The following is a 60,948-nucleotide window of genomic DNA, read 5'->3' as shown; positions in this document are numbered from 1 at the left end:
AATCAAATCAAATCAAACTTTATTTGCCACATGCGCCGAATACAACAAGTGTAGACTTTACCGTGAAATGCTTACCTACAAGCCCTTAACCAACAGTGCAGTTTGTGACCCTTTAACAGAGGGTAACAGACTTCTTGTCTGTTGGTTGGTTTATCCAGGATATTTGTTTGTGCTGGTTCCTTCTTCACACTCAGAATCAAGATGCCTCCATTTACCTCTTCGGAATCCCTCAGCAGTTGCCGTGGAAACCAGAAGAAACAACAGACTTCATGGAATATTGGGTTTCTGACGTTTAATGTGCACAAAAACAAGTTATCATGCCTCTGTAAAGGGTCACAGGTTAATAATAATGACAGACACTGTATGAAAACCATGTTTTTTTTAATCAATTCAGTTATTTTGGCACCATGTAGAGTCCATGCCCCAAAGAATTGAGGCTGTTCTGAGGGCAAAAGTGGGTGTAACTCAATATTAGGAAGGTGTTCCTAATGTTTTGTACACTCAGTGTATAGTTCAGTGACATTTGTCATAGATCAGTATCTATATTTGCTGCCGTGTCAATTCAGCAGGTATCTGTCTTTTTTCTTGCGGGGGACTGTGGGAGGGGTCTCGAATGGTTGAGGGACAGCTATTGGGGAACTGTGGGGGGATGTTGGAGGGTTCAGGTTCATGTTTTTTGGCCTGGTGGGAGATCTGTCAACATGCCTTTGAGCAGGGCATTGACCCTGGATGCTTCTGTGTGTCGCTCTGAATGGGAGTCTGTTGGATGACTGGTATGATGTAGTTGTTGAGCGGCTTCACTGCAAATATATTGCATGTTTCGGATATTCAATTAAACTTTTTTTTTAAACAAACAAAAAACATTTCAGCAGGTATCTACTGTCATAGTGAAACTGTGGTGTCGTGTCATTGTACATATCCTGTCATATAGGTCTATGGACTGTTGATGTGGTTCAGTGGTTCTGGTGGCTTTACATATCTGCGATGGTGGGCAGAATCCAAGCTCGTACACGGGCCTCCATCCAGGAATCTGACATCCACTGAGAGATCAGGGAATGTTTGACCGTGGACCTCTCCCTTTTTCTCTCCTCCTTCCTCTCTTTCCCTCTCTCTTCACCCCCCTCGTTTTCTTTGTTAAACGGGCTACTTATCCTAGCCTGTAGCTGTTCTGCAGAGTCCTGTGTAGGTGTGCATGTCTGTGAAGGCTGTGTGGTGAGGTAAGAGAGAGAGAGGGGGCACAGTCATGGGGTGGCTGTATCACTGAACTTAGGACAGCTGCTCTTACGTTGCTGCTGGAGGTCAGAGGGGCAAGAGCGGGGTTAACTGTGTGCCCGTGGGCAGGACTGGCCCTCAGACACCGCCCAGTGTCTCCTCAAACCCAATCACTGCCTCCCATTCCCTGATTGACAGGTGGAGTGAGTGGGGCTGCTGTACAGGAATTCTAAAGGGTCTGACGCACCATGGCGACCAAACGCAGGCCTGCTGCAGTTGGAATCTTTCTCCTGTCCTCCGCACACAGTAATGAGGTCAGAGTACATCCCAGGCTCCACCCTGTCCTTACCATGAGCCTTTTCCCTGTGACAAAGTGCAGTGGTCTTTGGAGAGTTTTCATCTTGCACAGCGTTCCGCAGCAGCCTCGGCCTGTGGTGCAGTGAGTCCTGCTGGCGAGGGTTGATGATGTCATTGGTGGGAAGGGAGGTGGGGTGAGCCAGGTGGCATATGGACAGCAGGTAGTCCTCTGTGGAGAGAGTGTGTGGGCAGGGCCCTGGGTGAGTGGTAGGCTGGGCAGAGTGGAGGGTGTTGGACTGGTTAATCTGATTCAACTGGTTCATGTCTCTGACTAGGTCCTCGTAGCCCTCTCTGATGGTGGGAAGCTGTAGTCTCCTCTTCTGGGACAGGAGTTTGGATCTAGGACGCATGGCTGCTGGGACAGAAAGAGACAGACGTCTGTCAGCAAGAGGTAATGTTTGAATCATATCTGAGTGACTTTGTCCTCATGAACGCAGGGTCTGACATTTGGGAAATGGTATCTTATTAAATACTCTGATGAATCATATTTCATAACTGCTCCTTTCAACGGTCCCCACAGAACCACATCAACACCATTCTATACCTGGTAACCTAAGCCACAAAGAGCCCCGTCTCCCCTACTCCAATTTCTTTACACAAATCCCTGCTCTTGTGTAAATATGACAAATCCCTGCTCTTGTGTAAATATGACCGTAAGACAAACACACCGTGTCCATGAGAAACATAGCTATGTAAACACACTGGTATATACACAGAACAAAAATATAAATGCAACATGTAAAGTGTTGGTCCCATGTTTCATGAGCTGAAATAAAAGATCCCAGAAATGTTCCATATGCACAAAAATGTATTTCTCTCAAATGTTGTTAGTGGGCATTTCTCCTTTGCCAAGATAATCCATTCACCTGACAGGTGTGGCATATCAGGAAGCTGATTAAACAGCATGATAATTACAGAGGTGCAACTTGTGCTGGGGACAATAAAAGGCCACTCTAAAATGTTGTGTCACACAATTGGCATGTGACTGAAGGAATGTCCACCAGAGCTTTTTCCAGATAATGTCATGTTCATTTCTTTACCATAAGCTCTCTCCAACGTTGTTTTAGAGAATGTGGCTGTACGTCCAACCGGCCTCACAACTGCAGATCACGTGTAACCATGCCAGCCCAGGACCTCCACATCCGGGTTCTTCACCTGCGGGATCGTCTGAGACCAACCAGCTGGACAACTGATGAAACTGTGGGTTTGCACCTCCGAAGAATTTCTGCACACACTGTCAGAAACCATCTCAGGAAAGCTCATCTGCATGCTCGTCAACCTCACCAGGGTTTTGACCTGACTGCAGTTTGGCGTCGTAACCGACTTCAGTGGGCAAATGCTCACCTTCAATGGCCACTGGCACACTGGAGAATGGATGAATCTCGGTTTCAACTGTACCGGGAAGATGGCATTGTGTGGGCGAGCCGTTTACTGATGTCACGTTATGAACAGAGTGCCCTATGGTTGCGGTGGGGTTATGGTATGGGCAGGCATAAGCTACGGACAATGAACACAACTGCATTTTTTAATGGCAATTTGAATGCAACGAGATGCCGTGACAAGATCCTGAGGCCCATTGTCGTGCCATTCATCCATCGCCATCACCTCATGTTTCAGCATGATAATGCATGAGCCCATGTCGCGAGAATCTGTACACAACTGCTGAAAATGTCACATTTCTTCCTTCATACTCACCAGACATGTCACCCATGCTCTGGATCGACGTGTACAACAGCGTGTTCCAGTTTCTGCCAATGTCCAGCAACTTTGCACAGCCATTGAAAGAAGTGGGATCACATTTCACAGGCCACAATCAACAGCCTGATTGTGAAGAAGATGTGTCGCGTTGCATGAGGCAAATGGTGATCACACCAGACTCTGACTGGTTTTATGATCCACGCCCCTACCTTTTTTTAAGGTTCTGTGACCAACAGACGCATATCTGTATTCCCAGTTATGTGAAATCCATAAATCAGGGCCAAATTTAATGATTTCTTCATATGAACTGCAACTCAGTAAAATCTTTGAAATTTTTGCATGTTGTGTAAATGTTTTTATTCAGTGTAAATACCATAAATACCAAACCAGTCACCCAGAACTATACAGAACTACACACTCAAATCTATATTTTCTTATGGAACCCATATTGTTTCATCCCTGACTGCAGCCTGCAGAGTATTTCAGTCCGGACCTCAATGACAAAAATAGCTCCAGCCAAACCCTAAAAGCCAGCCTCTCCCTCTATCCCTCAAGGTGGAACGGCTGCTAAATATAGAACCACACCTATTTGGTATACAGTGATTCAGACCCGTACTAGCATTGTTACTATACACAGAAAACATATATAGCAACAGGGTTGGGGGGTAACTGATTACATGTAATCAGTTACATGTAATCTGATTACAAAAAAAATGACCTGTAACTGTAATCGGTTACGTTACCAGCGAAAATATTGTAATCAGATTACATATACTTTTGAAAAACTAGATGATTACTTCTTGGATTGCTATTTTCTCAGTGACATTCAGTTCAGTATTGAAAAAAAGGAGGAAGTTTAAGTTTGTTACACCTGAGGGAGTCAGAGACAACTATGATTACCCACCAAATGCATTTGACAGCTGGATCCTTTTTTCTCTTCTTCGAATGCCTTTTAAGGAGAAAGTAATCCAAAAGTAATCATATTATGTTTCTGAGTTTGGGTAATCCAAAAGTTTTGTTACTGATTACAATTTTGGACAGGTAACTAGTAACTGTAACGTATTACATTTCAAATATAACCAACCCAACCCTGATTAGCATCATGTCTATATTCTAATACACCAGTTATAACTGTAGGTTATTGTAATGGTCTTTGGCACCACTGTCTTGCAGACTCACCTGTAGTAGGAGTTGTACAGTGTATATCCAAGTCTCTTCCTCTTTCTCCGTTCTTTGCTACTGTAGTGTATATCCAGGTTTCTCCCGTCAACTCTTTAGTCAACTCTTTAGTAGAATGTGTGAATGTCTGTGCAGATAAGATCTGTGTCTTCAAAAAAAGAGAATGAGTGATGCCCGTCTCAGCGTGCGCTCTGTAGCTCTGTTTCCGACTGTGCCTGTCCTGAGGCAGCAGTAGAATGTAGATGTATCTCCTCCCTCTCTCTCTCATTTGCTCCCTCATTCTGCCCTCCTTCCCTGATTCTAAATATAGCATCATCATCCATTTCCTATCCCAGAGCACTGTCAATGGATTCTTGTGTTGATGGATAGAGACAGAAAGAGATGGAGGTAGATGAAGAGATTGAGAAAAATATAAATAGAAGTGAAGTGGGGAAGTTCCAAAAGAGCAGAAGTAGGAATGGGGAACAGATTGAGAGTTGTGAAAACAGAAAAAGTCTAAATCTACCCCTGTTCATTACCAGGCTGTAATTGGCTCCAGTATAGAATAAAGCTGGTATACTAGACCAATGCTTATCTGATACAAAGTTTCTTGCTAAAACATAGAACCCCTATAAAGTGGTACGGTAGTATGTGGTAGAATGTAGCCTCAATATCTCTGATAATGTTACTGATGCCATAATGTGTGAGGTTGGCCTTATGTGTGTGTGTGTCCTGTTGGGCTGAGTGCTCTATTCCTGTCCTTCTGCTCTTTTAGTCCAACAATGAATAGAGATGGAGGGTCTATTTACCCTGTTCAGCTGCTCCCATCAAAGAGCTGTTGACGAGTTGGGAAACAGCTTTGAATATTCAGAGGTACCACTTTAAACCTACTACACCCTCTTCTGAACATCTTGACCCAATTCACATCAACAACAATATGAACCATTACGTACAGTGAGTGTACAAAACATTAGGAACACCTCCTCTTTCCATGACATAGACTGACCAGGTGAATCCAGGGGAAAGCTATGATCCCTTATTGATGTCACCTGTTAAATCCACTTCAATCAGTGTAGATGAAGAGGAGACAGGTTAAAGAAGCATTTTTAAGCCTTGAGACATGGAGTGTGTATGTGTGCCCTTCAGAGGGTGAATGGACAGGACAAAAGATTCAAGTGCCTTTGAACGGGGTATGGTAGTAGGTGCCAGGCGCACCAGTTTGAGTGTGTCAAGAACTGCAACGCCGCTTGGTTTTTAATGCTCAACAGTTTCCTGTGTGTATCAAGAATGGTCCACCCCCCGAAATACATCCAGCCAACTTGACACAAATGTGGGAAGCATTGGAGTCAACATGGGCCAGCATCCCTGTGGAACGCTTTCGACACCTTGCGGTCCATACCCCGACAAATTCAGGCTGTTCTGAGGGCAAAAGGGGGTGCCACTCAATTTTAGTTAGGTGTTCCTAATGTTTTGTACATTCGGTGTATATGAACTTTGTATAGTGTTCTAGGTGATCTATACAATTAAATGATGTGTGTGTGTGTGATGATTCATAGAGAAATCTGGTAGCTATATGATCACAGGACACTTCACCAGAGGCCAAGTCACTCTCGGTATGTGTAACATATGTCAAAATGGACAAAACTACAATGTCAAAATGGACAAAACTATAAAAACAGTTAATTCTGTCTCAGGACCCTCAACCAACTTCCCAGTGCTTATGCAACAGAGCTGAGTATACGACCTGAGCAGCCCTGGTTAAACCACATCATAACACCAATAATTTATTCTCTGAAGCCATGCCTGGCAGACATCACTGGGTTTCAAGGAAATCTAGTTTCTCTGAGAGATGAGGAAACAGAAGAAGGCAATGTCCTCAACTGGTCATTCACACCATCACACATAGAGGGGAGGGAGAACGAGAGAAAGACCACCTTGTCAGTGCAGGCAGCGTTCTTTGAGGAGCAGGGCAGAGAGTGTTGGTGTTTGTTTGCGATAACTGCAATGCAATGGCTGGGTGGGGGTCAGGATGTCATAGGAAATGATTAGTGGTGGTGCAGCCTCACCCTTAGGCACATAAACACTTAATGTAATGGTGTGTGTGTGTGTGCGTGCGTGCGTGCGTGCGTGCTTATGAAGAGATCACTTATACTCCATCTTGACATCCCATCTCTAAAAAAAGATCCCTTGCTTTTTTTATACTCTAATGTGAGTAGTCATAAGAGACAGCAGCTAGTGAGTGCCTCACTCTGATTCATATTAGATGCACACACACACACACACACACACACACACACACACACACACACACACACACACACACACACACACACACACACACACACACACACACAGATGGTTAGAGACGGATATGGCCATAATAAAGACGTTGAGACACGTGCTGTCAGCACAGTGTGAGGAGCAAGCCACATGCTAGTTCATTTAGCCCTTATGAACAGGAGGCAGCACAGGAGAGACGTACACACTGACTCAAACGTACAATACTGACTGTTCTCAACAACAACATGTTCAGATATATCCTCCATGATCAAACCGGAACAGACATTCAATTCAGAACAGGAACAAAATAAATACAATAATTACTGAAACATGACAACATCTGACTGCTATATTTGAAATGCTTAGGAACAGCATATTGAAGTCAAAATGAAAATGGTCAGACTTATATTAGCATTATAAAAAGCAAATATGTTTTCCGCTGCTAATAGAGGAGGAAAGGTGTTTGGGGAGAGGAGAGGAAAGGAGTCAATCTGTTGTCTGTGGCAGAGTGACCTACATGTGGTGAGCCATTGAGGTCTACCAGCAGGATGCCACTTACCAAATAGCTTTTCTATGAAACTGTGACATAACCAACCCCGTTGTGTTTCATGGAACTGGGCTCTGAGTTATTTGGGGGTGAAACAAACATCCTTGTCTGTCAATTTGAACCAGCTTAGTCGAAAAACCACAGACAAAAACATACATTTTCCAGAAGCCTAAATTGTTTTTGAATTGCACAGAAACAACAATAGGAATTCAGTCTTTCTCAAACCTTCCTACCTTCAGGATACATTTTTATTTCATTATTTGGATATGGCAAAGCACCAAAAAATTACTCAAAAAAATAAATTACAACATTTTTTTCCTGTATTTATTTGTCTGTATATGGTTGGTATGTATGTATGTATGTATGTATGTATGTATGTATGTATGTATGTATGTATGTATGTATGTATGTATGTATGTATGTATGTATGTATGTATGTATGTATGTATATCATTTTACTGCTCTAGGGATGTAATTATTGTTCGGATAACCTTATTTACTATTATGTATTTTTAATATTATTTTTACACCGTTTATGTGATGCGCAATGCAGACAACGCCAGAAGAATAATTGTCATTTAATTACCACAGTGAATTATTGTAATGTTTGTTTATGTGTCAATTAATCCCATAAGGGACGGGTTGCCAACTTGCGATTTGACACGAAAATAAAATAAAATGTAATTCATTCATTCATTCATTCATTCCTGTACAGCAAGTGGTGATACGATCAGGATGAGAGAGATTAGAGGAACCACTGCTGGGGCTGTGGGGACAATTAATTCACTTATATGAAGTCAACTCTATTTGCGGTATGGGGGGGTGGCAGGGAGTGTGTGTGTGTGTGTGTGTGTGTGTGTGTGTGTGTGTGTGTGTGTGTGTGTGTGTGTGTGTGTGTGTGTGTGTGTGTGTGTGTAAATCATAGAATTTGTTAACAATACCAAAATGTGTCATCCACCCACCCCTTTATCTGTCCTCATTCTTCCGAGTCGCCCACCTGGGTCTTAAAGTCAAGGTTACAATGTTCAATTCTGAATGGGAATGCATGGAAAATATCACAAATTCTCGATCATAAACAGCCGGGTTTTACAGCCCTAGTCAACAAGGCTCTCTCCTTTGATCTCCAAACCCTGTCATAGTTGTAGTTCTTCCTGTGTGCAGTTTCACAGTGATGAGAAAGGCAGCAGTTCAAGTGACGCCTGTCACACTCCATCCTGACACGTCCATGACCTACATTATATACAAGGATAGACCTCATACGCACGCACATACACACACCCAGCCACCCAACAAATGGGATTAGTTAGAGAGAGGAACTCATGTACAGAAAGGAGGTTGCTATGAGACAAAGCACTGCGGCTGTGGCGGAGAGTGTTCTCTGTGTTTAGGCAACATTACGGCGAGGGAAAGTGTGAGCATGTGTTTATGTGTTTGTGTTTACAGTGTGTGTATGTGTGTGTGTGTGAGTGTGCGTGCGCATGTGTGCACTTCTGTCTATAAGCCGTGTCTGAAGGGTTTATGGTGTTATTTAAAGCAATGCCAGTGTAAGAGCTGATCTCCTATGCATACATATTCTATAGAACAATGTGTTAACATAATTAACTGCAGAACACAGCACAAGTACTGTCGATAGAGAGAGAGAGAAGTAGGCAGAGAGGTGAAGAGGTACTTTGACTCAAAGCAGAAGCCAGTATACGGTGTGTAGATACTTACTACATGTGCTATTCTGCTTCCCTCTAGTGGTCGGTGAGGAGAGAATGAGAGCGAAAAGAAGCGAGAGACTCATTGTAGACATTAGAACAGGAACATCGCGCAACACCCGATGTGCAAAATACCACAGGCACTGGAACGTTAATAAATATTCAACATTGAGTTCTGATTCATATGTACAGATATCGTACAGAGAGATTCCTAGGTGCTTTTGCGCCGATAATAAGACAACTGTTAGAAATAAAATACAATAAAAACAAGACAGCTGGCCCTGAAAGCTTCTATTGTTATGCGGTAGATACAAATAGTTATTTATATTTTTGTATTTTTGGGGAGGCTCTTTGAAAATATAATACACACAAGTGAATTGATAAGGTTCCTGTGACTCTTTAGGGGGCATTGCTTTCAGCACCAACAAGGATAAAAGCATTGCACCACCGCTGACCATTTCAACTCAAAGACCTGATCGTGATGACGGATTTCCCTCAATTAAATTCATATTAACCCCTACTGCATATGACACTGTATATTACCAGAGAGATGTGTCCTCGTTTTGTAAAAATTACATACAATTCAATAGAGCACCAATATAATCCAACAGAGTTGTCAGCAATGGCCCTCCATAGTCCCCCAGAGTTCTTACTCATTGACTCTCTCTGAGAAGCAGCAGAAAGAAGCATGTGAATAGAGTCTGACATAGATGACTCATGGACATTGGCAGCACAACGCTAAACCACTAGCTTCCATAGTTTTAACACAACCAGGAGAAGGAATATTCTGGGGGATGTGAGATACTCGGGGGTTCATCTTCACAGTCGAAAATGTGGCTTCTTCTCCTTATCTCCTTTCCTTCATCTGCACTGATCTGAAGGGGGGAAAAACAGGGGATGTGTATGCACGACGGTGGATAACCACCAGGTATGTGCTTTCACCATTCCAGCTCGTTATCACGTTAAGGAGACGAAAGGAGAGTAAGCCACTTTAAACTATTGAGATGGAGCCCTGGTGTTTTGATGTAGCATACTCTGTTTTTATATCTCCAAACCTCCAGCGCAGAGTGTCTGTCTGCCCTGTATAGTACTCTGATTCAGAAAGCTCTAGGTTGCGTCCCAAATGGCAGCCTACTCCCTTTATAACACACTACTTTGCACCAGGGCCTATCGGGTGCCATTTGGGACGTACCCCTGGACACAGACACATAGGGACACTTGCTATCTAATATGTCTCATTATATGGGACCAGAGTGGTATTCATGTCTGTGTGACTCAAATATATATCAACTGCAGTAATAGGCTGTAATCTAACATGGTGAGTCAGATCTGTTTGGGATGAGCTTACATGGTCCTTAAGTGCTGCTGGGGATAAGACTTCATTTAAATGAAACTTAATTCATTGAATTGAATGGCCTGAATATCCAACTATTCACGCCCTGAGATTATCCAGGAGTGTGCTGCTTATGAAAGAGAAATACATCTTTACTCTATGTGCCTTGCTCTTAAACACACTGGGGGAGGTTTGGATAGATAAAAGTTGTCCTTGTTAATGTGCGGGTCCAAGAGGATGTACGGTCCATATCACATCTGGCTTTGCTCTCAGCCTTACAACCAGACCTCCGCTTTGGATCGGAAAGTGTTTCAGATTCGTATCCTAAAGGGACTTTGTTTTATTTAAAACAACTGTGCAAACCATCTGGCTTAGTTTTTTTCCTATCCTGTCATGTTACTGTATTCCTGCCTGTCTTTATGGTGTGTGTGTGTGTGTGTGTGTGTGTGTGTGTGTGTGTGTGTGTGTGTGTGTGTGTGTGTGTGTGTGTGTGTGTGTGCAAACAAATAGGTCAGTGTGTACAGTACCAGTCAAAAGTATGGACACACCTACTCATTCTGTCATGGTTCCTCCTGGCACCAGAGGGCAGCAGAGACCGCCCTAGAGGCTTTTATTGAACTCAGGTGTGTCCTATTATTTCAAGCTTGTGTCCCTGTTAAAAGAGGTGTGTTTTCTGTGGTCCTTTGCAGAAGCTTGAATTGTTTACTGTGTGCGGTTGTTTCCTGAGTGAGTTATCGAGACTTAGTGTTTGTTGTTTTTTCAAGTGTACTGTGTTCCTGTGGTTACCGTATCTCAGTAAAATATTATATTTATCCCTAACCACTGATTCCTTGTTTGGGCTCTTCTCTGCACCTGGGTCCAACCTTACCACACATTCAAGGGTTGTTATTAATTTTTACTATTTTCTACATTGTAGAATAAAAGTGAATACATCAAAACTATGAAATAACACATGGAATCATGTAGTAACCAAAAAAGTGTTAAACAAATCAAAATATGATTTATATTTGAGATTCTTTAAAGTAGCCACCCTTTGCCTTGACAGCTTTGCACAATCTTGGCATTCTTTCAACCAGCTTCATGAGGTACGCATCTGGAATGCATTTTTGTAATGGGGCTGAAGGGGATGGCTGCCGTTTAATTGGGCTCTTAACAAACCGTGCAATTATTATTTTTTTCACATTGTTTGTAACTTATTTTGTACATAATATTGCTGCTACTGCCTCTTATGACCGAAAAGAGCTTCTGGACAACAGAACAACGATTTCTCACCTTGAACTGGATGAAGAATTTTCTTTAATGAGTTGAACGAGAGGGATTTACTCCAGATAACCGACGAGGCCCTCATCCCCGTCATTCGCAGGAGAAAAAGACGGAGATATCGCGGAAGGAGATCGGGGTGCCTTGTACGGATCTGGTGACGAGTGGTCATCGGTACTATTGGCCAACGTACAATCACTGGATAATAAAGTGGACAAACTACAAGAATGTATATCCTACCAACGGGACATTAAAAACTGTTTCACCGAGTCGTGGCTGAACGACGACATGAATAACATACAGCTGATGGGTTACACACTGTATCGGCAGGATAGAACAGCAGCCTCTGGTAAGACAAGGGGTGGCGGTCTATGTATATTTGTAAACAACACCTGGTGCACGATATCTAAGGAAGTCTCGACGTTTTGTCGCCCGAGGTAGAGTATCTCATGATAAACTGTAGACCACACTATCTACCAAGAGAGTGTATCTATATTCTTTGTAGCTGTCTATTTACCACCACAAACCAATGCTGGCACTAAGACTGCACTCAATGAGCTGTATACGACCATGAGCAAACAGAAAAATGCTCATCCAGAGGCGGCGCTCCTAGTGGCCGGGGACTTTAATGCAGGGAAACTTAAATCCGTTTTACCTAATTTCTACCAGCATGTTAAATGTGCAACCAGAGGGAAAACACTCTAGACCACCTTTACTCCACACACAGAGATGTGTACAAAGCTCTCCCTCACCCTCCATTTGTCAAATCTGACCATAATTCTATCCTCCTGATTCCTGCTTACAAACAAAAACTAAAGCAGGAAGCACTGACTCGGTCAATAATTAAGTGGTCAGATGAAGCAGATGCTAAGCTACAATACTGTTTTGCTAGCTCAGACTGGAATATGTTCAGGGATTTTTACGCTGGCACTGAGGAGTACACCACATCAATCACTGGCTTCATCAATAAGAGCATCGATGACGGCGTCCCCATACTGTGTGATCACACTCTCCATAGCCGATGTGAGGAAGACCTTTGAACAGGTCAACATTCACAAGGCCGCAGGGCCAGACGAATTACCAGGACGTGTACTCCGAGCATGTGCTGAACAACTGGCAAGTGTCTTCACTGACATTTTCAATTTCTCCCTGTCTGAGTCTGCAATACCAACATGTTTCAAGCAGACCACTATAGTCCCTGTGCGCAAGAACACTAAGGTAAGCTGCCTGAATGACTACCGACCCATAACACTCACGTCTGTAGCCATGAAGTGCTTTGAAAGGCTGGTCATGGCTCACATCAACACCATTATCCCAGAAACTGTAGACCCACTCCAATTTGCATACCGCCCCAACAGATCCACAGATAATGCAATCTCTATTGCACTCCACACTGCTCTTTCACACCTGGACAAAAGGAACACCTACAGTACGTGAGAATGCTATTAATTGACTACAGCTCAGTGTTCAACACCATAGTGCCCTCAACGCTCATCACTAAGCTAAGGACCCTGGGACTAAGCACCTCCTTCTGCAACTTGATCCTGGACTTCCTGATGGGCCACCCCCAGGTGGAAAGCGTAGGTAAAAACACATCCGCCATGCGTCCATCCTCAACACGGGGGCCCCTCAGGGGTACGTGCTCAGTCCCCTCCTGTACTCCCTGTTCACACATGACTGCACGGCCAGGAACGACTCCAACACCATCATTCAATTTGCCGACAACAACAATATAGCCTATAGGGAGGAGGTCAGAGACCTGGCCGTGTGGTGACAGGACAACAACCGCTCCCTCAACGTGATCAAGACAAAGGAGATAATTGTGGACTACAGGAAAAGGAGGACTGAGCACACACCAATTCTCATCGATGGGGCTGTATTGGAGCAGGTTGAGAGTTTCAAGTTCCATGGTGTCCACATCACCAGCAAACTAACAAGCACACCAAGACAGTCGTGAAGAGGGCACGACAAAACCTTTTTTTTCAAGAGACTGAAAAGATTTGGCATGTGTCCTCAGATCCTCAAAAGGTTCTACAGCTGCACCATTGTGAGAATCCTGACTGGTTGCATCACTGCCTGGTATGGCAACTGCTTGTCCTCCGACCGCAAGGCACTAAAAAGGGTAGTGCATTCGGCCCAGTACATCACTGGGGCCAAGCTTCCTGCCATCTAGGACCTCTATACCAGGCAGTGTCAGAGGAAGGCCCTAAAACTTCAGCCACCCTAGTCATAGACTGTTCTCTCTGCTACCGCACGGCAAGCGGTACCGGCGTGCCAAGTTTAGGTCCAAGAGGCTTCTAAACAGCTTCTACCCCCAAGCCATAACATCTAATCAAATGGCTTCCCCGACTATTCAAATGACCCCCTCTCTTTTACACTGCTGCTACTCTTTGTTTATTATCTATGCATCGTCACTTTATTAACTCTACCTACATGTACATATTACCTCAATTACCTCGACTAACTGGTGCCCCCGCACATTGACTCTGTACCGGTACCCCCAGTATACAGCCTCACTATTGTTATTTTACTGCTGCTCTTTAATAATTATTTGTTACTTTTATTTCTTATTTCTTTAGGGATTTTTCTTAAAACTGCATTGTTGGTTAAGGGCTTGTAAGTAAGCATTTCACTGTAAGGTCTAAACCTGTTGTATTCGACGCATGTGACAAAAACAATTTGATTTGATTTGAATTGACATGTGTTTTTGTTAATTTGTGGAATATCTTTCCTTCTTAATGCATTTGAGCCAATCAGTTGTGTTGTGACAAGGTAGGGGTGGTATACAGAAGATAGCTTATTTGGTAAAAGACCAAGTCCATATTATGGCAAGAACAGTTCAAATAAGCAAAGAGAAACGACAGCCCATCATAACTTTAAGACATGAAGGTCAGTCAATGTTGAAAATGTCAAGAACTTTGAAAGTTTCTTCAAGTACAGTCGCAAAACCATCAAGCGCTATGATGAAACTGGCTATCATGTGGACCACCACAGGCTTGGAAGACCCAGAGTTACCTCTGCTGCAGAGGATAAGTTTGTTAGTTACCAGCCTCAGAAATCGGCAATTAACTGCACCTCAGAGTTCAAGTAACAGACACATCTCAACATCAACTGTTTAGAGGAGACTGCGTGAATCAGGCCTTCATGGTCGAATTGCTGCAATGAAACCACTACTAAAGGCCACCAATAAGAAGAACAAACTTGCTTGGGCCAAGAAACACGAGCAATGGACATAAGACCGGTGGAAATCTGTCCTTTGGTCTGATGAGTCCAAATCTGAGTTTTTTGGTTCCAACCGCCGTGTCTTTGTGAGACACAGAGTAGGTGAACGGCATATGTGGTTCCCATCGTGAAGCATGGAGGAGGAGGTGTGGGGATACTTTGCTGGTGACACTGTCTGTGATTTATTTAGAATTCAAGGCACACTTAACCAGAATGGCTACCACAGCATTCTGCAGGTATACGCCATCCCATCTGGTTTGCGCTTAGTGGGACTATCATTTGTTTTTCAACAGGACAGTGACCCAACACACCTCCAGGCTGTGTAAGGGCTATTTGACCAAGAAAGAGAGCGAAGGAGTGCTGCATCAGATGACCTGGCCTCCACAATCACCTGACCTCAACCCAATTGAGATGGTTTGGGATGAGTTGGACCGCAGAGTGAAGGAAAAGCAGCCAACAAGTACTCAGCATATGTGGGAACTCCTTCAAGACTGTTGGAAAATCATTCCAGGTGACTACCTCATGAAGTTGGTTGAGAGGATGCCAAGAGTGTGCAAAGCTGTCATCAAGTTAAAGGGTGGCTAATTTGAAGAATCTATCATCTAATATATATTTTCATTTGTTTTAACACTTTTTTGGTTACTACATGATTCCATATGTGTTATTTCATAGTTTTGATGTCTTCACTATTGTTCTACAATGTAGAAAAGCGAAAAAATATAGAAAAACGCTTGAATGAGTAGGTGTGTCCAAAGTTTTGACTGGTACTGTATGTCTGTACCATGACTCTGGGTGTGTGATGGGTCAGTACCTGATAGAGAGCACCAAGGCAGGTTAAGGGTTAAATAATATTTCCAGTCTGTTAGCAGACGTAGGTAAATCTCTATAAGAGAAATCAAGGGAGTGTTAGGGAGGAAGGAAGGTCTATCATCATCAAGCAGCACCACTCTGAGCCCGCTTCATCCTCAACAGAAAGTTCCTCTTCTCCTCCAGGAGTTCCTGGATGCGTTTGTTCCGTGTTCTCTCCCGGAGGAACACCCGGCTCCGTCTGGGGATCAGGTTGTTTTGGGAGATGACATTGTCTACTCCGATGATCTGGTTGTAGAGAACGTCAATGGAGTTATTTTCGCTGGTCTCCTCCTGGCGGCTTAGCGGCCAAATGGGTTTTTTGGTTGTTGTTGTTGTGGGAGGCTTGGCTGTCATTTGCTCTGTCATTAACTCTGTTGTTGGCCCTACCGTGGTTGTTGTGGGAACAATGGAGCTCACAGATACGTATTCTGTGATTTCTGGACAATCAAGGGTGGTCATATCTATGATGTCATCCCTGGGGACTGTAGGAATCATCACTGTGATGTCATCATCATAAGGCATGGTTCCAATGGGCATTGTGACATCAGTGCCATAGGGCACAGTTGCACTAGGTATTATGACATCACCACCACTGGACATTGTGACATCAGTGTATGGGATGGTTCTGCTGGGCGATGTCACATCCTCAAAGTAGTTTGTTTCAGTTGGCTTTATGACATCATCCATGTAGTATGGGCTGCTGGGAGTTGTGGTTTCTGCCCCTGTTATGTCATAGCTGTGAATGGGGGTCACTGTGGTGTCATTGCTGATAAAGGTGAAGTTAACGTTTGAGTCAGTGAACAGGCTGCTGGGAGTTGTAGTGTATATGTTGGTGCTGGTGGAGAGGGTGAAGAAGGGGTAACTTCTGGTTGTGTCTCTGGGGGTCACACTGTGCTCTGGGGTCGTGTGTATGGGGATGGGGTATGTGGTGAAGTATGGGTGGGGTGTTGTATAGGTGTGTGTTGTGCTCATCGGGCGCGGCGTGGTATAAGGTATATGCATTGTACTTCTTGGATGAGCCGTGGGCTGAAGGGGGGTGTTGTTGTCCTTGGGCCAAGGCATAGGCCGAGGCAGGGGGCGAGGCAGCGGGCGAGCTGTGACCCGGGGAGGGAGACTGGTGGTCAGGCTGCTGTTGGTCACGTTGCTGCAGGACTTGCAGCACATGCGCCTGTAGCCCGGTAGAGCACAGTAGTGGATCAGCACCTCCATGCGACAGAACATTGACCTGTCTCCATGACAACGCTGCTTGCCTGTGGGCGAGAGAACAAAGAGTTGAGACTGGGCCAGACTGGAAATGGAGCTGTGTGTGTGTGTGTGTGTGTGTGTGTGTGTGTGTGTGTGTGTGTGTGTGTGTGTGTGTGTGTGTGTGTGTGTGTGTGTGTGTGTGTGTGTGTGTGTGTGTGTGTGTGTGTGTGTGTGTGTGTGTGTGTGTGTGTGTGTGTGTGTGTGTGTACAGTCAAAAGTTTGGACACATCTACTCATTCAATGGTTTTTCTCTTTTTTTTTACTATCTTCTACATTGTAGAATAAAAGTGAAGACATCAAAACTAAGAAATAACATATGGAATCATGTAGTAACCAAAAAAGTGTTAAACAAATCAAGATATATTTTATATTTGAGATTCTTCAAAGTAGCCACCCTTATTCTTCAAAGTAGCCACCCTTTGCCTTGATGACAGCTTTGCACACTCGTGGCATTCTCTTAAGCAGCTTCATGAGGTAGTCACCTGGAATGCATTTCAATTAACAGGTGTGCCTTGTTAAAAGTTCATTTGTGGAATTTCTTTCCTTCTTAATGCGTTTGAGCCAATCAGTTGTGTTGTGACAAGGTAGCGGTGGTATACAGAATATAGCCCTATTTGGTAAAATACCAAGTCCATATTATGGCAGGAACAGCTCAAATAAGCAAAGAGAAATGACAGTCCATCATTACTTTAAGACATGAAGGTCAGTCAATCCGGAACATTTCAAGGACTTTGAAAGTTTCTTTAAGTGCTGTCGCAAAAACCATCAAGCACTATGATGAAACTGGCTCTCATGAGGACTGCCACAACAAAGGAAGACCCAGAGTTACCTCTACTGCAGAGGATAAGTTCATTAGAGTTAACTGCACCTCAGATTGTAGCCCAAATAAATGCTTCACAGAGTTCAAGCAACAGATACATCTCAACATCAACTGTTCAGAGGAGACTGCATGAATCAGGCCTTCGTGGTCAAATTTCTGCAAAGAAACCACCTCTAAAGGACATCAACAAGAAGAAGAGACTTGCTTGGGTCAAGAAACACGAGCAATGGACATTAGACCAGTGGAAATCTGTCCTTTGGTCTGATGAGTCCAAATTTGAGATTTTTGGTTCCAACCGCCGTGTCTTTGTGAGACACAGAGAAGGTGAACGGATGATCTCTGCATGTGTGGCTCCCACCGTGAAGCATGGAGGAGGAGGTGTGATGGTTTGGGGGTGCTTTGCTGGTGACACTGTCTGTGATTTATTTAGAATTCAATGCACACTTTTCCAGCATGGCTACCACAGCATTCTGCAGCGATATGCCATCCCATCTGGTTTGCACTTAGTGGGACTATAATTGGTTTATCAACAGGACAAAACACACCTCTAGGCTGTGTAAGGGCAATTAGATCAAGGGGAGTGATGGAGTGCTGCATCAGATGACCTGTGCTGCATCAGATGACCTGGCCTCCACAATCACCCAACCTCAACCCAATTGAGATGGTTTGGGATGAGTTGGACCGCAGAGTGAAGAAAAAGCAGCCAACAAGTACTCAGCATATGTGGGAACTCCTTCAATACTGTTGGAAAAGCATTCCTCATGAAGCTGGTTGAGAGAATGCCAAGAGTGTGCAAAGCTGTCATCAAGACAAAGGGAGGCTACTTTGAAGAATCTAAAATCTAAAACATATTTAGATTTTTTTGTAACACTTGTTTGGTTACTACATGATTCCATATGTGTTATTTCATAGTTTTGATGTCTTCACTATTATTCTTCAATGTAAAAAATAGCAAAAATAAAGAAAAACCCTTGAATGAGTGTCCAAACCTTTGACTGGTACTGTACGTTTACACACGGTGCAGAGAAAAGTAGTAGAGGTAGTAAAGCCAGACCATTAGCAGGTAGTGCAGGAAGGAAGAAGAAGTAAAAGGAAACCCAAGCAGCTTCGACATCAGAGTCGATAGATTAGTCTATAGCAACTGAAGAAGAGTGGTGTGGGCTCTCTTTTGTGGTGCTGGAAAATTAACCTGACTCTCTTGTGTTGTGGTGCTGGAACAGTAACCTGACTCTCTTGTGTTGTGGTGCTGGAACAGTAACCTGACTCTCTTGTGTTGTGGTGCTGGAACAGTAACCTGACTCTTTCAGACCAAACGGACATTTTCTGACATCTCATCTGTCTTCTTTATTAGTTTCAGATTAGAACCATCCATTTATTACATCAATATCACTATATAAATGTTTCTAATGCAGGATAAGAGGGTGGATCTTATTTAATTTAGTCTTTCTTTATTACTTTCATGGCGATATCACTTTATTCGACAATGTGTAAGCCTTTGTAAGGTTGGATCAATCTGTGAGTTGAATTCCACTGGAAGCTTGTTCTGCGCTCCTCCTCACACAACGCCAAACCATCACAAACTCAGGAGGAGAGAGTGAGAGCGCTTTTTAAAATATTTTTTTATTTATACAACTTTTGCAGTTGATAATGACAGGAACTGAAACAATGAGATGTACTCCCTCCTCAATATATATAGATATATTATTTTCTTAAGAAAAATAAATAAACTGTATCGAAAGGTACAAGTTCACAGTCACTTTGGTAAAACACTTCATTACTTTGAAATCAACCAATCAATCAGTTTAGTTAATCAATTGATAATAAGTCAAATTAATAAATTACATAAATTAATACATAGATTTGGATGTTGAATAAATAAAATACAGAATTGTCCATGATGAATGATGTAAAAACTGGAATGGCACGTTTAAGTGTCATATGAAACATTTACAAAACATTAACACATTTTTCCCTGATAAATCAAAGTGCATATAGACGCAGTGCACATAGTTCTTCTGAATGTTTCCCCGGCGTCAATCCAACGTCAATCCAACGTCAGCCTAACGTCAGCCAGCCCCACCCATCAGGCTAGTGAAGCCACGAAACAGTTACCCATAGTATAGAATATTATATATATATTTTTTCCATAAGTAAGAAGATAACAGTCATGAACATTATTAAACACAGTCAACACCAATGTTATGTACAGTATCGCACTGCAAGGTCTGGCATCATTGGCCTCCTACCGTCCGACTCCAGCACGAAACCTCAGATAGCTCGCTACATAGTCACAGCAGAAACATGTGATCACAATACAATGACAAGCCTGAAGTGTTTTTCTAGATGCCGTCGTCAGTGTGTCGATCGATACCCTTGGCCCTTTGTAAACCGTACGCCGGTGGTCAGACCAAGTTCCAAACCCTATGTTTGTTGTAGGTTCTGATGGTTTTCGTGTGAGTTTGCTTGTTGGTTTGAAGCTGCCTCTAAGTGAATAATACATGTTTTGATGAGTAAAGCCATCTCTTTCACAGATAAATGCCATTACATTCAATCCAAGATAAGGCATTGTTCATGTGTTTATTGTTCATCACAAAAGGAAAAACAAAATTGGATGATTTTCAAATGAAGGTCTATGAGGTATTTCTGTATCAGAGTTGTATGTCTATGAGAAGCCTGCATGAACACACACACTCACATACGCACACACAAGCATGCACAGACACGCATCAACATACACACACAGTCACTCATACACACACACACACACACACACACACAGTCTTACACACAGTCTCACATACAGTCTCGCACGCACACACACACACACACACACACACACACACACACACACACACACACACACACACACACACACACACACACACACACACACACACACACACACACACACACACACACACACACACACACTATGAGCTCAAACGGCTAAGGGATGCAAATGCATGCATGACAAAAACGTGATCCTTTCCCTAAAGAAAATAACAAGCAACAGTAAATCACTTATCCATCTGAGAAAATGGAGAGGCAACTAACTGACCAAATCCTGCATAATGTAGGTCTATACCCCCTTTCCTCCCTAAAACTGTACTCTTTTTAAATATTTACTTCTGTGTTCATGTAAAATCAATAAAAAATACACATAACAGTCAAGGATCGAAGTGATCAATAGCAGTCCGTAGGATTAGGCAAATAAGCTACAGCTTATTCATGGTAAAACATTATTATTATTTATATTATTGTTACTCATATAGATTTTAGATGTGTATATATATATATATATATAAATACAAATATATTTATAGATGTATTTGTTTTAAAGTTTGCAAGCACAAATAAGCTGCATTTATTGAACTTTAATATAACAGTCAAAGAGGATGGTTGATGAGGTGGTGAAATGGGAAGCAACCTCACATGGTAAAACTACCCTGTTTTAATTAGCCTTTTACTCTTCTTCACTCTCGGCCTCTTCACCCAACAGCTCTGTGTACAATAATCCTAAAAAGTGTTTGTTTGTGTCAACTCCTGTCCCTGTGCTGAATTTCTGTCAGTCTGAGAATGGGACCTAGAACGAGATAAACCTTTGTTCTCATTCTAGAATGGAACCAGTATGTGAGATGAGCACTTTAGCAAAGATGTCCTCATTGTGACAAGATCACATTCACAATAAAGCTTTTTTTAACTTAGTTTTTTTCTTTTCTTTTCGTTATTTTCACACTTGTCGCCCTCAAACGATGACGGCGCGGTGACAAAAAAAATTGCGCCCGCATCTCAGGAGTGTGAACCATGACGACTCGCAACTAGCTCGCGCAAAACATGGCCGCCAAACAGAGGGGCCTCTCATGACTCACTGGCTCAACCATGCCACTAAGAGCCGCCAATCAAACCTGCTTGTCTTTTTCCATTTCCACCTTCTCTTCAATGTTTAAATGTTTTTCTTTTTAGTTTCGACTGGCCAGCGGTTACAACACAATGCTCCACAAAGGAGAGAGAGAGATAAGAGAAGAGAGAGACAGAGCAAGAGAGAACCAACCAACCAATCAGCACACAGGAGCCAGAGACCTCCCCCAATCAGAGCTGTCTCAGACACAGAGAGAGAGAGACACACACGCCCCAAAAGAGAAGCGAAAAGCTGGCGCTCGCTCGCGGGCGCGGCCACAGGCACGGACAGGGGGGGAGGGGTGGGGGGTGGTCAGGGGGTAAGCCTGCCCCCGGGGCCCCTAGCCCAGGCCTGTTGCAGGGTGAAGAGGACAGAGAGAGAGGGCAAGGTCCAGGTCAGGACCGCCATGCACCGGAGGTTGGGCCCAGAGCTATAAAGGGATGGTTTTTTACGTGAGCTGTTTCTCTGGTAGGGCAAGTCTGGGTCAGGACGGGACAGCCACTGGATCAGGATGTTGCCGTTCTTATTCAGGTCCGACGAGCCTCCTGGAGATTGAGAAAGGAGGGAATAATATCAGAGAGGAAAATGAGTATGAGTTCATCAGGAGAGACTTATACTCCCCACTACCTATACTAAATGACTTTAAGCCACCGATTTCTTAAAAATAAATGGTTGTGTATAGCGTAATGGGGCCAGGCCATAATACTTACTGGGACATGGCGCCAGGCGACAGATGCGGATGGTGTCTGGCTTGCTGTCCAGGCAGAGACCGATGGTGTTGTCACGCGTGTGACACAATGCTTGCCTCTGCTGTGTCCCATTGGCACACGTCACCGAGCACTGTGGTCACACGAGCATAGAAGAAGAGTGTGAGAATAGGCTATACACAACAACCTCCAACATCCTAAACACACACACAGACTCCATACCACACATCTGCATGCATACAAACTAAATAATAAGCCCCTATGTATTCATCCACCAGAACCCCCCTCTAACCCCAGCCCTCCATCCTTACCTGTGACCAGGGCCCTACTCTCCACTGTGCAGGGCAGAGCTCTCTGTTGCAGGGCCTGCGTGCCTCAGGCCGGTCGTCATTGCAGTACTTGCTGTGAATGGAGCGCTTGTTTCCGCTGTCTAAGGGCTGAACACAGCGAACGGACCTCACCTGGTACCCTGTTTTACCGCACGTCTTACTGCATGGCTCCCACGGACCATCCTCCCAGCTGCAAAGAACAAGAGAGAGTTAGAGGGAGGTACAGACAAAAACAGACCTCAAGGCCTTGTTCCATTTCGGTCACGAGCCCTTTACTCTCCAACCACTTTGGTGTTCACAGGTTCAGTGTAGGGCCCAAGGAGTGACATAGAACGGCGGCCTAACCACACAAACATGTCCATACGTACATGGGCTGTGAGCACTCCTTCTGGTTGCAGTCTCTGCTGATGGCGCGAGGCTTCTTGATGTTCTCACAGTAGCGTCGGTGGACCATCTTACTGTCCGCTCTCCTTCTGCAGCCGAACCGGGTATACTGCTTACCTTTGAAGGCAGCACACCCACAAACATCTGTTAGACAAAGAGCTCCACATCCAAATCTCCTATCGTGTTCCCCAGTCCCCCGGTGTCTTCCTGTGCTAGTGGTGTCACTGTAAAATACCTCCCCCACAGGGCTTGGAGCAGAAGGACCATTTCTTCAGGGCCCACTCGTAGAAGGAGGAGTCATCCAGCAGCATGTTGTTCTCTATTGCGGACAGCAGGTCCATGTGGATGATGTACTTATAGGAAAGGGTCACCTTGGCATCTCCATGGGACTGCACCTGGATACGGGGAAACAACAGCACAATCATATTAGTATAGGTCATATATATAAAGCAAATGTCAGGACTGGAAATGTCAAAAACTCAAAGCTAGCAGTGACGTAATTCTGAACCATCAAAATCAAGCTATAACAATCATATATGGTAAGAATTAAGTGTGTATTTTGTGACGTGTGTGTGTGTGTGTGTGTGTGTGTGTGTGTGTGTGTACCATGATGAGGACTCCGTGTCTGAGTGGTCCGTTGGTCTGTAGTGTCTCCTTGTCATGGTCATTATTCATGTATTCCCACTCCACACCCTTCTCTATGACCGCACGGGATTCTGGGAGGTCTCCCTCCGCATTCAGGAAGAACTGTCCTGATGCCTGGTTCTTCACCGCTGGGGAGGGAGGTGGAGTTATAAACTGGAATACTTACACACACACTCACACACGCAGACACACAAACACACACACACACACACACACAAACACGCACACATTTTATACCTAGGATGTGTGCGGTTGGCTTAATCTCTTGGATTAGTAGGTGTCTCGCCCCTCGAGGGATTTCAAGTACTTTGAGGAAACCTGAAATGAAAACACCACATTTCCCTGAGGTCCAGTCACCCACAGAGAAGACATCTTTTCAACTTTGTCAGGATACATTTTCATTCAACTTTCATTCAACTTTATTGTTCAGGACTAATTTCTGTGTACAGGGGGTTAATTTCAAATACAATTTGAACTGCTCTTAGTTTTGCCAGCCAGGGTCAACAACAGTCAATTCCAGGAAATGAGTTTTTTCCTTATTTCAGCTGGATGATATTTATTTAATATGAGGTCATGGTATAGTGATTCCCATCATCGTTGGGCAGTGATCCTGCTCATATGGTAATGCTTTGAACAGGACATGATTCTAGCCAAGGCCAATGTCCACAAAGCGTCTGATTAGGAGTGCTGATCTGTCCATACAATATCATTCATTATGATCTAAAATAGCGAAACTGATCCTAGATCAGCGCTCCTACACTGAGAGGCTTTGTTGATAAGGGCCAAGCTCATTATCTCCATGTGACCAGTAGAGGGGGCTCTTTAGTTAGCTATCCAGTGAAGTCGTGACCACGTCATCAGAATAGGACTCAGGCCAGGAAAACAACCTCATCTATCTCACTTCCTGCACTGTTTTCATGCTCTTTCATGTTCCAGGGTCTGACAACTCAGTTACATATTACCTTATTGGTCTCAGTCTGCCACAGTGGTGTGTGTGTGTGTGTGTGTGTGTGTGTGTGTGTGTGTGTGTGTGTGTGTGTGTGTGTGTGTGTGTGTGTGTGTGTGTGTGTGTGTGTGTGTACCTTGTTTCTTGGCACTGCGAGTGAAGTTGCCCTTGATGATCTTGCAGCTGGAGTCGTCTCCTCCACAGACGCCACATTTATCCTCCTGTTGGGAGGACCCTACCACGCCGTCACAGCCCACTTTCTGCAACACACACACACACACACACACACACACACACACACACACACACACACACACACACACACACACACACACACACACACACACACACACACACACACACACACACACACACACACACACACACACACCTAGAGTATTATGGACACGCACATAAACTTCACAAAGTTATGAACACTGACACACACCTCACACGGTTGCCCACAGTCACACACACACATAATTAGGGTTGCAATATTTTTTTGTAAACCTACATATATTTGAAAACAAACACACTGCTATATTTATGGACACACACACTGACCTCACAGTCCCCGCGCACACACACGCTGTAGGGGTCTTTATATGAGCAGCGCGTGCCGTCTTGGACCAGCCTCTGCATGTTGATCTTGTCTCGGGTTTCCGTGGACTGGCAATGGAGGTGGCAGCGCTGCTTAGCTGCACAACCCACACACACACGTTGCAATACTTGATTTACATCCGTCGTTAGTAGAACAGAACCATACAGAAACATTGTCTTAAGACACAGAGCCCTAATTGTGCCAAGCTTCACCTCTATTTTCCATGTTCTCCTGCAGTTTGAGTGTGTATACAATGTGACTATATCTGACAGTATTACAGAACAGGCTGTGAAGGGATCTGGATTTATACTGTATAGGTAAATCACAGAGTCAGTCTGCAGAGAAAACATGAAAGTGGAGGGGAGGGGGAGGTTAAAAGAAGTACAAGCCAGGCCCAGCATATATCCCCTACAATAAGGATACAGGTCAGAGTTATTTACCCTTTGTGTAGGCAATGGAGGATCTCTGTCTAGCCTGTATGTGTTTATGTAATCTCCCGAGCCAGACATGTGTATATACCGACTATGCAAAAGCTATAAAGTCTGGCATGCAAGATTGGTATTGAAGTGGATTTGAATGTTCATTGTGTATGAAAACTTGCTGCAAAACACATTTCCTGAGGATTGACTCAACTATGTAAACCACAGAATCCCTATATGATTTACATACGCTCCTATCCAGAGTGACTTACAGTAGTGAGCGCATACATTTTTGTACTGGTCCCCCATGGGAACGGAAGCCACAACCCTGGCGTTGCAAGCACCATGGTCTACCAACTGAGCCACACGGGAACTGATCTGCGATGACTCGAACTATGTCTTCGGTATGCAATGTTCCAAATGCACTGTGATTACCTTACTGATATTACAAAGTATTAGAAACGCTCAGATTGGGATGTGAGTGCTCATTGACTCATGCCAATACACAGTCCCTCACTCCCTCACTCCTCCAGCCAGAGTCCCCAGAGAGGGGGCCGATGCCACAGATCATCCCAGAGGGAGAGAGAGTTCTCCGGGTGAGATTGCCCTGACCAGCTGGACCCTGGATGACCAAAGCAGCTGGAACAATCAATGCTTGTTAAAAAGTTTTTTTTTTTTTAACTGTAGAGCAATGTTAGGAGGATGTTTATGGCTAAAAACACAACATTGACAGTGTTTTACAACAGGTGTAATTAATTATTCGATTTTCGGAGCAAAGTCTAGATTTTCAGACAGACTCACTCTTGTTCTCTCTCACACTATCTCTAAACCCTTGAGATGAAAACACACTAATGGCATTCATTCTAACTTCTCTCCGTACCTCTCCTTTCCCCCCTTCCCTTTCTTCCCCCCTCTCTCTCTCCCCTCTCCCGCACGCACTTGAGACAACGTGGAGAAAAACTATTTGGCATGGGGACTGGATCTGCAAGCCTCGCACGCTCGTTAAACCCATACTCACACTTATAGATGAGGTAAGGGCGTTTTTTGGGGGAGACGGCGAGAAAAAAAGGGATGTTATGGGAATCCCATGCTGGGTTCTGATGGTTTAAACACATACAGTATGACTATGTTCTGTGAGTCACAACAGCTGACTAGCTGAGAAAAGAGGGAGGGAGGGAGGGAGGGAGGGAGGGAGGGAGGGAGGGAGGGAGGGAGGGAGGGAGGGAGAGGGAGAGAGAGAGCAAGCGACACACCGACTAAGACTGACCGACGCACCGAACAACACACAGACTAACACCCCGACCGACCGACACACTGACACACAGACAGACAGGTTGAAAAAGAGCTCAGATGATTAGGTGGAGTGAGATAGGTTAGAGATAGAAGAGAGTGTTTTTTTAAAAAGGGGTTCAAGAAAGGGGTTATCGTTTTAGAAAGGTTCAAAGGCAAGGGTTCTGTTTTTTAAGATGGGTGCTTTCATACTAGTCAGCAGCAAACCAGCTGTCGGTGACCATAACACCCCCCCCCCCCCCCCCCCCCTTGAAACACATACAGAACATCTGCTTCCCAATCTGCCTCCACACAAGAGGAGCTGCCTTATGGCCCATAACCCACCATTTCAGGAAGTCTGTGTGTAGGCCACTTACGTTCCGTGTGTTCATAAGGCAGCCAGTGGTGCTTGTTGTTGTGGAACTCAAACTCAGGGTCCAAGCTACGGCACTGCTCCTCCCTGAAGTCACTGTACAGCTCCTCACACTCCTGGCTGTTACACAGCTGGAACTGGTAGTTAGTCCCCAGACAGGTACGACCTCCATTAGCAGGCCTGGAGACAACAGTGAAATGTTTTATTTAACCAGGCATGTCAGTAAGAGCAAATTCTTATTTACAATGACGGCCTACCCCGGCCAAACCTGGACGACACTGGGCCAATTGTGCGCCGCCCTATGGGACTCCCGACTACGGCCTGTTGTGATACAGCCTGGAATCAAACCAGGATCTGTAGTGACACCTCCAGCACTGAGATGCAGTGCCTTAGACCGCTACGCCACTCAGGAGCCCGTTCACTTGGTAAATGTGAACAGTGAATATGTTCTGTTCTGTTACGACAAGCTCTAACGCTTTTTAACCATGATACTATGCAAGTGTTGCTAGGTAGATTTGTCAATATTTAGGGTAAAAAGAATTCCGTACCTGGGGCTTTTGCATTCTCGGGTTCTAAACTGCACCCCTCCTCCACAGGTACGAGTACAGGACCCAAACTGGCTCCACATGTCCCACCCACCATCCTGCTTTATCATGTCAATGGTTAGCCAGATACAGTGACCTTTGAAGCAGTGCTGTGATAGGACGAGAGAGGGGAAGAAACTGTAGGATGGTATTATTTTTACCATTAGGGTGATGTGTGTGTGTGTGTGTGTGTGTGTGTGTGTGTGTGTGTGTGTGTGTGTGTGTGTGTGTGTGTGTGTGTGTGTGTGTGTGTGTGTGTGTGTGTGTGTACAGTACCAGTCAAAGGTTTGGACACACCTACTCATTCAAGGGTGTTTATTTATTTTTTACTATTTTCTACATTGTAGAATAATAGTGAAGACATCAAATCTATGAACTAACACATATGGAATCATATAGTAACCAAAAAAGTGTTAAACAAATCTAAATGAATTTATATTTTAGATTCTTCAAAGTCGCCACCTTTTGCCTTGATGACAGCTTTGCACAGTCTTGGCATTCCCTCAATCAGTTTCACCTGGAAAGCTTTTCCAACAGTCTTGAAGGAGTTACCACATAAGCTGGGGACTTGTTGGCTGCTTTTCCTTCACTCTGCGGTACAACTCATCTCAAACCATCTCATTTGGGTTGAGGTTGGGTGATTGTGGAGGGCAGGTCATCTGATGCAGCACTCTATCACTCTCCTTCTTGATAAAATTGCCCTTACACAGCCTGGAGGTGTGTTGGGTCATTGTCCTGTTGAAAAACAAATGGTAGTCCCACTAAGTGGCAGGTAGCCTAGTGGTTAGCGTGTTGGGCCAATAACTGAAAGGTTGCTCGATCGAATCCCTGAGCTGACAGTTTACAAATCTGTCATTCTGCCCCTGAACAAGGCAGTTAACCCACTGTTCTTATGCTATCATTGTAAATAAGAATTTGTTCTTAACTGACTTGCCTAGTTAAATAAAAACGAATAAAAGTGCAAACCAGATGGGATGGTGTATTGCTGCAGAATACTGTGGTAGCCATGCTTGAATTCACCATTACACCTCCTCCATGCTTCACGGTGGGAACCACATCTACGGAGATAATCCATTCACCTACTCTGCATCTCCCAAAGACCCAACGGTAGGAACCAAAAATCTCAAATTTTGACTCATCAGACCAAAGGACAGATTTCCACCGGTCTAATGTCCATTGCTTGTGTTTCTTGGCCCAAGCAACTCTCATCTTCTTATTGGTGTCCTTTAGTAGGAGTTTCTTGGCAGCAAAATCGACCATGAAGGCCTGATTCACGCAGTCTCCTCTGAACAGTTGATGTTGAGATGTGTCTGTTACTTGAACTCTGTGAAGCATTTATTTGGGCCGCAATCTGAGGTGCAGTTAACTCTAATGAACTTATCCTCTGCAGCAGAGGTTTCTCTGGGTCTTCCTTTTTTGTGGCGGTAGTCATGAGAGCCAGTTTCATCAAAGCACTTCATGGTTTTTGTGACTGCACTTAATAAAGAAAGTTCTTGAAATTTTCCGGATTGACTGACCTTCGAGTTTTAAAGTAATGATGGACTGTCGTTTCTCTTTGCTTATTTGATCTGCTCTTGCCATAATATGAACTTTGTCTTTTGCCAAATAGGGCTATCTTCTGTATACCACCCCTACCTTGTCACAACACAACTGATTGGCTCAAATGCATTAAGATGGAAAGAAATTCCTTAAATGAACTTTTAACAAGGCAAACCTGTTAATTGAAATGCATTCCAGGTGACTACCTCATGAAGCTGCTTGATAGAATGCCAAGAGTGTGTAGAAAATGTAGGAAATGTTAAAAATAAAGAAAAACCCTTGAATGAGTAGGTGTGTCCAAACTTTTGACTGGTACTGTGTGTGCGTGCGTGTACCTTCCCATCCCCACACATGGTGCCATCGATGGGTGGTCCTTTCTTGGTCTTGCAAAAGAAGGGGTTGTCAGGGTGGCTGCACCACAGCTGTTTGCAGGGGTCAAACGTCCGGTACTGCAATGGACAGACAGAGAAGAATCCTCACACGCACATCCTCTCACATTATACACACACAGCCAGTAACTGGGTCTTTACCGAAAACATAGAGTATCACCAGGCAAGGCAGGTGACCTGCAACAGGTCACTCTGTCTCATATACAGACACCCAGACACTGGGAGTAGCTAGCATCACAGAACATTCCAGAAATCACCTCAGACCTACTACACCAGAGAGAACAGATCAATTGGACCATTGACTGTACTGCACATGTACAAGAAAAGATACAAAACCTCAATAACATCCATAAGAGTCCAGACGGTAGTGTGCTGTAGTAGTCCTTCACTGTTTCACTGTTACAACAACACGGCTGTACAGGAAGCCAAAGAGCATGCAGACAAAACCAAAGAGGATGAGGAGAGAGAGACTCTCTGACTGAGAGAACCTGCAGCTCTGTGGGGTCAGAGAGGAGGGCAGGGAGAGCAGAATGTGATGGGTAAGAGGTCAACTGTCAATTGGTGCCCCACAGAGTAGGATAATGTTGTCCTTATTCAGTTTTACGTTCCATGGCCCTAATAGGGACAGTTAACTAATAGTTCTAATAATTTCTAAATGGAGTCTCTGCTTCTTCTTTCTTTCACCTGTTTCCCTCCGTTCCCCCCTCTGTCCCCCTTTCCACAATAACAAAGCAGACCCAGACTCTCTACCCAGAATGACCTCAGGTGACCCCTACAGTTGAGCTCACAACAGGGTCAAAGGTCAGCCTGCGGTTGGCACTGATGACATCAGCCTGGTAGGCTGGCACGCGACACTGCAGGATCCTAAACCTGAACATAGGAAAGCAGCTCTCGCACCAGACCTTTCTTTCTGCCTGGAAAGGACTTCTCGTTCTCTTTCTTCCCATCCCTTTTCCAATATCTTTGCCAATATCGCTTTCTGAATGGCCAAATAGTGACACATAGATTTACAGTGTAAGGCGCCGTGTGTGTGTCAGTGTTGAGCTCATTCGCTATGGTTAACTTTTTCTGGCTAGCTGTTTGGGAGAAATCCAGAGCTCTTTTTCTTTTGGGCACTAAATGAAAACTAAAAAAAGTGTATGTTTAGAATTCTGCAGAACACATGCCAGTCACGATAATGTGACGATGGGCAGAACGAAAGAACGGAAGATAAACAAGTAACGATGACAACCATACTGATAATCAGAAGGAAAAGAAAGTGGCCACATCGCTCCGAGGGGGGGTTTGGGGAGGATAGGGGGGGGGGGGGTAACCTTACCTGTGTTCCAGCCTGGCCCACCTTTTGCAGCTAAAGGAATGAATGGTTTGACAAGAGAATAAAGGGTAATCTAGCAACGAGTGCAAAGCCCTGCAAAGAGTAGGTCAGCTCGACTCTCATCTCTCAATCACAAAACAGCTCCCGAGATACAAAGATAAGCCGTCTAAAAAGATAAGATCCTCAGTCAGTGTCAAGATGCCTTGAGGGACGGACCTATTCAAGTGGGGACCTACATTGAGTATAACAAACATTAGGACCACCTTCCTAATATTGAGTTGCACCCCCCCCCCCGTTTGCCCTCAGAATGGCCTCAATTTGTCTGAGCATGGACTCTGCAAGGTGTTGAAAGCATTCCACAGGGATTCTTGACTCCATTGCTTCCCGCGGTTGTGTCAAGTTGGCTGGATGTCCTTTGGGAGGTGGACCATTCTTGATACACACAGTAAACTGTTGAGAGTGGAAAACCCAGCAGCATTGCAGTTCTTGACACAAACTGGTGGGACTGGCACCTACTACCATACCCCGTTCAAAGTCTTGCCCATTCACCCTCTGACTGGAAACAATCCATGTCTCCATTGTCTCAAGGCTTAAAAATCCTTCTTTAACCTGTCTCCTCCCCTTCATCTATACCGATTGAAGTGGATATAACGGATAACGGATCATAGCTTTCCCTTGGATTCACCTGGTCAGTCTATGTCATGGAAAGAGCAGGTGTTCATAATGTTTTATATACTCAGTGTATATCAGTAGGGACTTCAGTGAGGAGTGAGGACTTATTTTATTGCGGTGTGGATGTTATCCATGTTATCCATGTAACCCTGTATCATTGGGGACTGAAGTGTGAAGTGGTTCTGAAGTCAAGTGGTTGGCTTTTCAACTGCTGGCACCACTACAGTGGGTACTTGTTATTCTGGTAACATATATTCATCTAGTATGTATATATTAGTATTAGCAATAGTTAGTGCATATGTTAGTATACCACTCGTTCCTTTGGGAAGTTCTTACCGCGGTGCACATCATGTAGCCCACGCCGAAGTCGAAGCGACACTGTTCGTTCATGGAGTAGTGCAGACCAGGAAGTCTGGGCAGGGACGGCCAGTTATGTTCGTAGGGGTCATCACGAAGACACTCGTAGGATCTGGGTCAAAAGAGACATCGTGACCTAACAGTGTTGTCACATTCATTTCAGGTTCATTTCACGATTCTATTCAAATGTTTTACAAAACTTTGTTTGGAACAATAGTTGCAGAAAAATGTAAGTTCAGGACCCTTCCTCGGGCTGCATGATTTGTTTATGTGGGAGACTGTAATAGTCATTAATAGAAGCTCTGTATGACGTGACCACTGACAGCCCTATTAAAGTGGAGTTCCGTTGGTTTGTTTGGTTGTTTGTTTGATGTTGGAGTCATTCAGTTCTGGTGAGAAGGAATGTAAACAAGTGTGTTTATGTGTGTGTGTGTGTGTGTGTGTGTGTGTGTGTGTGTGTGTGTGTGTGTGCCTGCGTGTGTGTGTGTGCCTGCGTGTGTGTGCCTGCGTGTGTGTGCCTGCGTGTGTGTGCCTGCGTGTGTGTGTGTGTGTGTGCCTGCGTGTGCGTGCCTGTGTGTGTGTGCCTGCGTGTGTGTGTGTGTATATAGTAGGTGTGTGATAGACTCACTGTAGGTATCGTCCTAGCTCCTGCTGGCTACAGCGGGACCAGTGGAAGCGGTGGAAGGCAGCTTGAACCAACGGGGCCATGATGCTCCCCATGTGCACCTCGTCTCCACAGCGATTCCCCTGGCCGTCATGCTCCATACCCAGCCTGGGGGAGGGAGGAAGGGGGAGGGCAGAGGGCAGAGGCCAGAGGGCAGAGGGCAGAGGGGAATTCATCAATATGTGGACAGGTATATGTATCTCATTTTATGTTTCATTGTGGATATGATGTTTTTGAATTCAAGTCTTTACAGTTTGTGTGTGTGAAGGGCGGGGGGGGGGGGTTGAATAAATCGAAAACGATGCATTAAAACAATTCAGAAATCTATAATTATTGTGCAATTTATATCTATAGGCTACATTGACGTTTTTCTTTCATTATTTTTATCTGGCATTGGTGCGTAAAGCCTAAGTGTTAGGACCGAATACACAACAAACTGTATGCGCACCAAATACACGCCAATCGCCAAATGCTTTTGGGAACATGGGCATAAAGATATTCAGGAAAGAAATGAAGGAATGTTAAAGGATAACTTCATTGTTTACAATATTTTCAAGAGAAAAAAAGCGAATTGTACAACGCATTTTCTATATTTGCGGGTGTGGGTCAGGTACAGGCTTCAGATTTGAACTTTCGGTTGTGGTAGGGTGCAGTTGAACAAACAGCTGACCTACGCATCACTAGTGTGTATATACTCACACGTGTCCTGTCTCGTGGGCTACCACGAAGGCTGAAGAGAAGCCATCCTCGTGGTTCAGAGTACAGCTCCTCACTGGGTGACACATCCCTGTTACTGGAGCATAACCTGAAGAAGGGATGGGGGGGAGGGGGAAAGAGAGAGAAAGAGAGAGAGAGAGAGCATGATGATGCATAAAGCACTGTGGTCACATCATTTGAATGAGTTCAACTTTGACCTCCTAAACAGGGGCCAAGTAGCTACAGTACTGTGACCTGACTGCGTCTCTCTCAGAGTACACACAGTCTCTGTCTCATTCTCTCAGTGCTCTGTTCTCTCTATCGGCTAGCAGGTCCGTTTCTGTAGTCTCTCTCTGTTCTCTCAAGCAGGTCTGTGGCCATAGTCTATCTCTGTTATCTCGAGCAGATCTGTGGTTATAGTCTCTCTGTTCTCCCTAGCAGATACGTGGCTATAGTATCTCTCTGTTATCTTTAGCAGGTCTGTGGCTATAGTCTCTCTGTTCTCTCTAGCAGGTCTGTGGCTGTCGTCTCTCTGTGTTGTGTTCTTCCTAGCAGGGCTGTGGCTGTGGCTGTGGCGTATTGATTTTCTCTCTAGCTCAAGGCTCAAGGGCAGCTGAAGGGCTGCTGTAGACCACTGCTACGGAGCTACAGAACTCCCCCGAGACACGCTGCTAGCCTGCTCTCACTCTGACTTCACTAAACACCACTAAACGCAACAACACAACATAACAAAACTGTATGTACGTTTGTGTGTGTGTGTGTGTGTTACCCTGCATGCCGGTAGGCCCAAACTCTTGCCGTGTGAGGAATATAGCGTGGTCGTGGTACTCTGTATCTCCTGTGTCCTGTTTCTGCTGCAGGAAGGCCCAGCGACACACATTCTCCAGACTCTGAGATGGGTTCCCCAACTCTATCAGACTCATAGACTAGATATATATATATATATAGAGAGAGAGAGAGTAGAAAAGGAAAGGAAAGAGGTGAAAAAATTGTAGCAGATGTTCAGTCAGAAGTTCATGTGTCTCTTCAATCAACTCTTCGCCTATTTCTACTTGTACATCCTCATCTGCACATATATCACTCCAGCGTAAATTGCTCAATTGTAATTACTTCGCCACTATTGGCCTATTTATTGCCTTACCTCCTTACTTCATTTGCACACACTGTATACAGAGTTTTCTATTGTGTTATTGACTGTACGTTTGTTTATCCTATGTGTAACTCTGTGTTGTTTTTTGTCGCACTGCTTTGCTTTATCTTCGCCAGGTCGCAGTTATAAATGAGAACTTGTTCTCAACTGGTCTACCTGGTTAAATAAAGGTGAAATAAAAATACATAAAAAAATCAGGCTCAGTCATTGACAAGAGCGTATCTAAATGTATCACGCTATTACTGATGTGTCCAGCAGGTGTCAGTATTGCATTAGCAGTTGGCCACAGGGTGGACCCGCAAGATGCCAAGGTGAGCTAAAATACCTTTGGTGTTATAGGGTACTTACATTCTTGCCTTAGACAAAACTACAAGAATTTTAAGATGTACACATATTCTCCTACTGCAGAGTCATTTTCTTACATACAATACTGCATTTCCTGATTCTGTGAAATTCACAACAATTTATTTTATACATATGAACCCAAACATACATACTTATAGAAATAAGAATTTCTTATGCAATGGTTACATTTTCCCAGAATAATGCATACTCCCACATATAGACCTACATTATCTCTCTCTCTCTCTCCGTCACCTCTCCTGTTCTTTCTCAATGTATCAGCCACTCCTTTTTCTTCTCTCTTTCCACCCCCCTCCCACCCCCACTTTCTATTTTCACACATACACATTGTTCAGTTCAATTCTGCTTCTCTGTCCTGCAGTGAAGACATATGACCGCCTCTCTGGTCAAATGATGGAGTAAGAAATGTATGTGGGGAACTAACATACATCTGTGTGTGTGTGAGTGTGTACGTGTGCGTTCAGGGTCGCTTGACCAATCTGCAGGCTGCCCATGCACTTTATTATGGGTGTAAGATGGCACAGTGATGCCATCTGTCGGTAAATGTTAATTACTGCAACTCCAGAGTTTTTACCGGTGTGCTTGAGATACCCGGATGTATTGCAAATGTACTGAACAAGACTGGTTACTCGCATCAATGCCTCTGTCTCGTCATTAAACATTCAAACACACTTCTCCGTTGCCAAGATAATTGGGGATGATGGACAGCCGGAGTCTTGGCCTGAGCTGCATGCGGATAGAGGTGGGGCCACGAGAGCCGGTCAAGGAGTGTGTGTATGTGTGTGCAATTGTATGTGTGTGCAATTGTGTGTGTGTGTGTGTGTGTGTGTGTGTGTGTGTGTGTGTGTGTGTGTGTGTGTGTGTGTGTGTGTGTGTGTGTGTGTGTGTGTGTGTGTGTGTGTGTGTGTGTGTGTCTGGGTGTATGTCTGTACTCTGAAAACTTCCATTGAGACAAGGTAGAGAGAGGAGAGTAGAAAGAAGTGAAAGGTTAGGGTTAGGCATAAGGTTAGCAGGGTGGTTTAGCTTAGGGTTAGGTTAAAAATCAGATTTTAAGAAGATAAATTGTAGAACTTCCGCTTTGCAGCTTGGCCAGATAGTGTCAACCGAAGGGAATATTAAGTAGATGATGAAATATAGAGGTTTGGAATACTATAGAGTATCAGTTCCATGCTCTATCGGTAGTAACATCCTGTGGGGTTGTCCCTCCTCAATCACAAACACACACATACCACACACATGCATGTGCACACACAATAACAAATAGATAGACAGACAGACAGACAGACAGACAGACAGACAGACAGACAGACAGACAGACAGACAGACAGACAGACAGACAGACAGACAGACAGACAGACAGACAGACAGACAGACAGACAGACAGACAGACAGACAGACAGACAGATAGACAGATAGACACAGACAGATAGATAGATAGATAGATAGATAGATAGATAGATAGATAGATAGATAGATAGATAGATAGATAGATAGATAGATAGATAGATTCAATTCAATTCATTGGACATGATTTGGAAAGCTGCATACCTGTTGCTCTCCACTTTCAGGAGGATCGAGTTTTGAAATCAGTGGAATTAGAATATGATAGCTAATGAGATGGGAAAACACCTGTTTCCGGATTACGTCTTCAAACTAAGGGCATTTGTGGCATGGATCCGTGACAGGGAGATGCGTCCATCATGCATGATGATGTAAGATAGTCTAGCTAGCTACATTTCAGATATTACAGTACACGTTTCTAATTTTGACAGAAAGTGGTTTCATTTCAAGCTAAAGTGTACGGTTAGCTAGCGTTAGCTGGCTGGCTCCCTAGCTAACGTTAGGTGGTGTGACGTGATGTGTGATCTTACATGTTGTTTACCTAGCTAAGTTAAATGTTTACCTAGGTATTTAGCTACATGTCTTAAGCTAAAGTGTACAACACCCGTTGAATATGGCCGGTGTCAGTAAACGTCGGCAAAAAAGCAGAATGAAATTGTTGCCAGCAGAGCTGGTTAGGCTGTTTTCATGTTATCCAGAGGTAAACAAATCACCGGCCAGAGCGTCAAGTGTGTGCTCTGAACGCAAGGAGATGGGTGGGGCTAAAGCTTAAGAGGGTGTGAACGATGCTGAATGGGTGTAGACAAAGAAGAGCTCTCTCACCGAAACACTAAAATGCCATTTTCTCAGAAGTGAGTTTACAAGTTTATCAACTTTCCAATTGTTCCTCAAATGCAGTGTATGATATACCATTTTGTAGCTCTGAGTCTCTACTTTTATCCAATGTAAAAACAGAAATTCAAATTTTTCTACATAAGACTGAATCCAGGTGGTGAGTCACATATGAGGATGCTGTTCATCGACAATTTTTATTTTTTATTTATTTAACCAGGCAAGTCAGTTAAGAACAAATTCTTATTTACAATGACGGCCTACCCCGGCCAAACCCAGATGATACTGGGCCAATTGTCCGCCACCCTATGTGATGCAGCCTGGATTTGAAACAAAGACTGCGGTGACACCTCTTGCACTGAGATGCAGTGCCTTAGACCGCGGAGCCACTCGAGAGCCCACAGCTCGGCCTTCAATAACATAGCCCCCTCTAAGCTCACCACAAAGCTCACGGCCCTGGGTCTGAACTCATCGCTATGCAACTGGGTCCTAGACTTCGTGACAGGTCACCCCCAGCTGCTAAAGGTAGGCAACATTAGCTCCTCGACACTGATTCTCAACACAAGGGTGCGTCCTCAGTCCCTTCCTGTACTCCCTGTATACCCACGACTGCATGGCCTCACACAGTTCCAACTCCATCATCAAGTTTGCTGACGACACAACAGTATTAGGCCTGATTACCAACAATGACGAGACGGCCTACAGGGAGGAGGGAGGAGGTAGGCTCTCTGATGGTGTGGTGCCTGGTAAACAACCTCTCCCTCAACGTCAGCAAAACAAAGGAGCTGATTGTGGACTTCAGGAAGAATCCGGCTGGGCAAGCCCCCATCCACGGGGATGCTGTGGAGACGGTCAAAAACTTAAAGTTCCTTGGCGTACACATCGCTAAGCAGCTGAAATGGTCAAGCCACATGGACACCGTGGTGAAGAAGGCACGACAATGACTCTTCAACCTCAGGATGCTGAAAAAATGCGATCTGTCCCAGAGGGCCCTCACAGTGTTATACAGGAGCACCATCGAGAGCATACTGTCGGGATTCATCAAAGATTGGTACGTCAACCCCACTGTCGCGGACAGCACGCTCAGCCGAACGCACCATCGGGTGCACACTGACTGCCCTCCAGGACACTTACAACACCAGGGGTCGCAGGAAGGCCAAGAAGATAATTAGGGACCCCAGCCACCTGAGCCATGGCCTGTTCTCCCCACTTCCATCACTATAAAGCAGGCAGTACAGGAGCATCATGGCAAAAACTGGAAGACTGGCTAATAGCTTCTACCCTCAGACCATCAGGCTGCTGAATAGCCACCACTAGTCAGCTACCTGCTCCCGTTTCCTGCCCCCCCCCCCCCCCCCCCCCCCCCCCAACAGACATTTACCCTGTCCCTGCCCCAATGGACATTTACCATTGTTACAGTGTTAATATGTATATATTTCATTTATATTTATTCATATTCTTTATTATTACATTTATTGTTTTTATTTAACTTTGGGATGTATTGTTGGAGCTCAGAGTTTAAGATTTTCACTGTATCCTGTAATTACACCTGCAACCCTGTACACGTGACTATTAAACTTCTAATCTAATCAAGATAGATAGATGATAGAATTACAGAGCAGCATCCGCCAGTCTGTCTGGTTGTTTATGAATGAGGGACGGCTATCATTGATTGTTTATCTTTGTCTGGACTTCCCATGATTCCTTGCTCCAGCCCACCAGGGAAAAAGACGGTTGCATAACGGCAGTGTTTCTATGTGCTTCGGTGATGAACTGTGAAGGCGTGCGACTTTGAAAACCCTCCCCTGGGATCCACATGCTTTTAGTTCCTCTTTTGCTCAGTCCACTGGAATAACAGGCTGTAGGCCTCGGCGAGTGCAGAGAGGGTTGTGTGTGTGTATGTGTGTGTGTGTGTGTGTGTGTGCGTGCGTGTGTGTGTGTGTGCGCACGCGTGCGTGTGTGTAGGGGTGCAGAAAATGCTCCATAAAATATAACATGGCTGCAACTTTTTAAGGAATATGTTCATAAAACAGAGGCTCTGCTTAATCAAACCTGAAGTAGATTATGAACATGAATTTTCTTTCTATAGTCAAAACAACCTGTAAAAAGGATATATAGGCTAAAAAACATGAACAAAACACTCTTTTACCTTCCCATAGCCCAGCATGATGATTCGTACTAGCACCACGTTGATCCTGGCTCCCAGAGAGTGGTCATGGTAAATCTCGTTCACCTGCACAGACAAAGACACAGACATTTACTGTATCAACACATAAGGAAGAGAGAGCGAGAGAGTTGAGGGGGAAAAGAAAGAGGATATATTCTTAGCACATAAAATTAAAGAAGATAGAGACCTTCAGGGAGAGGTAAAAGACAGGATGAATGATGGGAAGATAACAATAGACACAGGGAGGAGAGGAGGTAGAGAAAGAGAGGGAACAAAGGGGTACACTCTTAGAACAAAATGGTGCTATCTAGAACCCAAAAGGGTTCTTTGGCTGTCCCAGTAGGAGAACCCTTTGAAAAACCTTTTTTGCTTCCAGGTAGAACCATTTTGGGTTCCATGTAGAACCCTTTCCACAGAGGGTTTGACATGGAACCCAAAATGATTCTACCTGGAACCAAATAGGGTTTTACCTGGATCCAAAAAGGGTTCTCCTGAGGACAGCCGAATAACCTTTTTAGAACCAATTTTTCTAAGAGTGTAGTTGTTCTTCCCACTTCTCTTTATCACCTTGACGTTTTGGGATTTTCTTAAAGAGAGCACGAACTGGTTGCTAGACAACCCCCCAAAAAACGCAGGGACATGGTTGCCCCTGTCTGTCTGCCTGTCTGTCTGTCTGACCCAGTCCTTCTACTCTTTAATATTCTACAGCATTCCCTCATTCCCTGCTTTCCAAGAATAACACAGCCAGAGATGATGTGTGGGAGGACAAGGAGAGTGACAGTGTGGGTGTGTGTGACTCTCTGGGTCTATGTGTGCATTTGACTGTGTGACGGTGTGTACTCTACATGTGTGAGAGAGAGGTCAAGTGAAAATGTGTGGTACGTCTGTATGTGTGTGCACATCTGTGATTGTGTGCATGCGTTAATGTGCACTTCTCTGTGTGTGTGTGTGTGTGTGTGTGTGTGTGTGTGTGTGTGTGTGTGTGTGTGTGTGTGTGTGTGTGTGTGTCAGAGTGGCAGCCTGGAGGTGACATGGCCCCTCCAGCAGGTCAGATCACACTCTGTCCCTTCCAGCTGGTTGCCACGGCAACATCAGCCCAATTAGGGCCGGTTGACTTCCAGGTGACCCTGACACCCCGGGCCCCACTCTAATGAGACATTTACATACAGACGCACACATGGACGCACCCATACACACACACTGCATGAAAAATATGTTTCCGGGTATTTTCCAACCTGTAAACATTCACTGAAATTTGACGTGAGCGGTAATTTCTCATATTTCGATGGACAGCTTTTCGCAGAGTCGCCTCACATCAGCTGAACTTGGAAGAGGCTACCACCAAACATTTAGCTCTGTGCTTTTACATGACCATCCACTCTGGCCTGGATTTTAGCAACTTTATTACCATTCTGGTTAGCGATTGTATCACCGTTATGGTTTTGTTTTCGACAGACGGTTATTTTATCATCGCCCTGGATGTCTGCCTAGTTGAGGGCCTCTCTTCGGCCTCCTCCTCCTTCGGTCTATCTCTCTCTCTCTCTTTCTCTCTCTCTCTCTCTCTCTCTCCCCCAGGCGCTTTGCTCGCCTACATCATACATATACACCGCCGACTTTTTACTGATCTGCTGTTGGAATATTTGATTAGTGATTCTTGCTATGTTTGTATTATTATTTAGGAATGCTTTTAGATGAAGTCGTAGCTCATTTAATATTAGTGTTTAGCGTTGTGTTAGCTACATATCTAGGATTGTTCTGTTAACTTTGTAGGTGCTTAATGCTGTGTTTTCTCTCTCTCTCTGTTGCTCATTTTGCTGTTGTCTACCCTTGGCTTTTACAATGTTGGCGATACTTTTAGAGCCCATTGCTCTGTGAATTAAGGAATATATTACTGTTTCTCCCTCGTGCCTTGGGAGAAACCACACTCTTGCTCTGTAAATGCAAGCGAGAACTCTGCACATTTCTCCCAAACAACATGGGAGAATTTGGACTCTTGCGCTTACATGTCAAGACTGTTCTCTTGGTACTTAACCATGTTTCTGGACTTTATGCATCTCTTGAAATATGTGGCGTTAAAGACTCTTGTGACTGTGGATTGTCATTCAAGTGCTGTCTGTAAATCCACATGTCGTAACCCCCGATCTAGACTTGCCATTATCTTGCTGCTTCTACTGTCTGGAAATGTGCAATCTAATCCAGTCATTTTTGCCCCTACCGAATTAAGTAGTCCGTGTGGCCTGAAGTTTATGCATCTGAATGTAAGACGTCTTCTGCCAAAGCTTGATTTTGTGAATATATGGATAAAAACTGCAGACCCTGACATATGTATGCTTTCTGAAACCAAGCTCAACAAATCAATTCCATACAAAAATATTGGCATAAATGGGTACGTTTTTCGTGCAGATCGTAAATCTAAGGGTGGTGATGTTGCTGTATACGTAAAAGACAAGTTCTCTGCAGTCGTTCTGACTTCTGTTACTAAACCTCAGCAATTTGAATATCTGTCTTTGAAGCTAAACCTTGGCTCATCTTTAAATATTGTTGTATCGTGTTATTTTAGACCTCCGTCTGCTACTGTTGGCTCTCTGGATTGTATTTTCAAATTGTTATCACAGCATGTCAACTCTTAAGTTTGTCTTGATGGGTGATCTGAATCAGGATTGGTTAAATCTAGCTCTGATCAACTCAAAATTCACTGAAATCCCTATAATCTCAGTCAGATTGTCAACAGTGTATCTAGGTTGAATGTAAAGTGTCCTCTGGAATCCTCTTTGATTGATTTGATCTTAAGCAATGCTCCTCATTGTTTTAATGCTTCTGGTATTTTTGAAAATAGCATAAGTGATCACTGTGCTATTGCCTATGTGAGAGATGGCAAAATTCCTAAGCGATCTCCACGTGTCATTAGTAAAAGAAACTGGAAGCAGTTTGATATTCAAGGTTTTTCACATTATGTATTTAACATTGAATGGAATAGAATAGAATTAATCCCTGATGTTGAATTGGCCTTTTCTTACTTCCACAACGCATTCCAGTATGTGTGCAATAGGCATGCCACTTTCAAAAAATTCAGGATTAAGGGCAGAGATAACCCTTGGTTTCCTGATGAATTTACTAAAATCATAATGGAACGAAATTCTACGTGGGCTAAAGCAAGATGGTCTGGTTCGGCGGATGATTGGATGGCTTTTAAATGTCTTTGAAATCTGGGTGTGGCTATGACCCGAAAACTGAAAGCAGACCACTACCTTAGATCTACTTCAGATAATTTAAATAATCCCTCCAAATTTTGGCAAGTAGTGAAGGGTTTGGAGTGCAAAAAAAGATACACAGCTTCCCAAACAATTGTTGGTCGACACTGAGAGAAACCCTATTTTGAAAGCCTTAAATCAGCATTTTCTAGATGCAGGCAGTTGATTTGAAAAGGTTAAAGGTCTAAGTGAGCCCCCTGTGAATTTACCTGACACCCCTGTGCACTCCTTCGCCAGGTTTTCCTTCTCATCCTTCTCTGTTTCAGATGTGCGTAAAGCCCTGAAAGAAATTGATAGAAAGAAATCCCCTGGCTCTGATGATCTAGACCCCCGCCTACTACACTTAGCTGCAGACATCATTGCTCCCCTTAATATTTTTAACCTCACGCTTGATGTTAAGGAAATCCCCAAGTTATGGAAATCTCCTTTTGTAAAGCCTCTCCTGAAAGGTGGAGATCCTTCGCTACTTGGCAATTATCAACCCTGTTGTCTGTCTAAGTTACCGGAGTCCTTAGTTAGTAGGCAGCTGAAGGCCTACCTCCAAGAACAACATATTAAATGGAATGCAATCAGGTTTAATGTCAGCAACATTGAAGGTTTTAAATGACATGCACTTTGCTCTTGACAAGAAGTTACATTGTGTGCCTGTCTTTATTGATTTGTCGAAGGCATTTGACAACGTGGGCCATGCTGTGTTGGTGCAAAGGTAAAAATGTTATGGAATTACTGGTCATGCTCTAGATTGGTTTATAAATTACCTATCAAATCATACACAATGTGCAATGGCGGATGGTTGTAAATCTGAGTCTATAGAGGTGTGCTCAGGTGTTCCGCAAGGTTCCATATTGGGCCCAAAATGTTCATTTTATATATCAACAACATTGGGGATCATATTGAGACAGCGGATGTTCATTTCTATGCAGATGATAGTAACGCTCGTTGTCGGTGGAAGGAAGAGTGGACCAATGCGCAGCGTGGAAAGTGTTCATGATATTTATTTACAAGAAACACTCAAACAAAAATAACAAATCCAAAAACGAAAGCGAACAGTTCCGTCAGGCACAGACACTAAACAGAAAATAACACCCCACAAAACCCAAACGGAAAATCACAACTTATATATGATCCCCAATCAGAGACAACGATAGACAGCTGCCTCTGATTGGGAACCACACTCGGCAAAACAACTAACAAATATAAAACATAGATTTTCCCACCCGAGTCACACCCTGACCCAACCAAACATAGAGAATAAATAAGGATCTCTGCGGTCAGGGCGTGACAGTACCCCCCCCCCCCCCCAAAGGTGCGGACTCTGGCCGCAAACCTGAACCTATAGGGTAGGGTCCGGGTGGGCATCTATCTTGGTGGCGGCTCCGGTGCGGGACGCAGACCCCGCTCCACCTCTGGCTCCCCCCACTTTGGTGGTGCCTCTGGTGCGGGGACCCTCGTCACCGATCCCAGACTGGGGAGCCTCTCTGTAGGCCCCGGACTGGGGACCCTCGCTGCAGGCCCCGGACTGGGGACCCTCGCTGCAGGCCCCGGACTGGGGAGCCTCGTTGCAGGCCCCGGACTGGGGACCCTCGCTGGAGGCTCCGGACTGGGGACCGTCGCTGGAGGTACCGGACTGTGGACCATCGTTGGAGGTTCCGGACTGGAGACCGTCGTTGGAGGTTCCGGACTGTGGCCCGTCGTTGGAGGTTCCGGACTGTGGCCCGTCGTTGGAGGTTCCGGACTGGCCCGTGGAGCAGGCATAGGACTCACCAGGCTGGGGAGACCTACTGGAGGCCTGGTCCGTGGAGCAAGCACAGGTTGAACCGGGCTGTGGGGGAGCACTGGAGATCTGGTGCTTAAAGCTGGCACCACTCGTCCTGGCTGAATGCCCACTTTGGCCCGGCACGTGCGGAGCGCAGGCACAGGACGCACTGGGCTGTGACGGCGCACCGGAGACACAGTGCGCAGAGCCAGCGCAGGATACCCTGGGCCGAAGAGGCGCACCGGAGACCAGGAGTGCTGTGCTGGCACAATCCGTCCTGGCTGGAGGCCCCCTCTAGCACGACACATGCGGAGAGCTGGCTCAGAGCACACCGGGCTGTGAACGCGCACTGGAGACACCGTGCGCTTCACCGCATAACACGGTGCCTGACCAGTACCACGCTCCCTACCGTGAGCACGGGGAGGTAGCTCCGCCAACCTACCCGTGTGCCCCCCCAAAACATTTTTGGGAGTGGCCTCCCGGTCTTCCTTGCCAGCCGTGACCCTGTGTAACGCTGGTCCCCTTTTCTCTCTGCTTCCGCCTTCCTCGCTGCCTCTGCCTGCTTCCATGGCAGGCTCTCGTGTCCTGACATCACCTCCTCCCAGGTCCATGATGTCCTCCACTCTGTCTGCCCCTCCTGGCCACGCTGCTTGGTCCACTTGTGGTGGGATGTTCTGTCACGAACGCCATCTTGAAAATGACCGGACCAAGGTGCAGCGTGGTGAGCATACATTTTCCTTTATTTTTAAATGTCGCCAACAAAACAATAAACAACAAAAACGAACGTGAAGGCTATACATGCATTCAACAAAGACAACATCCCACAATTAAGGTGGCAAAACAGGCTGCCTAAGTATGATTCCCAAATCAGAGACAACAATAGACAGCTGCCTCTGATTGGGAACCACACTCGGCTAAAAACAAAGAAATATAGAACATAGAATGCCCACCCAAATCACACCCTGACTTAACAAAATCGAGAAATAAAAAGCCTCTCTGCGGTCAGGGCGTGACACTAGGAAGGCAACAAATGAATTCAAAGTGGTGGTCTTAATTGCGCTTTCTCCATTCTGATTGCTTTTCTGTTATACCAAAAACAATAGAAGACAAAACTGACAGTGAAGTAGTCCTATTTTTGGAACATTGCATGGGAATCAAAATCCTCTTTTGTAGCCTCTTACTCTGTTACTCAACCAATGCTTGCCATTTGCCTAGTTATTTATCATTCACACACTGTCATGTTTATTTTTTTTGTTATGCCTCTATTTCGTTAAAAAAAAAACTTTCCTTACAGAATTATTATTCTCTGGCTTATTTGACTGCAGTCTACTTTCGCCACTAGGAAGTCGCCCGATTCCGTGGGGTCTTTAGAATTGCGTAGCCTAACGTCAACGCTGCTAGCTACTTGCAGGGAAGCAAATGTGTTTCACCAGTTTGTCCAGTATGGGAAACCATAGTTTGTCATGTGGATGCTTGACAGTAAGAACACAGAGTAACGATATCTTTTGTAACCAGCCTAAAGATTGTTTTAGTGTTTACAACGGCAGCTTGGGTAGCAAATTAGCAATAATATTAGACTGCATTTTCCAGCTAGCATTTTCATCACCTAGTACGTATGCCCTGATGCCTTCCTCACAGCAAGGTTTTCAGGCATTTAGATGAGGTGGGAGAGTTAGTAATGTAGGTTTACAGGAGTTTCAATCTGGTGGGGGAGAATGATCAGGAGTTTTTCAGACATGCACACACACATAACAGGGTGCGTTCCCTGCAGTACACGTCAGGCAACCTGAGACGCTGTTCATTCCCGGGTAAGTTTTTTGTGAATACTCAACCCGATCATGCTGGGTTTACAGAGCCCTTCAAGTCGTCTGAACACCAATCTGTTCATTCCCCAATGTTCATGCGGAGTGTGCCGAAGCGTGTATGTGTGACATGCCATTAATAACTTCCGAAAAGTGATCTGGAATTTTTCAACCCAGAAACGTGTCTTCTCATGCAGTGACACACACAAACACACACTCCTTGTTCAACACACGGTAACCCCGGGGTCCTGATTTGAGACCCCACGCTGTCACATTCATGCCTGGACACACACCTTTTTAGACACATTGAGAAAGAGTGAAGGGCCCAGGCTAGATGTCATTATTGTGGACAACGCGAACTGGATAGTGTGTGCATGTGCGTGCCTACGTGCGCGTGTGTGTGTGTGAGCGCGAGCTTGTGCACATGGCGAGCGTGTGCACTTTGTGTGTGTCACCTACAAGTAACTAATGCAGGACTAGAGGTGGACCTGGCACAAAATCCTTATTATCAGATGAATAATATAAGCAGGTCCTGCTTCAACACTTAATACTGTTAGAAGAGGGAGAGATGATGGAGAGAGAGAGAGAAGAAAGGGAAAGATGGAGAGAAGGGGCAAGAAATTATTAACTAGGATTGGACCAGCTCCGACTTATTATTGTGCCTGTTCTCAGCCTAGCACTATGTGTACCCAAACACTAGCTCCAGAGCCGTGTATTAAGACAAAATAAATGGCTCTGGCTTGCTCAATAAGACAGAGCTATGTCCGCTCCAACCCTGGTCCAGCCTTAGGTGACAGAGTGTGTGTCTGGTAGAGCTGTATTAGTTCAGAGTGTTAGTTCAGAGTGTGCTCCTTACAGATGTGTTTCATTCTCACCTGACATCCACACTATTATTACCTGTTACCATGCAGGCTTTTAACACGGACATCATGCATTCATTAGCATTCACCGCAGCCAGGCTTGCTTTATCAGCCACACACACTCACAAGCACGCACCTGCATGCACACACACACACACACACACACACACACACACACACACACACACACACACACACACACACACACACACACACACACACACACACACACACACACACACACACACACACACACATGCGCACACACACACACAGACACACGCACACATGCACACAGACACACACGAGCAGGGAGGATGAGCTGGTTATTAAAGGTCCAACACAGCTATTTTTTTATCTCAATATCAAATTATTCCTGGGTAACAATGAAGTACCTTACTGTGATTGTTTTCAATTAAAATGGTCAAAAAGAAACACATATCTTCTTAGCAAAGAGCATTTTCTCAAGCAAGAATTGTCTGGGAGTGGTTTGAGTGTGGAAGAGAAAAGTGAAAATTAGCTGTTATTGGCAGAGAGGTTTGGATCTCTCTTTCTTATTGGTCTATTAACTAACTTACTACATGGTGAGGTCACCATGGAAGGCCAAAACTCCCTCCCACCAAAACAGACTGAAATTTCAGGTGGTCTTTTAAAACAGGTTTTACACTAATAGGGCATTATCATAACTGTTTACAATTTCACAGTATTATTCCAGCCTCATAGTGTGGAAAAAATAAAACACAAGTAAATACATTCTTTGACTGCACTGGGCCTTTAACACGATCCAGCCATCTCTCTCATCACAATTACGTCTCAGTATAAAGGTCTCCCATCAGTTAGACAAGGAAACAGAGTGTCCTCTACAATGGCATCAATAAGCAGACACTTCTATGCAGGAGATTACCACACAATGGATTTCACCGAAAGGCTAAATATCTGCATCTTGGGAATAATGGAAATGGATCTCCCTCTCCCTCCATCTCTCGCTTGCTTACACTCTCTCTCGCTCTAGCTCTCTCTTTAGCTCTCTCTCTCTCGGACAGTGGGATTGGACCGATTTTAGGGAGGAATATAGTGTGAGACTCTGGCACTGATGCTCCCTGTCCTCTTGCCCTTGACCGTGTGTGTGTGATTGTGTGAGTGTGTGTCCTGGGACTTGGACGGAGAGGGAGAGGGGATGGAGGCGGGTGGGTGTGAGAGAGGGTGGTTCAGGGCTGCCCCATCGATTACTCCTCTTTTCCCATGGACCATTTAAAGAAGCAGATCAATGGCCTTTTGCATTTCTCTGTCATGTTGTTTTTCTCTATTCTCCTCTATGATTGGGCTGCTTCTTGCTGATTGGGCATGGAGTGTGTGGGTATGTGTGTGCATGCTCTGGACGGTGTATTGTTGTAAATGATTAGATATTACTGCACTGTTGAGCTAGGAACACAAGCATTTCGCTACACCCGCAATAACTTCCGCTAAATATGTGTATGTGACCAATAAAATTTGATTTGATGTTGATTTGACACACACACACCGTAACACTGCAGTTGAACCCCTCAGACAAGATTAAGCGGTTGCCGTGGGAGCTGTTTCATGTCCAGCAGAAAGACCGCCCACCTCCTCTCCTCTCTGACCCCTAGCTGTCTCTCCATCTGTCTCTCTCGCTCTTTCTCTTCCTCCAATTTCTTTCTCTCCTTCCTTCCCCCTCAATGTACACCTTGACTTTCTGACCTTTAGTTGCCCGACAGGAAGAAGAGCGGCAGGACGAAGGGGCGTAGGTGCGGTTCACCTCACACCTAGCAGGGGTCTAGAGCATCCCTGCTAATATACGGATAACAGAGAGACACACACACGCTAGTCTGGCTAGCTGGCTAGCTGGCTGGTTTGCTGGCTGGCTCATTGTAGCTTTGAGGCACTCTGGTATGCTTGCCTAGTGGGCTAAGCTAGTTAGAATAGGGGTGACCGCTTCACATGGCATGGTTTTTCAGATTAATTATATATACCTGGGGAGCAACAGAAGTACTTGGGAGCAACAGAAACAAACAGGAATGGAATTGTGTATTGGGTTGTGGGTATTATCCATAGAAATTTTATAGGATCTCTATGGTGTTATCTCTGTGTACTTAACAAGGTATTTTTATCAAGTATATCTAGCGGATAACAATGTCTGCTGAACGACTGGCCTGAATAAAAGCAAGATCAAAAATACTCCACATAGTCACACAGCCTGCACTGTACAAAAAAAAGAAATGATGTTGATTCAATGTACAATGTACAATCTATTATACATTTCTCAAGGGCATCAATTGATAATGTGTACTGAACAAAAATATGAACATAGCATGTAAGATGTTGATCCCATGTTTCATGAGCTGAAATAAAATATCCCAGAAATGTTCCATATGCACATAAGTTTATTTATCTCAAATTTTGTGCACATATTTCTTTACATCCCTGTTAGTGAGCATTTCTCCTATGCCAAGATAATCCATCCACCTGACAGGTGTGGTATATGAAGAAGCTGATTAAACAGCATTATAATTACACAGGTGCACTTTGTACTGGGGACAATAAAATGGCAGACAGCGTGTATGGCGAGCGGTTTACTGATGTCAACGTTGTGACCAGAGTGCCCCATGGTGGTGCTGGGGGCATGCTATGGGCCGGTATAAGCTATGGACAACGAACACAATTGTATTTTATCGATGGCAATTTGAATGCACATAGATACCGTGACGAGATCTTGAGGCCCATTGTCGTGCCATTTATCCCCCGCCATCGTGTTTTAGCATGATAATGCACGGCCCCATGTCGCAATTCCTGGACGCCAAAAATGTCCCAGTTCTTCCATGGCCTGCATACTCACCAGACATGTCACCCATTGAGTATGTTTGGGATGCTCTGGATCGACATGTACAACAGAGTGGGACAATATTCCAACTCTATACGATGGAGCTGTGTCGTGCTGCACGAGGCAAATGGAGGTCACACAAGACTGTTTTTTTCATGGTGTCTGGGACCAACAGATGCATATCTGTATTCCCAGTCATGTGAAATCCATAGATTAGGGCCTAATGAATATATTTCAATTGACTGATTTCCTTATATGAACTGTAACTCAGTAAAATCTTTTAAATTGTTGCATGTTGCGTTTATATTTTTGTTCAGTGTATTATAGATTACGCAGGTACCATGTTTGACCATGATCGTTTTTAGTGGCTCCAAACTCCATTTGAGTATTTCACAATGTGGTTAAAAAAAAAATCTGTATTTTGTATTATTGTATCATTGTGAAGTGATGACATTTTCTAACTCTAACTCTCCAATTGTAAGGCAACCAGTTGCAACATGATTGTGAGGATTTTGTTTATCTTTTTTTCTCTCTTTTAGGGGTGGATCAGCTTAATATTGTGGAAAGAATGTTGCTTCCATCAATGTAATTGTCTGCATAATTTCCAATCCCCCATATATTTTTGGGGGTAAATATATATATCCATATACATACACACATCCATACATGTACACACATATACATACACATACCTATATAGACACACATACTTTTTTTAGAATATACCTTTATTATTCCCCGCAAACCCTACCACCCTTCCCCCAATTGGAGAACCAATAAACACTTAGGCTTCTACCTTCAGTTTATATATCTTATACATATTTTACAGACACAATCTATTTTACGACAGTTATATTTTGTTAGTTTTTTTGTCCTCTATTTCTGATGTCCATCCAGTTTGATTTAAATTTGTAACTGTGCTATTTCACAAAAGTTCTGAACCTATATACATTTTACAGACCCCGTATGTTTTCCATTGGTTATCTTGTTATTAGTCCCACCCTTCAGCTCCATTCAACCCCTCCCATCTATCTCTCAACCTCATCTATTTTGGATTTCTATTTGCCATATATTTTTAAACTGTGCAATGATGCTTCACAAAAGTATTGAACCTTTCTATTCTCATAGCTTCTACAGATTGTAAATAAAAAATTAAAAAATTGCTAAAATAATTATGATATTATTGATTGATTGACTATGGCTTTTCAAATCACCCAGTATTGCTATCTGCAGCGTTAGTTCTAGGCAAATGTTGCAATTCTTCAGCCATTCCTGGACCTGTGACCAAAAACTGGGTACATATGGACAATACCAAAATAAATGATCTAATGACTCTGCCTCCTCACAGCAGAATCTGCAGAGCTGGGAAGATTGTATCCCCATATATATAACATTCTATTGGTTGCAAGAATTTTTGTCATTGGCATGCGATACAAAACAAGGGAGTGGTGTGCTTTAGGACCATGCAGACGCCTCCGAGCGGTCGGGTAGGCTGTTATGAGCAAACTCATAATCCTATTGCAGCTGGTTGCATTACAATCAGGGGCACAACTTTCACTGGGGACATGTCCCCCACACATTCAGAAATGTCATTTCCCCCCAGTTTTATCATTGGAATGTGATACAAAATGAGGCAATGGTGTGCTTTAGGACCATGCACATGCCTCCGAGCGGTCGGTAAGGCTGTTTGGAGTGTTTATCCTACAAAAATATAATAATTATGTCCCCCCACTTCTAAAACCAAAGTTGTCCCCCTGCTTACAATTGTACATTGAATCAACATCTTTTTTTTTTACACTATGGTATAGTGTACCCTAAGGCTTCTTTGATAGAGGAAGAGAAAATAAAATAAACACAGGTGTGTGAGATAGCCTCAAGCCACGTGGAGAAAGTATACAGTGCCTTCAGAAAGTATTCGACACCTCTTGACTTTTTCAAAGTTTTGTTGAGTTATAAAGTCGGATTAAAATGGATTTGATTGTCATTCTTGGCAAACGATCAACACAAAATACTGACTGAAATAAAAAATAAAACACTAATAGGCCTATATCTGGATTAACTAAGTATTCACCCCCCCGGGACAATACATGTTGGAAACACGTTTATCAGCGATTACAGCTGTAAGTGTTTTTGGGTAAGCCTCTAAGAGCTTTGCACACCTGGATTGTACAATATTTGGCCATTATTCTTAAAATAAATGTCAAGCTCTGTCAAGTTGGTTGTAGATCATTGATAGAAAGGTATTTTCAAGTCTTCCCATAGATTCTCAAGCCGATTTAAGTCAAAACTCTAACTAAGCCACTAAGGAACATTCAATGTTACCTTGGTAAGCAACTCCAGTGTAGTTTTGCCTTGTGTTTTAGGTTATTGTCCTGTTGAAAGGCGAATTCATCTCCCAGTGTCTGTTGGAAAGAAGACTGAACCAGTTTCTCCTCTAGGATTTTGCCTGTGCTTAGCTGTATTCCGTTTATTTTTATCCTAAAAACCTCTCTAGTCCTTGCAGATGACAAGCATTCAAATAACATGATGCAGCCACCACGATGCTTGTTTGGATTTGCCACAAACATAATGCTTTGTATTCAGGACAAAATGTTCATTTCTTTGTTGCAAACAGGATGCATGTTTTGGAATATTTTTATTCTCTACTCTGTCAATTAGGTTAGTATTGTGGAGTAACTTCCATGTTGTTGATCCATCCTCTGTTTTCTCACATCACAACCATTACACTTTTAAAATCACCATTGGCCTCAGGGTGAAATTCCTGAGCAGTTTCTTTCCTCTTCGGCAACTGAGTTAGGAAGGACGCCTGTATCTTTGTAGTGACTGGGTGTATTGATACACCATCCAAAGCCTAATTAATAACTTCACCATGCTCAGAGGAATATTCATCATCTGCTTGAAAAACCTCCCTGGTTGAATCTATGCTTGAAATCTGTGCACTACTCGACTGAGGGACCTTACAGATAATTATATGTGTAGGGTACAGCGATGGGGTAGTCATTCAAAAATCATGTTAACCACTATTATTGAACACAGAATGTGTCCATTCAACTTATATGATTTGTTAAGTACACTTTTACTTCTGAACTTATTTAGGCTTGCCATAACAAAGGGGTTGAATACTTATTGACTCAAGACATTTCAGCTTTTCATTTTTTATTAATTTCAAACATTTTCTACAAACAAAATTCCATTTTGATATTATGGGGTATTGTGTGTAGATCAGTGACACAAAATCTCCATTTAAAATCCATTTAAAATTCAGGCTGTAACAAAATGTGAAAAAGTAAAGTGGTGTGAATACTTTCTGAAGGCACTGCCCACACACACAGACACAGACAACATAAGATAAGATAACACACACTGCTCCGAGACAGCCTCCATGATCTCACCCTGGCAGCTTTGGACAATGACGAGGAGAGAAATAAAGCTTATTTTCCATCTTTAAACCATGCATGCCTCTAGTACTCCCCTCTGACTGTGCCTGCCCTGCGGTGAACCTAGCAGCTCGCAAAGAAGCAACACATCAATCTGGAGAGAGAACAGGGTCATATCCACAAAGCATCACAGTAGGAATGCTGATCTAGGATCAGGTCCATGTAATCTTATAAAAAAAATACTAAACTGATCCTAGCTAAGCACTCATAGTCTGAGAGGCATTATGAATACAGGCCCAGATAAACGTTTTAGGAAGTAACTCCCCTCGATGTACTCTGAATATTTCATGACTGTAAGACCAAGAAAATGGATTCAAAATAGCTTCTGAAGCTAATTGTATGTTTGTTAATGGCAAAATATGTCTGTTTTTTCAATTTCCTGAAAAGTGTCTGTTTTGGAGATGAGAGGTTTTCATCCGACAGCAATAGTAACATTGATAGGATAGTCTCGAATGGAGCTCATCCAGTTCATACTCCGGTGATTGCACATTTGCCAATAGAATGGAGGGTAGAGGCGATTTATTCACTCTGCGATGTATTCTCGTCAGGTATCCCACATGCCGGCCTCTATAGCTCCGGCTCCTCCTTCTTCGATTGTCAGGGATTTGGGCCTGGTCCTGGATAATCAATTTGTCTTTCGCCTCCGACTCATTGAAGTAGAAGTCCTTGTCCAAATCGAGGTTCGTGATAGCTGTTCTGATGTCCAAAAGCTATTTTCGGTCATACAAAATGATGGCTGAAGCATTATGTACAAAAAACAAATAAGCGCATTCAAAAAAAGACATAAAATAGCACAATTGGTCAGGAGCTCGTAAAATGGCCGCTATTCCCTCCAGCACAATTATATTTACTAAGAGAGTTTTCTACTATTTTGTAGCTTTCTATTTACCACCACAAACTGATACTGGCACTAAGACCAAACTCAACAAGCTGTATAGGGCCATAAGCAAACAAGAAAATATGGTAGGGCTTGCAAGCTATCACGGATTACAATGGGAAACCCAGCGGTGGGCTGTCCAGTGACGAGCTAAATACCTTCTATGCATGCTTTGAGGCTAGCAACACTGAACCATGCATGAGAGCACCAGTTGTTCCGGACGACAGTGTGATCACTCTATCCGCAGCCGATGTAAGTAAGACCTTTAAACAGGTTAACATTCACAAGGCCGCAGGGCCAGACGAATTACCAGGACGCATACTCAGAGCATGCGCTGACCAGCTGGCAAGTGTATTCACCAACATTTTTAACCTCTCCTGACCCAGGCTGTAATATCTACATGTTTCAAGCTGACCACCATAGTCCACATGCCCAAGAATGCCAAGGTAACTTGTCTAAATGACTATCACCCCGTAGCACTCACATCCGTAGCCATGAAGTGCTTTGAAAGGCTGGTCATGACTCACATCAACAACATCAACAACATCATCCCAGACACCCTGGACCCACTCCAATTTTAATTTCGCCCCATCAGATACACCAATGACGCAATCTCTATTGCACAGTACACTGCCATTTCCCACCTGGACAAAAGGAACACCAACGTGAGAATGCCGTTCATTGAGTACAGCTCAGTATTCAACACCGTAGTGCCCTCCAATATCCTCACGTAGCTAAGGACCCTATGATGCCCCAGGTGGTGAGGGTAGTCAACAACACATCAGTCAAGCTGACCCTCAACACTGGGGACCCTCACAACTCCAACACCATCATTAAGTTTTGCAGACGACACAACGGTGGAAGTTTGTAGGATGTCAATTTGCATATACTCCAGAATGTTATGAAGAGTGATCAGATGAATTGCAATTAATTGCAAAGTCCCTCTTTGCCATGCAAATGCACTGAATCCCCCAAAACATTTCCACTGCATTTCAGCCCTGCCACAATAGGATCAGCTGACATCATGTCAGTGATTCTCTCATTAACACAGGTGTGAGTGTTGACGAGGACAAGGCTGGAGATCACTCTGTCATGCTGATTGAGTTCGAATAACGGACTGGAAGCTTCAAAAGGAGGGTGGTGCTTGGAATCATTGTTCTTCCTCTGTCAATCATGGTTACCTGCAAGGAAATAATGTGCCGTCATCATTGCTTTGCACAAAAAGGGCTTCACAGGCAAGGATATTGCTGCCAGTAAGATTGCACCTAAATCAACCATTTATCGGATCATCAAGAACTTCAAGGAGAGCGGTTCAATTGTTGTGAAGAAGACTTCAGGGTGCCCAAGAAAGTCCAGCAAGCGCCAGGACCGCCGCCTAAAGTTGATTAATTCTTTCGATCGGGGCACCACCAGTACAGAGCTTGCTCAGGAATGGCAGCAGGCAGGTGTGAGTGCATCTGCACGCACAGTGAGGCGAAGACTTTTGGAGGATGGCCTGGTGTCAAGAAGGGCAGCAAAGAAGCCACTTCTCTCCAGGAAAAACATCAGGGACAAACTGATATTCTGCAAAAGGTACAGGGATTGGACTGCTGAGGACTGGGGTAAAGTCATTTTCTCTGATGAATCCCTTTTCCGATTGTTTGGGGCATCCGGAAAAAAGCTTGTCCAGAGAAGACAAGGTGAGCGCTACCATCAGTCCTGTCTCATGCCAACAGAAAAGCATCCTGAGACCATTCATGTGTGGGGTTGCTTCTCAGCCAAGGGAGTGGGCTCACTCACAATTTTGCCCAAGAACACAGCCATGAATAAAGAATGGTACCAACACATCCTCCGAGAGCAACTTCTCCCAACCATCCAGGAACAGTTTGGTGACGAACAATGCCTTTTCCAGCATGATGGAGCACCTTGCCTTCAGGCAAAGTGATAACTAAGTGGCTCGGGGAACAAAACATCAATATTTTGGCTCCATGGCCAGGAAACTCCCTAGACCTTAATCCCATTGAGAACTTGTGGTCAATCCTCAAGAGGCGGGTGGACAAACAAAAACCCACAAATTCTGACAAACTCCAAGTATTGATTATGCAAGAATGGGCTGCCATCAGTCAGGATGTGGCCCAGAAGTTAATTGACAGCATGCCAGGGAGGATTGCAGAGGTCTTGAAAAAGAAGGGTCGACACTGCACATATTGACTCTTTGCATTAACTTCATGTAATTGTCAATAAAAGCCTTTGACACTTATGAAATGCTTGTAATTATACTTCAGTATTCCATAGTAACATCTGACAAAAAATATCTAAAGACACTGTAGCAGCAAACTTTGTGGAAATTAATATTTGTGTCATTCTCAAAACGTTTGGCCATGACTGTATATAGCCAAGTTAGCGTTACTCATTGTGCATTTATTCTTTATTTTTCTATTATTTCTCTTTTTTTCTCTCTGCATTGTTGGGAAGGGCCCGTAAGTAAGCATTTCACTGTTAGTCTACACCTGTTGTTTACAAACCTTGTGACAAATAACTTTTGATTTGATTCAATGTTTTGATGTTTCATTGTATGTCAGAGAACCAGCCTTCGTATTACTGTGCCAGAGAAAAATCTGAGCTCCTCTTTACTTCACTTCATTTAATGAATAGAGAAGACTCAGAGAGACCTCATTGTAAAAAAGTAAAGCTCCAAGTCCAGAGTACACTTTTTAAACAGAAATGTGTTCTTAGTTTTGAGACTGTTTGTCCATCTCTCTCCAGAGAGAGAACGAGACGATCCTAAAGTGAGCAAAGTAGGCTTGGGCGGTATCCAGATTGTCATCCCTTCATACCGACCTTGTGCCAACCGGGATATTCATTAATACCGGCGCTGGACACAAGGGGAGCTGTTTTCAAACCAAACTGATACTCTGTAATCTGAAGGTTAGCAATGCACATGTACATGTAAAGGCCCATAGAGAAGGCTAATTAAATGCTAACAAGGGCATTGCAAACAGTTTTAATAGTTTCTGACCTAAAATATACAAGTATACAAATAATGAAAAAATGCTACACACAGTTTGTGGCACGCACAAAACAAATATTAGCCAGCAAGGCTTTTGACCCAGGAGGGGATTCTCTGCTGTTACCAAGCAAATGCTTGATTTTGGAAAAAGCTAACCACTTAGCTAGATCGCTAACTAGCTACTAAATTAGCAAACCAAATGCACAACTGCAGAGCATTTAGTATATTTTAGACAATTAACTTAATAGTTATCATATATTTAGCTGGCAAACATTTAGTTGTGAATTCCATACTGTAATTAGATCACCTGGCGCATAATGCACAACAGTGAGTGACTCACAAGGCTCCGGTCTCTCGTCATGTGACACGTGACTGGGGGCTACAGTAAGCTTCATGATAATGTGACAGGTGAAATGAAGAACGCATTGTTCTTTATCTCCTAACGTATTGCACAAGTTGACTGCAAGTATTGACTTAAAAAGTTGCTACAAATATTCAAATATGTAAAAATTATTAAAATAAATTGTTTCAACGGTATTGATGGTTTTGAAAAACCCTCCCGTGGCTTTTTCCAAATACCCTGGTATACGGTATATACGGTAAACCGCCCAAGCCTAGAAAAAAGTTAACTTTCAAGAAGAAAGTAACTTAGATGCCATGCGTGGGAGGTTGTTTTACATATTTATTCAGTGTTTATCCGGTGTTCAGAAATGTATTCTGAATACTCTCTCTCTCTCTCTGTAGGGCTCTCTTTATTTCTATCTCTCTAGATGAGAGGGGTGCCTGCAATATGGCTGAACATTCCCCTCTAAGATTGTCTTAAAAATATCTAAACAAGGAAGTAAAAAGTGGAGGTGGTACTCTTCTTTCACAACACCGGGGTAAAGACTAAAACAAGTGCTGCTGTTGCTTCTTTTTGCCATGAAATCTCTCAGAGATCTGTCGGCTGCTTCTTGCACAAAGGCTACACACACACACACACACACACACACACACGCGCACACACAAAATCTCTCTCTACTCTCATATCAGGTTTAATTTTCCGAGATTAAAGTCTACTTGCCGCATTCCCCATCACACACACACACACACACACACACACACACACACACACACACACACACACACACACACACACACACACACACACACACACACACACACACACACACACACACACACACACACACTCCTGGGAGGTGAATACTGGGCTAAGCTCTTTGTTGTGTCCTAAAGCATATTGATTGGCTGCTGGCTTTGAATCACTCGAACAGTGACACATGACACAAAAGCTGATGGAACGGTGTGTGAGAGCTGGAGAAGACGACAGGTTTCACTAGCCTGTGACCATTCTGTCGCTCACAAACACACACACGCATCTACATTCGCATATACACACACACGCACACACACACACACACACACACACACACACACACACACACACACACACACACGTACACACACGTACACACGTACACACACACACACACACACACACACACACACACACACACACACACACACACACACACACACACACACACACACACACACACACACACACACACACACACACACACAGAAAATAGATGAAACTATCTGAAAGAAACCCATCCCAATCCCATCATATTTAGATAGAGGAGACAGCCAGACATGGGATTACCTGGGCTGATTGCTGGGTGGAAACATGCAGGGGGAAGAAGGGAATTGGATCTGACTGTAGGTTACAGAGATCCTGTGGATCCATAGTCTCCGGCTCTCTGCCCTCTGTGTGTGTACTGTATAATTTCTAGCTGACATATTGGGCAGGTCGTCTCTCTTGCAAAGGAGTGTGTGTGTGTACTGTACATGCATACAAAGTTCATGAGTGTGTGTCTGTCTCTGTTGTGTGTGTGCCTATGCGTCAGAGTTTCCATAACTGGCTTTTGCCGCTCCCCCCCAAATAAGAGGAAAATCAGAAAAATAAAATTGCCGCCGACCAATTATAAAATAAAAAAATTAAATAAATGGATTGTTGCCTAATAATTGATTGAAATACTAGTCGATCAGTGGCGGTCAGTGGAGTTTAAGATGAGGGAGGACCATTTCTTTTTTCATGAGCATGGCCTTATTTCTATTATAGCATATTGGATGACTGTCTTTAATATTCCATTCACCCAGTTCATTGTAACAGTGATAGGTTTAGGTTACATGATACTCAAATTTGACCTACAGTGAGGGAAAAAAGTATTTGATCCCCTGCTGATTTTGTACGTTTGCCCACTGACAAAGAAATGATCAGTCTATAATTTTAATGGTAGGTTTATTTGAACAGTGAGAGACAGAATAACAACAAAAATATCCAGAAAAACGCATGTCAAAAATGTTATAAATTGATTTGCATTTTAATGAGGGAAATAAGTATTTGACCCCCTCTCAATCAGAAAGATTTCTGGCTCCCAGGTGTCTTTCATACAGGTAACAAGCTGAGATTAGGAGCACACTCTTAAAGGGAGTGCTCCTAATCTCAGTTTCTTACCTGTATAAAAGATACCTGTCCACAGAAGCAATCAATCAATCAGATTCCAAACTCTCCACCATGGCCAAGACCAAAGAGCTCTCCAAGGATGTCAGGGACAAGATTGTAGACCTACACAAGGCTGGAATGGGCTACAAGACCATCGCCAAGCAGCTTGGTGAGAAGGTGACAACAGCTTCTGCGATTATTCGCAAATGGAAGAAACACAAAGGAACTGTCAATCTCCCTCAGCCTGGGGCTCCATGCAAGATCTCACCTCGTGGAGTTGCAATGATCATGAGAACGGTGAGGAATCAGCCCAGAACTACACAGGAGGATCTTGTCAATGATCTCAAGGCAGCTGGGACCATAGTCATCAAGAAAACAATTGGTAACACACTACGCCGTGAAGGACTGAAATCCTGCAGCGCCCGCAAGGTCCCCCTGCTCAAGAAAGCACATATACATGCCCGTCTGAAGTTTGCCAATGAACATCTGAATGATTCAGAGGACAAATTGGTGAAAGTGTTGTGGTCAGATGAGACCAAAATGGAGTTCTTTGGCATCAACTCAACTTGCCGTGTTTGGAGGAGGAGGAATGCTGCCTATGACCCCAAGAACACCATCCCCACCGTCAAACATGGAGGTGGAAACATTATGCTTTTTCTGCTAAGGGGACAGGACAACTTCACTGCATCAAAGGGACGATGGACGGGGCCATGTACCGTCAAATATTGGGTGAAAACCTCCTTCCCTCAGCCAGGGTATTGAAAATGGGTCGTGGATGGTTATTCCAGCATGACAATGACCCAAAACACACGGCCAAGGCAACAAAGGAGTGGCTCAAGAAGAAGCACATTAAGGTCCTGGAGTGGCCTAGCCAGTCTCCAGACCTTAATCCCATAAAAAATCTGTGGAGGGAGCAGAAGGTTCGAGTTGCCAAACGTCAGCCTCAAAACCTTAATGACTTGAAGAAGATCTGCAAAGAGGAGTGGGACAAAATCCCTCCTGAGATGTGTGCAAACCTGGTGGCCAACTACAAGAAACGTCTGACCTCTGTGATTGCCAACAAGGGTTTTGCCACCAAGTACTAAGTCATGTTTTGCAGAGGGGTCAAATACTTATTTCCCTCATTAAAATGCAAATCAATTCATAACATTTTTGACATGCGTTTTTCTGGATATTTTTGTTGATATTCTGTCTCTCACTGTTCAAATAAACCTACCATTAAAATTATAGACTGATCATTTCTTTGTCAGTGGGCAAACGTACAAAATCAGCAGGGGATCAAATACTTTTTTCCCTCACTGTATACCT

General features: G+C 44.0%; 2 protein-coding genes across 3 annotated transcripts; both read right to left on the bottom strand.

Annotated features, from left to right (window-relative positions):
- Positions 1–578: 578 nt before the first annotated feature.
- Positions 579–5,352, bottom strand: LOC120048201. Of its 2 annotated transcripts, none has more exons than XM_038993971.1 (2): positions 4,447–5,352; positions 579–1,924 (listed from the first exon to the last, which is right to left on the bottom strand). In XM_038993971.1, the coding sequence occupies exons 1-2, from the start codon at positions 4,763–4,765 to the stop codon at positions 1,383–1,385; spliced, it is 861 nt and encodes a 286-aa protein (XP_038849899.1). In that variant the 5' UTR covers positions 4,766–5,352; the 3' UTR covers positions 579–1,382. The 2 variants fall into 2 exon arrangements, with proteins under 2 accessions (XP_038849899.1, XP_038849900.1); XM_038993972.1 differs by having other exon boundaries at positions 579–1,921; positions 4,447–5,345.
- A 16,086-nt stretch (positions 5,353–21,438) lies between these two features.
- Positions 21,439–32,874, bottom strand: LOC120048200 (A disintegrin and metalloproteinase with thrombospondin motifs 2-like). Its single transcript, XM_038993970.1, has 14 exons — positions 32,737–32,874; positions 32,088–32,220; positions 29,711–29,824; positions 27,801–27,946; positions 27,257–27,432; positions 25,155–25,288; positions 24,727–24,850; positions 23,882–23,962; positions 23,606–23,772; positions 23,235–23,394; positions 22,984–23,116; positions 22,598–22,805; positions 22,290–22,419; positions 21,439–22,124 (listed from the first exon to the last, which is right to left on the bottom strand). The coding sequence occupies exons 1-14, from the start codon at positions 32,871–32,873 to the stop codon at positions 21,892–21,894; spliced, it is 2,076 nt and encodes a 691-aa protein (XP_038849898.1). The 5' UTR covers position 32,874; the 3' UTR covers positions 21,439–21,891.
- Between the last annotated feature and the right edge of the window lie 28,074 nt (positions 32,875–60,948).

Source organism: Salvelinus namaycush, chromosome 5 (genome assembly GCF_016432855.1).
Source record: "Salvelinus namaycush isolate Seneca chromosome 5, SaNama_1.0, whole genome shotgun sequence".
Lineage (NCBI taxonomy): Eukaryota > Metazoa > Chordata > Actinopteri > Salmoniformes > Salmonidae > Salvelinus > Salvelinus namaycush.
This window is presented reverse-complemented; position numbering and strand designations above follow the sequence as displayed.

Coding starts and splice junctions, on each gene's coding strand:
- LOC120048201 (XM_038993971.1), bottom strand. CDS start 4,765: ATGATGATGCTATATTTAGAATCAGGGAAGGAGGGCAGAATGAGGGAG. Junction 1,925..4,446: donor CTGTACAACTCCTACTACAG/GTGAGTCTGCAA, acceptor TTTCTGTCCCAG/CAGCCATGCGTCCTAGATCC.
- LOC120048200 (XM_038993970.1), bottom strand. CDS start 32,873: ATGGAGCATGACGGCCAGGGGAATCGCTGTGGAGACGAGGTGCACATG. Junction 27,947..29,710: donor CCATGTGTGGGGATGGGAAG/GTACACGCACGC, acceptor GTCCTATCACAG/CACTGCTTCAAAGGTCACTG. Junction 25,289..27,256: donor GCCTTATGAACACACGGAAC/GTAAGTGGCCTA, acceptor TGGGTTGTGCAG/CTAAGCAGCGCTGCCACCTC.